Raw genomic sequence first — 68,875 nt, 5'->3', positions numbered from 1 at the left:
GGACACCCGGACACGACACGAACACGATGGATCACTGAGTATCGCTAGTTGCTGCGAGACCGGTCACAATTCCTTCGTGGATCTCTCATGGTCTAAAATTCTGGATGCCTAAACTTTCCGTTCGAGTCAAGAAAAAAAAATTATAGACCAATTTCTGTTACAGTATATCTTTTTTTTTCTCCGGTTAAGAGAAATACCCAGCAAAGAGGTGCAGAAACGGTTTAGACACGTGCCTAAAACACACAGTTGAGAAGGACATATTTCCACCGACCCTGCTGCTAACGAGTGCAGGCAACGGAAATGCGTGTGTGCGTCGGGATTCCAGAAAAGACGTGCCGTCGCTCGCAGCGCCGATTCCACATGATCCGATCGAGGGCGCGCCTGCCGGGTAGACGAACGAGATAGGAGCACGCAGCTTGGCCACGGCCAGAGCCAGACGGCCACCGCGGCAGACCGCCAGAAAGTGACGGCCTGACGGGCCGCGACTGGAATCACACGCATAGCTTTTGCTCAAAGCCCTCAAAGCGACGCGAGGGCAGGCAGCGGGAGACCAGTATCGCGCGCCTGGCCCACGAAATAGAAGCTGAGGGAAAGGAGAGGAGCACAGCGCCGGTGCGGAGGGCCAAGCCAGCCACAGAGCCACTCGCACCGTGTCGTTCCCCAAAAAAAAAAAAAAAAACCCACACGAACGGGGGCGAACGGCGACGCAATCTTTGCTTCTCTCTGTCTGCCCCCTCCGTAAACCTGGTTGAGATGCAAACTAAACCCACACCAATCTAAAACATATATATATATATATATGAAAGTCAAATCCAAACCAAATTAGATCATGACTTCAATCATCCACACCAAACCAAACCACTTATACGCTAGACCTATTAAAATATATTTCTAACCCACTATTTCACCGGCGCCTCGTGCTATTGTTTATATTTAGCCATAAACAAAAGCAAAAAATAAATAGATAGAATAAAAAATCATTGTAAACTCTATAATTTACAGCCAAACCAGTTCAGCCCACTTTAATAGAGCTCAAACCAAACTGGCCCAACAGCCTTTTCAGCATGTTTCAATCAAAACCAATACAGGCCAAAAGTAAAACCAAACAAAAAAAACTCGGTTTTAACCCAAACCATTGTCAGGTTTAGCCTGGGTCGCGCGTGCGTTCTGGGCTCTGCTCGGTGACGCCGTACTCCGGCTCCGGGTCCGGTCCTCCTCCTATATCGATATTACATAGTCCACTGGATTCATCAGTCGAGATCAAGAGGTGACTGGAACTGCTCTACCCCTCCATATTTTTTAGCGAAATAGTTTCAGCTCTACATACTTAAGTTTGAGGAAAAAGAATAAAGTTATAAGAACAACTAAAGAGATACTCTATAAACTTTAGTTTTTTTTAAAACTGCTATACAATGGAGTTTGTAGATCAGAGTTGGTGTAGACGAATCGAAGGGCAAAAGGAGGTGGATAATGCTACTCGCTTTTGGAAATTCCGTCCGGATGTGACGGTGAAATTCGCTCTCCCAACCGGGAATTTCTGGCGTCTTCGCTTATGCGTTCCGCCGGAAGAAAACAGTGGACAAGTCGTGCCAGTTTGATACCAGTACCATGGACAAATGTAAGAACTATGTCCGTGGCCAAAAAAGAGAAAGATAGATAGCTTGCTGACGCTATCGAGTCATCCCGTGTCATTGACAGTGTTATGACTTATTTATAGCACTTATATATATTATCTGCTAGCATCCAGGCTGTTTGATCCACCGATTTTTCCAAAAAATTTAAAAAAAAAGACAAAACGGGCGGACGGCACAGGCGCACGGCCCGGCCTGCCTTGGAGTTGGAGACCGCGTGGCGTGCGTGTGCGGTGTGCCCTAACGCCGTGGCCGTCAAAACGGACGGCGCCTGGGCTGCCCGGTCCTATCCGGTGGAGGGCTCTTCCACGCCGCGTCCCAGAGAGGCCATTAAAATCGGCCGCCCCCGGCAACCATCCCTTCCCCTTTCCCAACCTCCCATCCCATCCCCCCATCCCAACCCCCTCATGTCGTCGCCTTCCTCCCCGCGCTCTTGCCCCCGCATCTGCTCGCTCCCCCACCAGCACCACGCGCTCGCATTAACGGCGAAGGCTCATCTCTGATTATGGAGGTAACAGTCGTCTAGCACACCGCACCGCCGGGCGTCCCTCTCTGTTGTCGTTCCCAGTTTAGAGGAGAGTTTTTGTTTCGGTTCCTTCGTTCCACCCAGCGCCGCGGCATTCTGTGGGTCGTGTGGATTTGATTTGGCCGGGGGAAGGAGGCTGGTCAAAGATTTGTGGTGGAATTGATGGTGGGGTTCATGGAATGGGTGCATGACTGGTTGCTGTGGGACGCCTTCTTGGAGTGCGGAGGGATCATGAGGCCACCGATTAGATAGCGGCTGGGGAGCGAGGGACCACCGGAGGCGGAGGCCGCCGTTAGCACCCACACCACCCCGCGGCGCGTGTCCGCAGCCATGGGGGAAGACCTCGTCACCACCCTGTCCATGGAGAACGGCGGCGGCGGCGGCGGCCACCACGGCCCCTGCACGCTCCTCTCCATGGACCCGTCGGGCCACCTCTCCGCGCCGGACGACCGCGCCGTCGGCGTCATGGTGCAGGCCCTCATCGGAGGGGCCGTCGGCGTCGGCGCCCGCGCCCACGCCGTGTCGCCCTCCGGCGCGCCTCCGCCCGACATCAACCAGCCCTGGCAGACGGACCTCTGCGACATGCTGGACGTCGGCCTCGGCCCGCAGGTCTACAGCGCCGAGGCAGTACTCAGCTGCGCTCCCAAGGCCGGGAACCGGAAGGCCGCCAAGCGCGGGGACACCATCTGGGGCGCCTGGTTCTTCTTCACCTTCTATTTCAAGCCCCTGCTGTCCGACAAGTGCAAGGACAAGGTCGTCCGGGACAACAGCGGCGTCTCCGGGTTCGACAAGTCGGACCTCCGCCTTGACATGTTCCTGGTGCAGCACGACATGGAGAACATGTACATGTGGGTGTTCAAGGAGCGCCCGGAGAATGCTCTGGGGAAGATGCAGCTCAGGAGCTACATGAACGGGCACTCCAGGCCTGGGGAGCCGCAGTTTCCATTCAGTGTCGACAGGGGATTTGTGCGGTCGCACAGGATGCAGCGTAAGCACTACCGGGGGCTGTCAAACCCGCAATGTATTCATGGGATCGAGGTGGTCAGGTCACCAAATCTTGCGGGGCTCACTGAGGCAGACCTTAGGAGGTGGGCAGAGCTTACAGGGAGGGAGCTCAATTTCATCATCCCGCAGGAAGCCAGTGATTTTGGGACATGGAGGACCATTACAAACTCAGAGCTTGAGCTTGAGAAGCCACACCCTGTCATGAAGAGCAATGGTACCCAGAACCCAAAGAAAGCAGGCTTGAATTTGTCATCACCGTCCAATCATTCAGGCGAAGATGGTATGGATCTCTCCCCAGTTAGCAGCAAGCGTAGGAAGGAATTATCCCCACAAGCCATGGATGAGGAAGTATTCTTCCCACTGAATTCTTGCCCTCAGAAGACACAACAAGATGTGGAGATGCATTCACCAGCGCAACCTGCATGGCTCCATGAGTTTGCTGGGGTGATGAAAAATGCTTGTGGGCCAGTGACTGCTGCCAAGTCTATCTATGAGGATGACCAGGGCTACTTAATAATGGTCAGCTTGCCGTTTGTTGATCAGCAGAGGGTGAAGGTTTCGTGGAGGAACACTCTGACTCATGGCATTGTGAAGATCGTTTGTGTTAGTACTGCTAGGATGCAACATATAAGGAGACATGGTAGGATGTTCATGCTTGCCGATCCTTCCCCCGAGCACTGCCCTCCTGGGGATTTCATTCGTGAAATACCTCTAGCTACTCGTATCCCTGAAGATGCTAAGCTGGAGGCATGTTTTGATGAGGCTGCCTCCGTGCTTGAGATCATGGTCCCAAAACGAGGAAATGAACCTGAAGAGCATGAAGTTAGGGTCTCTCTGCGACCCCCTCACTTTGGAGCTAATGATCTACTTTTGACCTAAGCTGAGTAAGGTCTCTGCACCATGTTCCGTCTTGTTTGTAACCCCAGATTAATGCCAAATGTAGCTGAGAATCAAGGTTTCAGTATGCTTGTTCTCTGCCAAATGTTTTCAGTACCTGTGCCATACTAAGTCTCTTCAGCAACAAAGACTTTGGCTGAAGACTAGTTTGTTCTAGCTTTTGTGTTATGGGTGTCTTTTTAACCCTCATGTTTAGATTTTGTACTAAGTTCAATTAAAGAAAATAATATTCTGAGTTGTCACTTGTTTGATTGTTGGATTGTGATTATCTGTTTGTACCAGTTTCTTGTCTCTACCATCCAAAATTTACACTGTATTGCTTGATTCGCTTCAGTTATGATGACTTATGAAGGGAAAAACAACAGGGGATTGAATATTTCATCAAACACCTCAGACACAGGTGTTCCTTTTTTTTGTAAGCAGAGAAACAAGTAACGGAGAAGAGAGATAGTGGTGCTCTGTTCCTTTTTTGTAAGCAGAGAAATAAGTCGTAGCAGAGAAGAGAGATTGCGATGCTGAGTGAGCAAGAACATACTTCTTATTTATACAGGTTGCAGAGATGAATGCATCTAGCCAACTGATAGTGAGCCTGCAACTCAAAGCTTGTGCATACTTGAATCAGCTGTAACGTTTCCAATGTGAGCTGCAAACGGGTATTGTTCTTGAAGCATTTCTCAGGTGCAACTACATAACCCAGATAAATGTGAAATGAGCTGATGATTGTAGCCTTGTTCTACAGTTGTGGTGGCATCCTCTGAGTTTATTACTTAGTTCTTGTATCTTGGATTCTGATTATAGTACCAATTTATGTCATCCGAATTTTATACTGCTATTTGCCGTAAAGACTGATCCAAAGTAGGCCATTTAAGTTTTTTTAGATATTTTTTTATTATATGTGTATAATAAAAACTTAACCTATACTATGTAGGTGCCCTATAGGCGTTCAAAACGAACTGAGACGAGGCTCTGCTGCTCTTCGCTCCAGATGAGTTCTGCTGGATTCACGCTGGTGTGAATTTTTCACCAAACATCGACAGGGTCACAGGCCATCCCTTTGAAAACAAAGATAAAACAGTAACACATCACAGGCCATCATTTGAAAACAATCATATCGTCTTTCAATCAAGAAGCACTCAATTTTAAACCAATGACAGTACATACAGCGAGGTAAACTCAGATCGTTCTTGGGATCCAGAAACCAAATCGCAAACACTGCAGCATTGCGTTTCTCCTATGCAAATATTCGTAAAATATGACTGAACTCGTAGCTCCTCAGCACTTGATTCTCTTCGTACAGTTTGTGCAGATGAATCTCATTAGTATGGCAAGAAAACAAATGTTCAACACGAAAGGCAACGATATGAACAACTCATAGGCTGATCAACACATGATTTAAGAAAACAAATTAGAAGCGAAAACTTATTCTGATAAGTTTTATCACAGTACTGCAACACCACGTCTAACCATGTCACGAAGAACCTTCAGAGTTCAGATGTACTTCACCAAACCAAACCTCGGACACTAAAACAACTTAATCGACCTCCTCGATCTTAGGACCAGCACCGCTCCCACCAGACGGGGCGTCCTCATCCATGCCAGCAGCATCGCCCATGCCCGCGCCAGCGCCCTGGTACATCTTCGCGATGATGGGGTTGCAGATCCCCTCAAGCTCCTTCATCTTGTCTTCAAACTCGTCCACCTCAGCCAGCTGGTTGCTGTCCAGCCAGCTGATGGCACTATCGACGGCGTCCTCAATCTTCTTCTTGTCCTCTGCCGGGAGCTTGGAGGCGATCTTGTCATCCTTGATGGTGTTCCTCATGTTGTAGGCGTAGTTCTCGAGCGTGTTCTTGGCGTCCACCTTCTTCTTGACCTCCTCGTCCTCAGCCTTGTACTTCTCAGCCTCCTGCACCATCTTCTCAATCTCCTCCTTGCTAAGCCTGCCCTTGTCGTTGGTGATCGTGATCTTGTTCTTCTGGCCGGTGGTCTTGTCCTCGGCAGAGACGTTGAGGATGCCGTTGGCGTCGATGTCGAAGGTGACCGTGATCTGAGGCACGCCGCGGGGAGCAGGAGGGATGCCCGAGAGCTCGAACTTGCCGAGGAGGTTGTTGTCCTTGGTCCTCGCGCGCTCACCCTCGTACACCTGGATCAGGACGCCCGGCTGGTTGTCGGAGTACGTGGAGAAGACCTGCTCCTTCTTGGTCGGGATGGTGGTGTTCCTCGGGATGAGCACCGTCATGACACCACCTGCAGTCTCCAGACCGAGTGACAGTGGCGTGACGTCGAGCAGGAGCAGGTCTTGCACCTTCTCGTTGCCCTCGCCGCTGAGGATGGCGGCCTGGACAGCCGCGCCGTAGGCCACGGCCTCGTCGGGGTTGATGCTCTTGCACAGCTCTTTGCCGTTGAAGAAGTCCTGCAGCAGCTGCTGCACCTTGGGGATGCGGGTGGAGCCACCGACGAGCACGACGTCGTGCACGCTGCTCTTGTCCATCTTGGCGTCGCGCAGACACTTCTCCACAGGTTCCATGCACTTGCGGAACAGGTCCATGTTGAGCTCCTCGAAGCGAGCCCTGGTGATCGTGGAGTAGAAGTCGATGCCCTCGAACAGGGAGTCGATCTCGATGGTCGTCTGGGCGGTCGATGACAGCGTGCGCTTGGCGCGCTCGCACGCCGTGCGCAGCCGGCGCAGTGCACGGGGGTTGCCGCTGAGGTCCTTCTTGTGCTTGCGCTTGAACTCTTGGACGAAGTGGTTCACCATGCGATTGTCGAAGTCCTCGCCTCCAAGGTGAGTGTCACCCGCAGTGGCCTTCACCTCGAAGATGCCCTCCTCGATGGTGAGCAGCGACACATCAAACGTGCCACCGCCAAGGTCGAAGATGAGCACGTTCTTCTCGCCAGCACTGGTGGCCTTCTTGTCAAGACCGTAGGCAATAGCAGCGGCAGTGGGCTCGTTGATGATACGCATCACATTGAGGCCCGCAATGACACCGGCGTCCTTGGTGGCCTGCCTCTGCGAGTCGTTGAAGTAGGCCGGCACGGTCACCACTGCGTTCTTGATCGTAGAGCCGAGGTAGGCTTCAGCAATCTCCCTCATCTTGATGAGCACCATGGAGGAGATCTCTTCAGCAGCGAACTGCTTCTCCTCACCCTTGTAGTTGACTACAATCATGGGCTTGTCACCAGGGCCTGGGATGACCTTGAATGGCCACAGCTTCATGTCACTCTGAACTGAAGGGTCAGAGAACCTCCTGCCGATCAACCGCTTGGCATCTGCATTACAGTGGAATCAGCAAGATTGTGTAAGTACAAGTGGCCAGCATTAGGGATAAGGCATCGAGCAAGATCTCTTCTAATTAGTTCAACTTATTGTGGACAACTGGACATGGTTGTAACAGAAAACAGGGGACAGCTACAACATTGTAAAAACAAGCATCGCAATATGCCATTACCATTTTACCGCGTTTCTCAGATACGAAGGTACTAACAAAAGGCAAGCAGAGCAACAAAAAAAATTTATAGCAAGGGAACTCTTTATTCTTCATTTTGTCACAACAAACGAGCAGGACAAAATACTGTCTGTTACTTATTTCTTCAGGCAACAATAATTTACAACAAGGACACATCATCTTAATTTCGCCACAACAAACGAGCATGGATAAACATCAAAATTACGTCAATTATACAATATTTATTTCTTCAGTCATCAACAATTTAACAGCATGCAAACAAGAACAGATTAAGATTATCTAATTTTGACAAATAATAAGCTCTGCAAACGAAATAGTATTCACCAATAGTATCGCTATACTATCACCTGAAACCCTATCGCGAATTTAACAGCAAACTTCTGAATCTAAGTGCCCTATAATAGCAACAGGTGCTTAAATAAGCACAACTAAGCACCAAATTACACGTTTGTCAAATTTTTGTGCAAGTCCTATCTTCGTACTACCATGTTCCTATTTTTGTTGCTACAAAGCGCCGTAATCAATCAGCAAAGAGAGATAACGATTTTCAGAGTTTAATCTGTACATCCAGTTAAACCATCTCTAAGCATTCAGAGAAACGTGACACCAACAAAAAGGCAGAGGGAGGAGTGAGCGCGTACCGAAGACGGTGTTGGTGGGATTCATGGCGACCTGGTTCTTGGCGGCGTCGCCGATGAGCCGCTCGGTGTCGGTGAAGGCGACATAGGACGGCGTGGTGCGGTTGCCCTGGTCGTTGGCGATGATCTCCACCCGGTCGTGCTGCCACACGCCGACGCACGAGTAGGTGGTGCCGAGATCGATCCCGATCGCCGGACCCTCGCTCTTCGCCATTGCCACCAGAGAATCGCTCTCTCGAATGAAAGAAGGGATCCAAAGCTAGTCGCGGAACTCGAGATCTGAAGAAAAACGGAGAGAATTTGGATCGCTTGCTTTGCCTTTGCAACGATAGCTGGGGAAAGGAGGAGGCAGGGCGTGGGGTTTTATCGGGGGGTGACGTGGTTTCGAGAACGTTCGAGCGCGGCGGAGACCCGGCCGTTGGATTCAGATCGGAGGGGCGTTCGAGAAGGGTCTGGAGGGGCGGTTCGGAAGACGGGCTAGGGGCGTGACAAGTGGGCACACGTCGGTGAACAACCCATGGCTGGGACGCTGGCCACTGGGGCCCGGAGAGACTCCGGTCTTCGGTCGCGTGATGGAATCACCTACTAGTCTGGTGTCTTCCACTGTGTTCTAGTCGATGGCTTGATGGCGGTTCGGCGGTCGGGCGGTATGACGCAGGTTTATCACGGAAACTCTGCTAGGCTGCCCCCACACAGCACAGTAGCACACCTGCTGTCATCTCACCATATCACACGATAATCTATGTTATTATATTTCTTCTGTCTCTGAAAGAGTATTTATACTTAGGTTTTATTTAGGGCTTGTTTAGAGCATGTTTGCTGGTCTAAAAAGTTATATTTGAAAATACTATTCGTTTATTTATTATGAAAGAAAAACATTATTAGCTAGTAGAAAAGGTACGGCTTATAAAACAAGCGAATAGACTCATAGTTTGTTTTGGGTTGTCACATTGAGGCGTCGCACGAGAGATTCGGATACTAATAAACTGTGTGACGAATTTATCAAACTTAATTAATCCATAATCAATACATGGGATTACTCTAACCTCTCCTGAACCAGCTGCAATGTTCCTTCAGGGATGGAAGTAGTAAGCATCAAGTACTCTGTCCATTTATCTCTATCGTTTTAGCCTTTGTCACAATAACTAAGGACAGAGCAAAAACATTCACTTTACATTTAATCATTTTAGGCTGAGCGCACATGAAGAATCACATACAAAGAACAATCAATGAGCAATAAAAAGATAATAAATACAGACAATTGGTAGCCAATAAGAAGTAAATGGACAATAAATATAGGTAAGTCCTAAACTAATATGAAGGAGATTTTTAAATAAATTTTTTTTATTTAGACGAAGAAGATAAATAAATAAAAAGAGTATATTGCAGTTATGTGGACAATATTAATATACAAGTAGTAGTTATGCATCAATTTAAGCTTCACTCTTTATAGCATTCTTGGCTATAAAAAGAGACTACGTAGATTGCAGAAATGTGCACAGTTTTATTGCAGTCATTGTACAAACCATTTGGCAAGGCTCTGGTGTTTTAAAATAAAGCACTCTTGGCTAGCGAAGTGACGAGATGTTTTTTTTCCCTTGGCACGTATTTCATCATTAAGTAAAGAATAAAAGTTTTGTTACACCGCCGTTGGACACCCCTAAACAGGCTCGCATGTGGTTGTAATTACATATAAGTAGATATCAGTCGCGACTAGAAAGGGAAACCAACTCAAACTACACGGGACTGAGTCTAAGGCCCCCAAGTGCCGGTAACCCGCCGCAATCTACATGGTGACCTCCTCGATAAGAATCTTGAGCAGCTGCGGGACTGACCTTACGTCCCATTGAAAGTTCTTGCATTTCATTCCTTCCATAATGTCCACCCAACAAGGAAGAACAAGGAATCAAAACCACGACGAATTGGTTTGGGTTAGCGTCTTCTAGAGTTTGTCCACCACACCATGATGTTACTCTCCCTCATCCCAAAATAATTGTCTTTTACACTTTCCGAGAAATAGCTTTATCTAAATATATTAAAAAATATTAATTGTTATGGTACATAATTAGTATCATTGAAAAGATATTTAAATCTAGTGTTTAAGGAATTTATTTGGACATACAAATAATGCACACATTTTCTACAAACAGAGTCAAATTTGTGGTACGGAAACCAATAAATAATAGTTAATTTGGGATAGAAAGAGTACATATGAAAAATATATTTTGTATTTTTTTTAAAAAAAAATATGGTAAATGTTAATATTTTCCTTTTTTTGATAATAATGCTGATACTTTTCTCTATAACCTAGTACAATCTAAAATAGCTTGACTCAAGATAACTTAAAACCAAACAAAAGGAAAACATCGTTGCTTATGCTAAAATGTTATGAGAGAAAAATATTTTTCGTTCAATGAAAAGTATTGCTAAAGTAGTGCCACAAAATAAGACATTGCTATTTATTGCAATATGTCTTTTTTTTAGTTGGTAGGAAAACTATGAGATGATTCAGCATGTTGTATATGCAAGGGAAGCCACCTTCCCTAAGGCCTAATTTAGAAACTTCAATCCATCGGGGTTCCAAACTTTTCCCTAGGTGGGTAATCCGTAATTACCATCTTAGTTCTTAGTGAGGGATTTTCCAGCCCTGGATTTTGCTTCCATTGCTTCCATAAGAGAAGGGCAAACGGATGTTCGAGGCAGCCGCCTTCCCAACAGAGGTAGGTTTTGTTTGGTTTGAAAAATGGAACAAGTTGATCTATCATTACATCATTCTTCATCATTCTAACGAGGAAAGAAGCCACCAAATTTGAAGGATGAATTGTGATGCACCACTGATGTACACGATCAAGCATGCACAAGTAGATGTTCCAAAGCATGCTAACCACAACGAACTCATGCTTTATAAAGATTGTTCATCGCAGGATTCAAATTGCTCAAACGTGAAAGGTGACAACACAACGGGTGCTACAAATTTGTCCAGCACCCATTTTAGTTGCTATATGGATATCTACCTAAAGCTAAAACATTATCTCTAGATTTGGCCTTTCAGGAACAGTCGTATTCACAATCCAGACAAGCTGGGTGACCTCAACGAACGATTTTGAAGCATATCCAACCAGATCGTATTTGCTGCATCGAGATCATGAGCAGAGATAGAAAGTTCAGCTTAAGTTTCAGTTCCTGACACACCAGTTTCTTCCGTCACAGTTGTATTTGGACCTTCAATTCTATTAGCCGCTTGTGTTTCTTCAGGTTGGTCGAGGCCATTTACAATGTAGTTTGCTGTCACAAACAAAAGCAGCATAAACTGATTTTCCTTCAAATCTAGATATTCTGAAGTCACAAAGCACGATAGGGACTAGGAGGCAGAGGGGATAGGATGAGAAATGCTATGTGCAGAGAATGTGCATATAAAGTCATGTTGAGGGCACAGGCAAAAATAACAGAACACCATGCAAGCATTTGAGCCACAGAAAAAATCAATCTTAACATGTTGTGATCCAAACTGTGACTAGATCTTTATTATTTATGGTCTAAACCCAACTTTAGAAATTATTTTACTTCGTTTTCTGAGCAGTTAGTGTTCGATATATGTATATCTAGGGGGTTAATTGTATATTGCTTACTTGTAACTCAAGTCATTATTGACTATATAATCAAAGCCACCCAACCCAAGGGGTATGAGGTGTTTGCCTTAATTCTGCATGGTATCAAGCTACTAGGGTTTATACCCTCCCGATCCCTACCCTTCCGCTGCCCTAACCCCCTGGCCACCTCCACCGCCGCCGTGCCCTAGGGCGCCGCTGCTCCACCAGCCGCCGCCTCCCTCAGGCCGCCGTTTTTTTTCCCCCAGCCGCCGTCTCTCTCAGGCCGCCGCTCCACCTCCCACCATGTCTACCTCTTCTGCAACCTCTGCTGCAACCTCCGGCACCCAGGGTGCCGACCTCTCCTCCTCTCTCGGATCTGGTGAAGGCGCCCCCATCATCGCGCCCCCCTACGCCGCCGTCAACGTGAAGCACCATGTTCCCATCACGTTGGAGTTGGCTCACCCCAACTACAACAAGTGGGCTGCCTTCTTCACCTCCCTCTGCGGCAAGTTCTACCTCGGCGGCCACGTTGACGGCTCTCTGGCACCTGCTCCCACCGATGCATCGTGGGTTGCTGCAGACTGCGCTGTTCGTGGATGGATCTACGGATCTGTCGCTGACGACGTCCTCGACCTCGCCATGGCTCCCGAGCAGACGACTCGTGACCTATGGGTCGCGATCGCGGATCTGTTCCAGGCCAACAAGGCGCCACGTGCTGTCTTCCTTGCAGAAGAGTTCCATTCAATGACACAGGGCGACCTCTCCATCGACCAGTTCTGTCAACGCATGAAGCAGACCGCTGATTCCCTCCGTGACGTCGGCCACACCATCCTCGACTCCCAGCTCGTGCTGAACCTTCTGCGTGGTCTCAACCCACGCTACTCCAGCACTGCCGACGACATTGTAAACAAGGACGTGCTGCCGTCCTTTGCTGCTGCTCGCAACATGCTCGTCCTCAAGGAGCTTCGCCTCGCCAACGAGTCCAAGGTGCAGACTGGTACTGCTCTGCTTGCAGGCCCTCCGTCGTCGTCTACCTGCACCAATGCATCCTGCCGCTCCTCCAACTCTGGTTCTCCCGCTGCCCCTCCTCAGCAGCGTGCGGGGAACTCAGGTTCTGGAGGGGGCACCCTTACGCAAGGTCTGCATATTGGCACTGGTCCTGTTCGCTCTCTCACGGCGTACTCTGATGCGGACTGGGCTGGCTGTCCTGACTCCCGGCGCTCCACGTCAGGCTACTGTGTCTTCCTCGGTGACACGCTGGTGTCTTGGTCTTCCAAACGGCAGACCACTGTCTCCCGCTCTAGTGCCGAAGCGGAGTACCGAGCGGTTGCTCATGCAGTCGCCGAGTGCTGTTGGCTGCGCCAACTTCTTCAGGAGCTCCATCTGCCTCTACAGTCGGCTACAGTTGTCTTCTGTGACAACGTTAGCGCTGTATATATGACAGCTAACCCTGTTCATCATCGCCGGACCAAACATATTGAGATTGACATTCACTTCGTCCGAGAGAAGGTGGCTCTTGGCGAAATACGGGTCCTCCATGTACCGTCGTCTCATCAGTTCGCTGACATCATGACTAAGGGTCTTCCTGTACAGTTGTTCAGTGATTTTAGGTCCAGTCTGTGCGTCCGTGAATCTCCCGCTTCGACTGCGGGGGAGTGTTAGATATATGTATATCTAGGGGGTTAATTGTATATTGCTTACTTTTAACTCAAGTCATTATTGACTATATAATCAAAGCCACCCAACCCAAGGGGTATGAGGTGTTTGCCTTAATTCTGCAGTTAGTCTATTGTCTGTGCATGCATGATGTTTTAGTTTGTTGTACTGTATTATACAGGGTGTTCCCAGTTGTATACCTGTTGTAGTGCCTCTGATGGCCATGTTCTCTATAAAACGAATTTCATCTTCATGGCTGCTCACAAACTTCGTCTGGTTTTGTACAATATTACTTTCATCAGTATATATCCATGAACTACAATGTCTATGAGATGCACAGTGAACACACTTACAAGTTCCTTTGACAGAATATTCAGAAACCTATCAATTTTTGCTTGATGTTTCAGGAAAAATGGGCGCAGGTGTCTTTTGTATACATGCTTTGATCCCTGAAAGCAAAGGACACGAATTCAATCAAAACATTTATCAAAGGTACAGCAAGAACATAATAGTTAAATTTTTTGTCCAAAAGGCAGCATGTGTCTTGTCACAAGAAAACATGGATATGATGTTTAAAAGAAGCCAAGAGTATGTACTTCATAAGCAACAGAAAGGAAACTATAATTAAAGCTGATGGAAAGTTCTTGACAAACTCCCACTACACGAGAACTGGACTGGTTTATGGGTCAGAGCAACAGAGCTCATGGAAGTAGAAAATGGGAAATTCAAAGAACAAGTGTCACTAATATCATGCATTTGAACCAGTGGCGGAGCCTAGTGGCAGCCAAACTGGGCTCCCCCCCCCCCCCCCCTTGCTGTGTGAATTTTTTCAATACATGCATGTACTTTACCAAAGCATCTGCATGTTACCATGCATGTAATAAGGATCAAAGTGCACCTTTCTCTCTTCACATTAGTTTCATATATTCCTAGTCTTAGCAATTCTAAAGCTCTTTTTAGTACACTTTGACTATTTGTTCACGTAAATTGCCCCCCCCCCCCCCCCCCGGGTTCTAGTTCACCCTCCGCCACTGATTTGAACTAAAGCCATATCACAGAGTGGTAAAATGGTAAAGTTGAACAGTATATGAAATTTAGACGAAGGGATGGAAGGGACAAGGGAAACTTACACTGTTTGAAGGGAACTGGAGCCACACAAGGATAGCAAACTTCACATGATAATAGAGTGGAACACTGGAGAGCAGCAGCAGACACATGTTCAAATAGTTTCTAAGGTAGGATCAAAAATACTTCACTGATGCCAAACGAATAGCACAAAAAGAAGGCACGTTGTTTATGGCAAATGTAAAATGAAAATAATCAAGTGCATACACAATGTTATGAAATAAGAATGCCATGAAGGCAAACAGAATGATACTTTGTCAAATGTAAAACACAAAACAAAATAAAAAATGTAGCAAGTTACTGAAATATTTTAAGCAAAAATGTAGCAAGTTACTGAAATATTTTCTTAAAAGAAACAGACTCTCAATGCATCATTTCCTAAAAAATAATTCTAGCCAGAAGAGATAATATCGAGAGTACATGGAGTCTAATAATGCAAGGCTGCAGAACAAAATGTTACAACCAGTGCTCAATGATTATTGGCAATGCTATTCATGGTCATAACAAAAAAACAAGAAATAGTTCTTCAATTAACATGTCACACTTCAATAACGTAAGATATTCATACCTTGATAGAAGTTTATCTGCAAACACTTCAGCGATGCTAAAAGATCCATATGCTGCAAAAACATTTTGGAAAGGAGCTATGGTTCAGATATCAATGCAATATAAGCAACAAGCAATGGGAAACAAAATGCAGATATTTTTATATTTGACACTTGGCTACACTAAAATTTCTCATTATTAAGGACCTGGTTGAATGCAAAATATTTTGGAATTTTCAGAATGGTTTTGCTAAAAGAATTTGGTTTTAATAACCATAAGGTGTTTGGATATAATAAATAAATAAATTTAGTAAACGTAGCCTTTTTAGTTTTTTAGAATTTAAGAAACTTGAACCTGGGCCTCTTTTTTCTAAACTGTGATATTGCATAGCCCTGGTTTCTAAAATTGTAGTTTATGAACACCATGGTTTTCCCCTTTTCTAGGAACTATGACACCCAAACAGGATCCAGATCTATAACTCGTTAAATCAAGAGAAGGCAAGTTTGTGCCCATGCAATATTAGCTAAAGACTATTTATGACTGGGAAAAAAACAGTGGGTACTAAAACCATGGTACTAAATCCAGAATATTACTTGAATATCAAATACGACCAGCTCAATAACGCCATAAATGACAGCAACATATGCGCAGCTTTGCTGCATAATGCTAAAAGTAGCAAAAGTTTGTACAGAATTTTCATCAATATACTAAAATATGTTGATTAGCTAATATTGAAAAATACTAAAAAATTCATCTCGTTACAGACCTGCCCAATACAAAAGCAACCGCTCTTTCTCTTTCTCATCCTTCTTCTCTATAGCTCTGAAAGTGGAGTACATGGGTAGACCGATCCCCACAGCACAACTGCAGCAGCATGAGGTGAGAATAAAAAACCGTGAATTAGCTCTGAAATGATGGTAGCACAATTTTGAAAAGGAAAGCCGAAATAATGTATATTTTAGAAATTATTACATTAAATAAGACAACCAAGCAATTTAACATGAAAATGCCATGCCTAATAGCAGACAAAAATGTTCTAGTTACAGAAGATGCCCAGATCACATAGATTGAAGTTGCAGCAATTGACTATTGCTAGCATAACCTGTTTGAAGAAAAATATAAACCTGATAAACTACAAGGAATGGACATCTGTATGGCCATTGGACAGTTTATTATTGGCACAGAATAAGCTATCAACCTTTTCTGGTATCATACCTTGTACCAATACCAAAGGGCTGGACAAAAAGCTCGTTAAGCTGGCTTGATGGCTCGTTTCAAAAGTGCTCGGATTGAACTCGTTTTTCTTTTTTAAAATGAAAATAACTTGATTTTGAATAACTTTCAACCTCGACTCGGCTCGTTAAGCTCGGTTTGAAGTTGGGTCTCAAACAATTCAGGAGACTATGATAAATAAGATTATGCCAATTTCGAAGAAAGCTCGAAAAAAGAAGTGCAGTTGACTTGTTATCCACCCGAGTACCGACTTCTAGGGAGCACAACACAGAGATAAACATATCACAATATCCAAGTACCTGGCTGTACGGATGACTACGTTAGAGCTTAGCGGTGCCAATAAGAGCCGCAAACCAACCTGCGAATACAGTTTTAACACAAGTCACAAATAACATTTATGTCGCAACGAATATTTTTGGAAATTGTGAATTCTATGAAGAATATATCCTGAAATCTTTAGAAAAGCTAAGTATCAACACAATCCACGGCTCAGGAATTTGAATATTCGAGTGTCCATATTCAGATGCACTGAGAGCACTTGAATTCCATGGATCAACCATTAAATTTTGGACCATAGGATAAAAGGAACCAGCAAAATGAAGAATGTTTCGTAAATAAGCAAATACCATGGTGCTAGTGGAGCAATATACTCTTGGCATGTGACTGGTGTTACAAATTTGCTACACAAAGGGTATTTTAAATTCAGTTCATGTACACTCTTGAAAGGCATCAAATCCAAAACAAAACTGAACAGATTGAAACACAAAAGTCATTATCCATTCAGTCAGCTTTGGAGTATGTAACCAGGTGGGTTCATATCAGATATCACAAATAAGCTCACATGATGATTGACAAATGGATTAATACTTGAAACTCATATTTTTCCCCCTAATGGGCCAGCCATTTTCACTAATATAATAATGATTTTCTAACCATATTGACAAAATACACCGCAAGGTCAATGGTGGTTACAAGACTGTCCCAGTTCTCACAATAATCAATTCAGCCCTTCAGTGATGGGGAAGAAGTTAAATTTCAGGGCACGATGGCTAGGATTCCCTCATTCCCTGGGAAAGGCAACCATACTTGGCTCAACCCCCACGGCAGCTTCATAACCACCGAATAGAAACACCTTGTTTTGTTGCACGATCTGCCACAGCCCTTCGGTACACAACATTCAGCCGCGCCCAACCCCAATCTGCACATTCGTCCCCCTACCCAAACCCAGCTGACAGAAACCACACCACCTAATGGGCCAGACATTTTCACTAATATAATACTGATTTTCTAACCATATAGACAAAATACACTGCGCGATCAATGGCGGTTACAGGACAGTCCCAGTCCTCACAATAATCAATTCAGATCTTTAGTGACGGGGAAGAAGGTAAATTTCGGGGCACAATCACAATGGCTAGGATTCCCTCATTCCCTGGGAAAGGCAACCATACTTGGCTCAACCCGCACGGCAGCTTCATAACCACCCAACAGAAACTCCCTGTTTTGTTCCACGATCTGCCACAGCCCTTAAGTACAGAACATTCAGCCACGCCCAACCCCAATCTGCACATTCGTCCCCCTACCCAAACCCAGCTGACAGAAACCATAGATGGTTAATAAATTAGCATAGGTACACGACAACGACACCCCGGTCACTCCGGTGAACGAGCGGGAGCCAGATCGCTCGAGAGGCACGGTCGATCCAGGTTTCCGCGGGAAAGCGGAACGGGAAGGGCGCGTACCTCGCCGGAGATGGCGGGGGCGAGGAGAGCCATGGGTCGCCGCGGAGGAGGTGGAGGCGGGCAAACAAGTCGGTGCACGAAACCCGGCGCCGCAGCGGCTCCCTGGAGGGCGGAGGGCGAGGATTCCGCCGCGGTTTGGGCTCCGTGCGGCAGAAGGGAGGGGGGAGGCGGCAGTTAACGCGACGGCTGGAACCTGAAAGCTAGGGAGGATGGGCTATTTACGACTCGGTCCCTTTGCTGTCCATGATTTACACGTGTGTTATTGGTTCGTAGATCGTAGTTACAATTCCTTCGGCTTCAGAACATCGCCCAGGTTTAAAAAAAATATCTCAGCCGATATTTAGAATATAATAATGAAAAAAAATGTCATGATTATTTCTCATAGACCCTATTTGCTTGAGTTCGGTAATATTTTTCTCTCAAAAAAATCCACGAATAGTACAGACTTCCAAATAAGGGAGATTCTTAGATCTCAGTAGATTTTAAGAATCTAGACAAAAAAAAAACAATGTGTTTTATTGAATTTTATGTCTGCATGTTAAAACTCACTAGAATCTAGCCCATTTAGATGAGATTCTAAAGTTCTGAGATTTTTGCTATCGAGATTCCAAAAATCTCACTAGAACCGAACATTACCTAAGGCATTTTGACTTACAGATTTTCAGAATTACATGATCGAGTAGAACATGCATAGTAGGAGATACAGTACATGGGATTTATAATGATCACCCAATTCAAACGGGATTTCGGCCACCAAAAAATGTATAAATGGATTGGACAGGTGGGTACCGTTTTGTTTTGATGCAATTTTATCCTGCAGTTGGGACTTCGGTGCTGACATGATATAAAAAATAAACTGCTGCCAGGCAAAAATTTTCACAAGCTCCTAGTGAAAAGATTAAACTCCACATGAAGTGCAAATCTCTACGTCATTTCAAAATTGCATCAATTGTGCCCAAAGTTGCATCTTCGTTTAAGATTTTCACAAATCTCTACGTGCAGCGGATTTCTTAAAGAAAATTTTGTTTTGATTGTGCCCAAAGTTGTGTTGTCGTCAGTCGGCACCACGACCATCGCCGCTCTGCCATGTAGCACCATACGGTAGCTTGGCTAATCATCCCGTGATGCGAAAGAAGCCGCAAGGCATTTGTGCCCTAGAGGAAGCACGAATTCACGCTAAAGCCCACCGGAACAAATTGCAAGTAACCAAACATATTATAATGCCTGAGCTAATTGAATAGCGCTTAAAAATACCTCTAGTGCATCAATAGCTTAACAAGGCAGGCTATTTTTTTTATCCGGTTATTTAGCTAATTGTTAGCCAACCATAGCTAATAGTTATCACTTCTAGATCCAAAAAACATATGTAGTTAATAAAATAGCTAGTGCTAGTTGTTAGCTAGACCTCTAAATAATAACTACTCCATCTCACTAGTTGGACCAAATCAGATAATAACAGTTTATAGTTTATCTCGTAGCATTTTTTTTGTTGATTGTGCATCCAAACACCTCCAACTAATAAGTAGCTAATATTATATATAAGCTATTAGCCAACTAATTATTAACAGACAATGAATTCAAACATGACCTTAGATTAATTTTTGGACCCAACTAGTAACATTTCAACGTACACCTAAGGGCACCTCGGTAACTTATGAGCTAGGTATAAGCATTTTATTCTATATTTTAATAGAAGAAAGAGGAAAACATCTCTTGATTAAGAGCCAGACTCATACGCATATTTTAACATCATACGAGATTGTCATATAGGCATAATCATATTATAAACCATTGCTAAAAGTTAGTATCATTAAAGAGATTGTCTTTGAGCTAATAATAATGTTCATATTGCAAGGACCATACCGCATACTTCTAGCCACCTCTCGTCCGTTAAATCCTAGATCCGCCAGTAGGTATATATCGCAGAGACCACACCGCATACGCTCCAGCATCGTATATGAATGCGATAGACTAGACATCCAGAAGTACTCCATATATTGCACCCTTCCCTAATACACGATGCTTGCCATCCATGTACACATGGGGTCTGTTTGGTAACTCCCAACCAGGCTCCAGCAAGCCACCTTTTGTTTGGTTCCTCCGTATATTGCACCCTTCACTGATGCACGATGCTTGCCATCCATGTACACATGGGGTCTGTTTGGTAACTCCCAACCAGGCTCCAGCAAGCCACCTTTAAGTTGTTTGGTTCCCACCTTTGGAGTCTGAAGCCATGCTATATGGAGCCACCGACCACCCTCTAGCCAGGCTTCAGAAAAACGAAAGGGGTGGTCGTTTTTCTGGAGCCAGGCTTGGCTAAGCATCGGTTGACGTTCTCCTCACCTCCCATCTCACACGCGGTCCTCATCCGAAGTCACCGACGGCGAGTCTGCGTATGCTCCAACTCCGGCGGCCTTCCTCCTGCGTCAGTCCAATCGTGGCTGAGCTTCCTCTCGCTTCCTCACTTCGACGGCCAGGAGGCCACGTGCCGTGGAGGTCCCATGTCGTGCAGACTAGTGGAAGAAGGTGAGGGCGTTCTTGGCGACGAGCTCGGGGGAGGTGTGGGGGTGCCTGGTGAGGGAGAGGAGAACGGCATCGACGTGGCCGTGGGACACCACGCCGGCAGGGAAGGCAGCGAAGAGCGCCTCCCATGACGCCCGCAGCTGGTGCGCCAGGTAGTGGGAGATGTGTTGAGGACCCGCATGTGTGGCGGCGTGGACAGCGCTGAAACGGGCATGCGACCGAGCATGCCGTCGTCGCGCCGCGCGACCACGCGGCCATCGGCGTTCACGGCGGGGATGTGCCCGTAGCCATGGTTGGATCTGTCAAGGATGCGAGATCCATGAGGACGGCATGAGGGAGCTCCACCGCCATGGATGCAACCTGGGAGCTCCACCGCGCCACCATGGAGGTCCACCGCGCGAGCATCACCGGCCACCATGGCAGCCCACGTTCTCTAGACTCCCAACAACCACGGCCATGGCAACAATGGAGGTGCCTGTTGTGCATAGAAGGTGTTCGAGGAATTGCTTCTATGCGGGTAAACTTACCTAAGTTTAGATGTGGTGATTCTATCTCAGAAACACAACCAACCAAACAGAAACTCCCCAAAGCCTGTTTAATGTTTGCACACAACCAAACACACATTGGTTGGCTAGTTAGGATCAGGCCTAAGCTGCCCAGGCTAAGTTTTGTGGCCAGGCTCCAAGAGACCAACGAACCAAACAGACCCATGTCCCATGGTGGCCACTGGCCACTACATGAGAGCCAGCGTTCAGAAAGTGCAAGTGCAAGGGGTACGAGGTCATCGTCCTAGTAATCACCGCTCGGGACCGGACTACTCCACCCGGTGTCAAAATGCATGGACTTCTTTGTTATATCAAATCTTGTGACACATAGACGTAGTATTAAATATAGTTAAAAATAAAAATTAATTATACAATTTAACTATAAATCATAAGATAAATCTTTTAAGTCTAGTTAGCTTATAATTAAATAATAATATCAAATAAAAACAAAAATAAAAATACTATTTTAAAATAAAAAAAATCGAAACTAAACAAGCCCAAAGCCAACAAAGCCCACTCGCGATGCAGACCTCACGTCATCGGGCCCGGCGGTGGCGGATACGCCTGCCCGCGCTGCAGGAAACGACTGCTCTTGTGCGAACAAAAAAAAGCCGCTGCTGCTGTTGACTGTTGTGCTGCACCAGTGCACGTACCGTGCTCCCACATGTGGGCTGTGGCAAGAAAGGTGGCACGGCACACCAGCCCCAGGCCCCCGCGGCCGGCCGGGCCTGACCGTCCGACGGCCCTGATTGCGGAGGTCGTGCAGCCGTGCTATTATGATGGCACGTGCTTATCCACAGACCACAGGCCACATCGCGCGCACGAGAGCTTTGCTCAGGCCACATTGCTCAGGAGTGCATTGCCAGGAAATTCCTACCCAGATCCACTTTATTCGATGCGATTTTTTAGTTTCCTGTGCTTTTTTATATAAATGGTTTATACAAACTTTTTGCATTTCAAAGGGGCCTACAGTAAGCACGCTCGCATGGCAATCCTTAGAGCAGGTACAATAATGGGCTTATAGCCAAACTAATGCTGATGTGGAGGAGAGAAGAGAGGAGAGAGATGATAGCTTGGCTCTTAGTTAAGCACCAAGCTGGGCACGGATGCATAGGTAGTAGTGGGCCCAAAAAGCAAATGTTGTGAGAAGAAAGAAGAAAGAGAATGTGTTTTAGAGACAAGTAGAAGACAACTTATTGTATAACTTGGCTCTAATTATTTAGCTTATAGCCAAACACTTGGCTCTATTATTGACCTTGCTCTTACTTCCGAAGTAGTATTGCCATCTGCATGTATAAAACCTAGCTAGTAGATAGACAGCTACTACGTGTCGTCCTATACATTGGATGTATCGGATAGTTATTGCTTGTTTTCTAAAGCTGCTTTAAAAAAGTAAGTTAAGGATAGGTATCTTCAAGGTAGCTGCTTTGAAAACAGACGTGACGCCGTCCTCTTGGGCCGGTCATGGTTACCACTTACCAAGGCCAAGGCCGTGTCTAGTTCCTTAGAAATTTTGCAAACTTTTTCACATTGTTATCACATTAAATTTTGCAATATATATATAAATCATTAAATATAGTTAGATAACTAACTAACTATATAATTTATTTGTAATTTATGAAACGAATAGTTAGTTTATAATTAGATAATATTTATCAAATATAAACAAAAATACTATGATGCCATTTTTTTTAAAAAAAATGTAACTGAACAAGGCCCAAGACCCAAGATAAAAGCCAGCGTCATCGGGACAATTGTCATGTTTGATTATTGTATAAATCTTCGACGTGCATTTACGAATAACTTAGTAACTTATTTTGAAATGCAACACCAAAAACTATTTTAAAAGGACAATAGCCTTGACACCAAACATGGGATAGCAAATCTGAATAGTGTGATTGTAAAAGGACAATAGCGGATAGCCTTGGCACCAAACATGGAATAGCAGTGACTGAATAATCATTTGGGGGAGAGATTTTTTCGCATTGGACAAAGTAGTGTTCGCGTACACCTTGAAATCTGGATGGAATTACAGCCAGAATGGTGACACGACTCCAGTGAGAATCATTTTGGCCTACCGAACATTCGTGTACGTATTACTGCGGTGAAGAACATGTGCTCTGTTAGTCCGTTTATCCTCTGATGATGGAATCATGGAAGGTGTCGATGGAAGCTGGTTTGTCGTTGTTCACTGCTTTCAAAATGCAAAGGCAACCGATGCATCGAGAGTTCGAGACACGGACACGCCCGCACCGTTCGCCGCAGTTGGAGCCAAACAAAACCCACGACGCCCACTGAACCAACAACTCCCACGCCCTATAAAACTACCCACCCAAAACCCCAGGGTCCTCACTTCACTCGTAACGGCCACAGCACAAATCACAACCAGCTCCCTGACAAGAACCCAACCATGGCTTCTCCCAAGATGCTCCCCCTCCTCCTGCTGGCCACCTCGCTCCTCCTGAGCTGCGGCCTCCTGGTGTCCGCCGACTACGCTCCCATGACCCTGACCGTGGTGAACAACTGCCCCTACCCGGTGTGGCCGGGCATCCAGGCCAACTCCGGCCACGACGTCCTGGAGGGCGGCGGCTTCTTCCTCCCGGCGCTCTCCCACAAGTCGTTCCCGGCGCCGGCGCACCCCTGGTCGGGCCGCATCTGGGCGCGCACGGGCTGCACCGGCGCCGGCGCGCAGCTCCACTGCGCCACGGGCGACTGCGGCGGGCGGCTGCAGTGCGGCGGGCTCGGCGGCGCGGCGCCCGCGACGCTGGCGCAGGTGAACCTCCACCACGGCAACGACCAGACCTCGTACGGGGTGAGCGTGGTGGACGGCTTCAACGTGGGCCTGTCCGTGACCCCGCACGAGGGCCGGGGCAACTGCCCCGTCCTGGCCTGCCGCAGGAACCTCACCGAGACCTGCCCCGGCGAGCTGCAGCTGCGGTCCCCGGCGGGGAGCGTCCTCGCGTGCAAGAGCGGCTGCGAGGCGTTCCGCACCGACGAGCTGTGCTGCCGCAACATGTACAACAGCCCGCGCACCTGCCGCGCGTCCAAGTACTCGGAGTTCTTCAAGCGCGAGTGCCCGCAGGCCTTCACCTACGCGCACGACAGCCCCTCGCTCACCCACGAGTGCGCCGCGCCGCGCGAGCTCAAGGTCATCTTCTGCCACTAGAGCTCGGAGCTTGCCAGCTCGGTGGGCGCGCGCCGTCGCCGTCGACAAGTGTCGCTAGGAGTCGTAGTAGGGATTTGCGGTGTGCGTGGTGTCTAGTGTGTGTGCGCTTCTGTGCTGGAATAGCTGTGCTGTGTTCTTCTGTAGGCTGTAGGTAACCGGGCTACTGGCCGTTGGATGTATGCGTTGCGTTCTGGCTGCAAAACTGATGTGGTGCTGTTGCTGCTTACTACAGTTTGCAGTCTAAAATAAACTTGTTCGATGTGCAATGATCGTTCGCGCATGTTCAAATGTCGAATCACTCTCTGTAAATCATGCAGTAGAACAAAGAACTCCGACCGAGGCCTTGTTTAGTTCCGAAAAATTTTGGGAAATAAACACTGTAGCACTTTCGTTTGTATTTGACAAATATTGTCCAATCATAGACTAACTAGACTCAAAAGATTCGTCTCGTCAATTTCGACCAAACTGTGCAATTAGTTTTTATTTTCGTCTATATTTAATACTCCATGCATGCGTCTAAAGATTCGATGTGACGGAGAATGTGAAAAATTTTGCAAATTTTTATGGAAAGTAAACAAGGCCCGAGTACTCATGAACTCTTGACTCATTTCGCTATTCGGCCCTCCGTGGCTCGATGCATCTTGGTGACTGGTGCCGCTTGCCGCCTTGTCCCTTTCCCATTCCATTTTTTGGCAGCTTTGCCTTTTTGATCATGGGATCCAGGTATCGGTGCCCGCTGCGTCGCTGCTCCGAGTCTACTGCTACGTCACAAGGCTACAAGAATTGAGTTCTGGCCTTGTTTAGTTCCCAAAATTTTTGCAAAATTTTTCAGATTTCCTATCACATCGAATCTTTAGACGTATGCATAGAGTATTAAATATAGATGAAAATAAAAACTAATTACACAGTTTGGTCGAAATTGACGAGACGAATCTTTTGAGCATAGTTAGTCTATGATTGGACAATATTTGTCACATACAAACGAAAGAGATACTGTAGCAATTTTGTAAAAAAATTGGGAAGTAAACAAGGCCTAAGGCCCTGTTTAGATGCAACCAAACAGCCAAAATTTTTAGAGAAATGTGTATTTTTTGAAAGAATGGATCTAAACAGGAGCTTGTAAAATTTGGCTGTAAATATTTAGAATTTGGAACCTTAGAGCACCAAAACTGTGTAAACTTGCTTAGAGACCCGTGTCTTGTGTGTTACAGACCAAAAAGTTTGAATAGCATCTAAACACCTATTAGAATGTAAAGTTTACAGCCAAAAGTTTTGGATGTAAAGATTTGGGATCTAGGTCTTGTTTAGTTCGCAAAAATTTTTAAGATTTCCCGTCACATCGAATCTTTGGTCGCATACATAGAGCGTTAAATATAGATAAAAATAAAAACTAATTGCACATTTACCTTTAATTTATGAGATGAATCTTTTGAGTCTAGTTACTTCGTGACTGGACAATGTTTGTCAAATAAAAACGAAAATGCTACAGTAGCCAAAAAGTAAAAAAAATATATCAAACTAAACAAGGCCTAAACAGGCCCTAACTGGGTTAATGGGATCAAGAGACAGTGCAGTGAGATTGGCAATTTGGCATCTTTGTCATGGCCTTCTAGGAAGGTCTGTTCACTAAGACAACGTTGGTTAGTTATTCTGATATGCAAATAATCCCAACAGATATGCATGCATTATTTTGATAGTGTTATGCATTATTCCCAACGGACATGTGAGATTGATGAAGCCGGTGCATGAGCTTGGTTCATCCTCCCCGTGTCGGACGGTAGAGCAAGCTTTAGGAGGCAGAGCATCGGAAGCGGTGAAAGGCCGGGAGCGCGTGACTGCACGCAGAACTTGCTGTAGGTACTAGCGCCGCTATAGGGTGAAATTGAAACAGCGAACGTGGGTGGTCCCTAGGAATTGGATAAGAACGTACAGTACATGATCATCCAGTAGAACAAAGAACAAAGCAATAGAAGCCGGTGCATCAGCTGTGTGCCTGTCGGGAAGGAGCACCTTCAAATGAATTATGGAGGTGTTCGACTAAGCGCAAGTATTATAATATAGTCAGCTGCTGGCTGTAAGATTTCTTTATAGTCTTCTTACAGTCCACTCATATAATGGTTAGCTCATCATGGTCCACTTGTCTGTCTCACAGGCTTTCTTGGTTTTTGTGTCTGAGCCGGTTGTAAGGTTACAGTCCGCTTTTACTCTATCTCCTCTTCCCTCTCCTCCACCTCAGCATTTAGCTGGCTTACAGTCTGCTATAATACTTGCTCAGCTTAAACGGCGAATAGGACGATGCTTTAATACAAAATCATTGAGGTTATTAGGACAGTTCTAGCTAACAAGTAACAACCAAAGCTAGAAAATAGAAATGGAGTTCTCTCCCTGTCCTGGTTTTCTGCACTCTCGACTTGCATTTTGAAATACAAACAGCCGCGGGTGAGCATTTCATGTGATGAGTGTGATGACTGATGACCGAGAGTTCTCTTTTAGTATAGGCTGTAGTTCGACTTCCGACCTTCGTACTGAAATTTGTAAGTATACCATAACAATGTGAAAACTTTCAAATCGAGTTTAAAGTTCAAAACAATCGAGGGAAAATATTTTTATACTCCTTTTAGATTAGGAGCATTTGTACTTTAGTTATTTGGATTGTCTATAGTGTAATTTTTATGTATACCGTGTCTCAAAAGGAATGAAACGGATTCCAACCACCAAAGCTCGGCCCATTGTTGTTGGGCTATTTGCTTGTGTCTCAAATGGGCTCATTTTGGGTGGGCTAAACAAATTGAAGGAATGAGGGTGACTGATTTTCGACATTCCACTAACTGATGAGAAGCCCATGTAAGTTCTTCGTATGTGCACAGTGACTCACCCCCCACCCACCCCCACGGTGTTGATTAGCTAAAAGCAAAATGAAATTTTGATTTCTCCCATCAACATCCTCCATCTTTTTTAAAAACAAAACAAACTAACTCTCATTTGAGTATCCGCTATAAAGCTATGTCAACTCGAACTGATTCTTCTCACTTTTTCATTACTCGTAAAATGCTACTCAATATCTACTCAGGGTCCTTTTCTAAAATTTGCAATACAATCAAACAACCAAACATAATCAAATTAAACATAATTTGAATGCATGGGACAATTGTCACACCTCAAAATCCAAATTTTGGGATGTGACTTGAAAACACTAAAAAATGTATTTTATTATTTTCTAAGAATTTCCAGTATTTCTTTAATCTGTTGCCAAATTTGGAGAGCCAAAAAAAGTTAATTTATAAACTTTTACAATTTACAATTAAATAGAGCATTTCCGTTGCACTCGTGTCGCTGGAATTATACATATAATTTTTTTTTTGCTTCCTTGGATTAATTTGTTTGATTTGTTTTTGCCCGTGAAAATCATCCTCAACTCTTTCTGAAAATTTATGTATGAACAAAAGTCCTTTTCTTGTTTCTTGTTCAACTCGGCAGTTTGCTTTTCCTTTTTCCTTGTCCCACAGTTGCTTGAGCCCAACGCCCACAGTCGAGTCCGGTTGTAGACCCTGAGTTGAACGGATCAGTGGAACTTATGCATAGTAGCACGCCAACACGATCACCTGTCCGTCCTTTTTCTCGGAACAACAAAAGAAGCATCTGGCGTGCCCTTTTACGCGACGCCGTTGCCTTGCTGATCACAAAACACCTTCGTGCCCGAGCTTTCTCAAGAACCATCGTCGGGTACCAAGCTAAAAGCCGTCCATGCATCGATCTGCAAACAAAGCGGAAGGGGCTCTGCCGTCGCTGGTCGTCTGCCGTGCCCGGCGCCGTACAGGCGTGCCCTACTCTACCTCGCCGGAGTTGAGTTGCTGGAGGTCGACGTAAACCGTCAACCGTCATCAACGCCAACCAAGCTGTCAGCATCGATCTTCAGGCCGAGCCGCCTATTATGGTGGTGAGGGTCTCTCTCCTCTGCACTGCGCCGTAGTTCTTCCTGCAAGTAAATGCAGCTGCGAACCAACAAGTACAGTATGTTCCTCAAAGCTCGTGCGGCATAGATGATGCAGTGCACCTTGCCACGGTTGCTGGCTAATTAACTGCGTCGCTGGTGTCATGATTAGATCATGGTTATGCAATAATTCAGATTTCCCTTCATATCACAAAAGTTCTTTGCCAACACCCAACAGAAGCATCGCCTGCTTGCAAACGCTGACATGTCTGAACTTGCATGCAATTAGTAAACCTTGCAACAAACCTGCTCACTTAATTTAAGTTCTTTTATTTGCACCCCGACTAATATCATACCCTTGTCTCCCGTCTCCGTGGCTACTACGGTCGATCGTGTGGAGTATGGACTCCCGTTGTTGTCGCGAAGTCAGCCCACCAACGTCTCAGTCTTATGACCACCGATGTGGTCAGGTCAGAGGCTGCTGAATGACCAAAAGATCAGCTGAAAGTATCAGGCTGTTTCTTTCTTTCTTTCTTTTTTTCCCTGACGCCCGGCTAGATTCGGCTTGCCTGAAAGACAAAGATCCAAACAGCAAAGGTCACCGAAAAAAGAGAGGATCTGTGCTTCCGCGGGCTGCAGCGGCTCATGTAGTCTGCGAATGCGAGGTCCACCGGCGTCGCCGGAGACCGCACTATTGGTGGCCCGAAGCGTGACGACTTTTGCTCTTGTGCTCGTACTACGATACGATCCGGCGGCACCCGGCATGTTCCGATCGTTATCTATCCTATTCCTATCAGCTATCGCGCTTTTGGACCGGACCGGCTCCGGTGCTGGTGGCGATGGGGCCGCAAGGGAAAACGATGGCCGTCCAATCGTCGTCGCCTCGCCGGGGAAAAGCGGCACTGCCGAAATTGTAGTTTCTGGTGACGTGCAGTGCATCACGTTTTTCGGTCTGCGAAAGTAGCGTCCTTTCTTGTGCTTGGTGTCATTCGCTCTGCACCGGGGCTTGATCCGCTGGTGACTATACTGAGGCCTTGTTTAATTTCAAAAAAATTCAAGATTTTCCATCACATGATGTGATTCACATCAAATTTTGCGGCATATACATAAAGCATAAAATATAAACACACAGGTGAGCTAATAAAGCAATTTAAAAAGTAGTCATTATTTTTAGCCAAACTTTAGACATGAGATTGAAACACGGACCGAAGGAACATCTTGAAGATTTGAACACCAGCTCGCCGAAGTAGGTAGTAGGTTGTAGGTAATAAGAGAACAGGCAGGACATGGTGCCATAGGTGGGCTCCTCTTGGGCGAGCAAGTTGCCGATTCCGACCCAGGGCCAGGGGTCTGTTCCCCTTACGCAAAGGGGAAGGGACGGCACGAAATGCCACGGCGTCGGCGGCTCATCATACCGTTTCGCGCTGCCCGGCGTGGGCAAAGCAACGGATGGCTGGGTGGGATGCCTGCAGCGCGCGGCGAGGGTGCGGAGCGCGCACCGACCCATGCGACCCTTGTCGGCCCATTTGCCCGAAACGTTCGTCCCGTTCCAGTACCCCGCCCGCTGCCGCGTTGCCGTCGACGTCTGCCTCCTGGCGTTCACGAGGAGCGCACCCGCTCGGCGCCCGTCCGCGCAATCTGTCCTGCCTGGCCGTGGCCGTGGCCGAGCCCTGTCATGTGTAAACAGCCTCCGATCCATCGCCCGGGGCCCAGGGATGGCCGAAGCATGCAAGTTCATTGGCTGGAAGGTCGACGGCATGTCGGCCAGTCCGCGGTGGCGGCTCCAGGACGGTGATTCCGAGCTTGCGATCGGTCAACCTTTTTTCAAGAAGCGTTACAAATTTACAATTCCCCCTCTGCTAGACTGAGGCCTTGTTTAGTTCGCAAAAAATTTCAAAATTTTCCGTCACATCGAATTTTTTGTCGTATGTATGAAGTATTAAATACAGACGAAAATAAAAACTAACTGCACAGTTTACCTGTAATTTGTGAGATGAATCTTTTGAGCCTAGTTACTCCGTGATTGGACAATGTTTGTCAAATAAAAACGAAATGCTACTAGCCGAAAACAAAATTTTTGCGAACTAAACAAGGCCTGAAACTGACTGTTCCACCTGTCAACATGGCCTAGTTGCCGTAGACGAATAGTGCTTGTGTTTTCCCTGCCTTGTCTAGTTCACTCCGAAAATTTTAAATTCTTTAAAGATTGCCCCTCTATAAAATCTTTGCACACATACATGAAACATTAAATATAAATAAAAAATAATTAATTATACAATTTATATGTAATTTACGAAATGAATCTCTTTTTAAGACTAGTTAGTTTATGATTGGACAAAAAATATCAATACAAACAAAAATACTACAATAGACAAATTTAAAATTTTCACCAACTAAACGAGGCCCAAGGCAATTGTTGATTGTTTGGTGCAAAGTTTGATTTAGTTCGGTAATACCATTTGCGTGTCAGTGCTTATGTGGGCTAGCATATTTATGTCGTTGTGGGTCTTTTTGAGATAGAGACACCAATTCTTTCCTGATGACCATTTCGTCGTGCTTGCAGAGAACGAACACGGTAGCGGAACAGCAATCGTGCACTTCTCGGATTGGGTTCTTGAGCGCCAAATGTACTCGCGATTATTAATTGTAAAATTACAAATAGGTTTTGCTACCTCTGTCAAGAAGAATGTAATTATAGAAACTAAAATATTTTAAGTTTAGCTAAGTTTATAAAAAAATAGTATCAATATTTACAACGTCAAATAAATATATTATGAAAATATGTTTCATTACGAATCTAGTGATATCTATTTTCTCCACCACGAAATAATACAATTATGAGTTGCGTACCAAGTGGAGTGGTTCATGTTTGACTATGTTTCTAGCAAATGATATTTATATTTATGGCTCCAAATTAATATATTATAAAAAACATATCTTATAATCAATTTAATAATATTTTTTGGTATCATGTAATACTTTTTTATTTATAATTGGTCAAACTTAAGGTACTAAAACATGGTACTGCTTTTTAGGAAGGATTATTATCTTTTTATATATAAATTGGGTTAATTTTGACATACTTTAACATTGTTCTATAACTAGGTAGTGTGTCCGTGCGTTGCTACGGGATAACCAAGCATTTTTATAATAAAAATACATAGATCGCACGATAAAATAATAATACTATGAAATTAGATACCAAAATTAAAGTGACACTTAATCCAAAATGCAATGTTCATGAAATTAGTGACTAAGGGCGCGACATCGCAGACTCAGAAACTCTCATATAATACCTTTTCATGATATGTTTCTTATTTCTTTCACTCCTCTTTTCATTCTGTGCGGCAACGGCAAAAAATAGTGTCACGATTTTGTAAGTATGAATGTGTCACGTATCCAAAAACAACTTCAATCACTATGTTAATGCTACTATTAATGCACTACACGTCCATTTTGTTTGTTGTAAGAGCACTCCCAATGCAGACTTCACTATGGTTTCTATAGCTATTTATTACTTCTCTATTTATTAGATTTTGCTGATGTGACACAATATTTATTGATGAAAGAGAGGGAAAACGGAAGAAACCGAGTCTATCTTAGACTCGACGTCTACTCTTCCATCGATGCGGAAGAAATCGATTGCATCAGCGTTGGGAAAGTCCAGGTAGTTTCTATCGAGCCCTCTCAGATCCCGTGTGCCTTCTTCGCTCGCATGGCCGCTGGCATGGAGCTCGCGCGACTACGTACGGTCTCCCTCTGACCACAGAGGATCTGGTGCCAAAAGAGAGAATGATTGGGTAGATTTTTATTTAGACTCTAAACAAAAACATTGCATTGGAAAGATTGGTTTCTTGACACAATATCCTAGATTATAGAAACTATGATAGTTTGTTGCATTGTGAGTGCCCTAAATGGACAATCATGCATTCCCGTATGGTCATCATTGCTTTAATAAACTCCTCTTAATTGATCTCGCGGTTAGGGACGTGGCCAGTTCATGGTCTACGGGAGGAAGAGGCTGAGGTGGACCAATGGGAGGAGGAGGAGGTGAGGTAGCGCTGAGATGGACCAATGGGAGAATTCTGAGTGACATATATGGAGCATCTTGTGTTTATACAGGTAAATTCCCTCTCTCTTGCTTGTTATAAATGGATAGCCATGCCTTACCATATGGTCATCATTGCCTTGACAAACTCTTCTTAGTTAATCTAGGTGATTTCAAACCATACACTTAGCAGTTGGGCATGGCATCTATGGCATGCCCATCCAAACAGGCAGTGCGAGCGCTCGTGATCTTGAACTACAGATCGGAGAAGAATAACATTGTTCCAACAAGCTACATAGAAGAATTTAAATAGACAACACAACACCAAAATGGTGAAGATGACCAGCAAAGACAAGAGAGCTAAACTTTTACATGCACAGATAGCACTAAAATTATTCTCCGTTCAGAAGAGGCTAGGCATATGCAGCGTATTGCAAAAACATGGGTGTACTGTAGGGTTTGAAAATTACCGAGCCTCACACAGCACAGCAAGTCGCTAGTACTCTTCTATAGCAAATTGCAATTGGCAACTCATTGCATGACTCTGCAGACTACGGACCAAATCTCAATTGGCAAATGGCAACTCATTGTCTGACTCTGCAAACTACAGACCTACAACTCTGGCCTCTGGTGAGGGTCGTGGACGTTTGGCAACACAAGCAGGTCCCCTTCGTTGATTGGTGCCGCAGATCAGGTGTTGTGGTGGGCGTGCAACATCTTTGAAAGGGATTGAAGTAAGCTGGGATAATGCATATAAGAACATATAATTAGATTAGATCCGAAGACAAATAGCCAATTAGTTTCAGAGTTTGGGTGCTCCGTTTCGCACAGTAGGAAGGGAAGAGAAGGGATTGGCACACCTAGTGGTACGTTCTGGGTGATCACCACAGCGGCCTTCGCACCTCAATGAACACAGCCTTGGTAGGCGTCGCCTGCCCCAAGTCGGCAACAACCGGCACAGCATCCGTGGCGTGCAACGGCGGGCATGCTGGAGCCGTGGGTGAGGAGAGGTCTCGCACAAGAATAGGATTGGGAATCCGAGGAGTCGCGATCACATGGAGAGAGATGGAGAGCGAGGACGCGAGGAGCTACGCACGGAGCCACCGAGAAGGCAAGACGTGGGTTCGCCAGCTCTGCGCAACCGATGGTGCTGGCGGCGAGCACTGTGTGGTTAGAGATGCGGGGTAGGGGAAGTATGGATCGTGGGGAAAGGAAGGATAGAGGGAGAGGGCGACCCGCGAGGTGCGTGATTAACGACGATGTTTCCAAATTTTGTTTCGGAAGGATGGAAGGAGCGCGAAATCACGTTGGAGCGACGCGTGTGGATCGCAAAGGCAGAACCAAGGGACCATCTCACAATGTCGCACCAAAAAATTATCCACTCTTTAGTCTTTTTAGTTGTAGGAGATTGTAACGGATGGAGTAGCGAATAGCAGGAATGTTTGGACGTGTGAGACTTTGGCATTGTTTGAGGAGCTTCTTGCGACATTTGCTTGTAAGCTGACAAAAGCTTTAAAAACTACACTTTATTAGGCTAGTCTTAATAGGGGGCTTCACAACGTTATTTTCAAGACTACCATGTCATATAAAATAAAATTAAAATTGAATAAAACACCCACTTTCAATAGAGTTTTATTCCATGGTTTTATAGGCATTTAATTTCAAAATTCATAGAGAGTTGGTAATCGTGCCAAAAGAGTTTTATTTAAATGAAACATGTTTTCTTCTCTCTCTTTAAATACACTGTCATATCATAAAAAAATGCCTATGTGATAATCTATTTAATGTAAATGAAACTTTCACTGAGACTGACTTGTTATACTAAAAGCATAGAAGTTCCTTCAGAGCGGCTTCCAGAGTAAGATTATTTAAAAGGTGAAGTTATCGTACCCTCGAACAGGGCCAAAAACCCAATTTTGTATAAGAAATGGCTCCCTTTAGTACTATTTTAATGAAGAAAGAGTTTGAGATCTCTATTTAATATTAAAGAACAGAATAATTTTTAACCCACTTTTTCAGTGCTAAAGTGTACTTAACCAAGACAAACAAAATTGATTAACGGAGGCAGACAAATCATCTGTATCTTCAAAAGGTCATGGTTAATCCAGATCTACGGAGGCAGTTGGTCCGTCCATCTTAGTTAATAGATTAACGAAGGCAGACATGTTAAAGCAACGCCTCGATTGATACCAATTAACGAAGACGATTGGCCTAATGCGCCCGCCCCGATTAATAGTTTCCAAAAAAAAGCCCATCAACAAGTTCGATGAGCCCATCGACGCACCTCTGCCACCGCTACTCACTGGATCCGAGCCATAGCAGCTGGATCAGAGGTTCGCTGTCGTCGCATTGTTGCTGGAAGAGACGTCTGCCGCTACTATGTCGTTGTCATAAGAGACGCCCACCGCTGGATCTGCTAGCGCTAAGGAGAAGCGCCGCTGGGGCCGGAACCCCCGCTGGCCGCCTCCTTGAATCCGAACCACCGGAGGTGCAGGGGTCGCCCTGAGGAAGCAAGGTGGAGGTGGATGGAGCCGACAGAGGTGGAAGTGGAGGGGTCCAATTGGAGGTGTAGGTGGAGGGCGCCGCTAGTGGTGGAAGTGGAGATGGAGGGTGTTGGGTGGAGGTGGAAGGCAGCCTGGAGGTGAAGATGGAGGGGGCGGTGCTCAGGAAGAAGGAGCCGCTCCGACATGATACGCTAGAGAGTGAGGAGCATGAGAATGATAGAGATAGGGAGATATGTCTCTAATTAGGTGGATAGGGATGGGCAAAGAGAGAGCGCATTGACGTCACGTGGCCCCATGCATAATACTTAGTGAAGAAGCACAAATACATTGATGTTGGAGACGACTCCACGTGACCATCGATCTTGTCATCTATACATCTACGCCAACGATTCACAGGTGTGCAGAAGTAGAACAGATGGCGTGGTTCCCATGGTGCAGTCGATGTGGCGTGATCCGTGTGGCCTGGTGTGTGGCAACGAGAGGTGTGTGGGTGGTTTCACGAAAACGAGGGGTGCAATTAGCAGTTTTTTCAAACCACGCATGAGAAACAGAGGGTGTGGGCGTTGGGCTCTAGGCGTGCGACAAAATAAGCGGTGACGGGTGGGACTGGGCCCAAGAGTTGGCTGGTTCGTTTTTTTAGGCGAACACATTATAAATGCTTGATTCTGTAAACAATTTACTAAGGCTTAAACCTTAAGCGTTTGCCTCGGTTATTATTTACTGATTAACCGAGATGGTTGTTGATATGCGACCGTCTGTTAATGTATTACAATCTTAGTTAACCGATATTAATAAAGACAGACGTGTTCGTTAAGATTAACCGAGATGGTCACTAGGCTGGCTGTTTGACAAAATGTTGTGCATAAGTTTTTGTGTAGTTGTGTTTACTTTAAAAAACTTATATTTTCATTTTTTTTTACTGTCTATAAACTACCCGCATACAGTCCGATACCGTATTTGATTTGAATTCATGATCTCATAGTATATAAACTAAATCCATGAATAGAAATTTAAATTACTCATATCCGGTAAGAATAAAAAAATCCTAATTTCAAACCGCTCCGTGCAAGATATCTCCATAAATAGGCTATGCACTAGGTAGTAGAGCAGAGAACGCAGGCAGAACAGGCACTCCCTACCAGTCAACCACCGCTTCGTTCTCCGTTCTTCCCCACACCGCTCGCCTCCTTCGGATTCTTTCCCCGAGCTCCACCGCACCTCACGTCTATAAATAAGGGGAGGTGCCCGCGGTGCCCATCAATTCGCGTCACCGCGTCCCGAGAGCGCGAATCATTCCGCGCGACGCAAAACCCTAGCCCATCCACCGATCCCTGTCATGGCGGCCACCACCAGCCAGGCGAGCCTCCTCCTGCAGAAGCAGCTCAGAGGTGCGGTCCGCCGGAGTTCCCGTTCATCCGTTTCCGCTCGATTTTTCCCCCCTCCTTGCGGATTGTTTGGCTGATTGACTTGGGGTTGGTTTGCGGTATGATGATTGGCGCAGATCTCGCGAAGCACCCGGTGGATGGGTTCTCGGCTGGGCTGGTCGACGACAGCAACGTCTTCGAGTGGCAGGTCACCATCATCGGACCGCCGGACACACTATAGTGAGTCAGATCCTCTCCATTCCAAGCGTGCTTCCATGCCTTGTCTGGATGAATTGCTTGTTTGGTGTGTCGGTGCCATGCCCTATGGACTATGAATCTGTGATGGTGTTTGTGTATTAGTGTGGACCGGAAGCAGCGATTGAAAATCTTACTATACGGGATAGATTTCTGGTGGAGGCTGGTGCGGGGCGGATTTTTCTTTGCTTGTTGATTGTTGTAGCGGGTAGCGTACTCCTTTTAGTACATCAACTTGGGGACATGTCCGGTGCCCAGTTCCATCGAGTTTGTTTGGTTCTAGGTGCGTGGCCTGCTCTGTTCTCTGCTAATAGCTCTGTTTTTTTTTTTAAAAAAAACGTTCATAGCTGTATCAGTAGTTCACTACTTAGAATCGGGGTCTTCGATTGCTGATCAGGGCCTAAGGAATCGTTAATTGGAGTTCAGGGATAAACTGTGTATTCTGAATTGGGGTTTGTATTGAAAGATGGGTTAAAATAGGCACCATAGGAATGCTGCTGGTTGTTTAGAATAGGTTCTGCATCATGTCAGGAAATGGGACTATGTATGTTTGGAGTTCGTAGCAGATAGTTGCGACAATTTCTTGTTTCTGTAATTTAATATTGAATGAATTGGTGCTACTTGACCCAAGTAGAGTCACCTTAATTTTGTCAACCTGTTTGGTGCAGGAGCAGAATTTTAATAGCAGACAGACTTTTTGCCCAGGTTTGAAATTTGATTGTAGGTAGAAATAAAATACATGAATTCTTTTACTACTAATTACTGAAATACATTATGAACTAGAATGGTCACTGGATGCTGTAAATATACCTAATTTTTCTTGGAGTTCTGCGTACGCAAAAAAAAACATTCGAATCACTGATAATCTGATACTAATAAATTTGAAAGAAAGCTAGTGTTGGTAAATGAGTTCACTGTATATGCACATTTGTAAATGCCTGCTGTGTTTGATAACTGTTATATCGTTCATAAAGATGGGTCGGTCTGTATTGAGAGAGCATGCAGCATACTAGGAAGTACTCCCTCCATCCCAAATTATAAGATGTTAGACTTGAAGTGTTTTTTGTGAAGTATTTTCTCTTTGATAATTCCTGATCAAGCGATAGGATGAGTAACTTATAGCATTGATAGAGTTATAATAATGATGCATTCTTAATTTTTTTACTGATTGGCTTCTCGCAAGCTGCAGAATCTCTTACAGCATAATTCTCCATTTGAACTAAGCGGCTAGCAAACAGTGGAGCTATTAGTTATTTGTTTTTGTACTGCTGAAGTGTTTATGTTCACTTTGTTACAAAGAAAACAAAGTACTGCAAGAAAAGTTGAAGTGGAACCTATAGAATATCCCAAGGAGTTTTGTTGTGTGATCAGTGTATTTTCATGTTTAATGCATTCCTTGATTGATATTTTATTGGCTTCAAAGAGATGTTTACAGTGCTGGTCTTGTCAATTTCCTGGTTACTCTAGTTGATCACATATCAATCTGAAATTAAAGTGTCTGAGTTCTGAATGGAAAAAATCAGCTAACAGCCTAACAGTGTCTGAACTACTGACAGATCTTAAACATAATAGTGGTGTTTGCTGCCCTTGTATTTGTCTTGAAGCATTGCATTAATGCAGTCATGTAAATAGTATTGTATATTTATCTTCTGAGCAACACACTAATATTGAAAATTACTTTGCAGTGATGGAGGGTATTTCAATGCTATCATGAGCTTCCCCCAAAATTACCCAAATAGCCCGCCATCAGTCAGATTCACCTCTGAAATGTGGCATCCAAATGGTCAGCTTTTTATTAGTGAAAATTCTATTTATTTACTTGATCTGCAGTCATGTTTTTTGATGTCATGCCTAATATTTTGTGGAAATGCCAGTTTATCCGGATGGGCGCGTGTGTATCTCTATTCTTCATCCACCGGGTGAAGATCCAAACGGTTACGAGCTTGCAAGTGAGCGTTGGACGCCTGTGCACACAGTATGGCTTCGTATACTATGTTTATAAACATACCTTTTCACCCCAATTTTTATCTTCTGTTCTCCATTACGAAGCCCTTGTTACATTACTCAAATTTACTGTGGTTCATCATCAAAACGACATTCAGAAGTTCACTGGTAGCTCTGTAATCATGATTTGCCTAGCTTCCACTAGATAGATAGAGAATGCTCTGTTTTGGTCTCAAGGTAGAATAATAAACAGAAGAATTATTTCATGAGTGAATACTTTTGTAAGCTATCACTAGTTAAACTGATGGTTGTTATGCATTTGCAGGTTGAAAGCATAGTTCTGAGCATTATATCCATGCTCTCTAGTCCAAATGACGAGTCTCCAGCAAACATTGAGGCAGCTGTAAGTTCACCTAATAATTTACTTTATGGTTTGCGCAAAAAAAGAACAATTTACTTTATACTGATTTGGTTTATTGGACCTCTACTTGTGGGCTGCTTTAATATCAAATACTTCATGTTTGTGTCCTGTTGTATTTGCCACCAATTCATAGTTGTAACATGACAAGTTTATTTGTGTTATACGACAGGATAGCATGCTAGTCTTAAAGAAGAAATCAGTGCTGAGAGATGTCTCTAACAAGTGTCTTAGTGTCACCAACTCACCATTGCTTTGCCCAAAGCATTGAGTTCTGAGAGTTCTCAAATAACTTGTGTTCCTCCTGAAATTTCGTGAATTCATTTGCTTAATTCTGTTGGACATCTCATGCATCGATGCATCATCACTTTCATCCAGATATCCTTCTAGTGTTGTGAGGACTTTCTGTCACTACAATGTTGCAAAGTGCCTCTATGTTTCTGAAAAGCAGTTATTTCTCGTGCAGAAGGAATGGAGGGAGAAGAGGGAGGACTTCAAGAAAAAGGTGCGGCGCATTGTGCGGAAATCACAGGAAATGTTCTGAAGAAAATGGGGGTACTGGGAAGTTAACCATGCCATGTCAGGCTGCAAAAATTTTGCTGCCAATCTCAAAATGCTCATCTGACACCAGTGTCTTGTGTATTTTCCATTTAGCGCCTGTCCATTGGTGATAGTTGCCTCCAGAAATGCATTAGGACGTGGTCTGTTATGAAGGTTCTGTTTGTATCGTGTGGCTTGGGCTCTACTAATGTTGACAAACCTGAAGTGCTACCGGTTATCGTAACTTCGGTGGTGAACCTGGTATAAGCAGGCGCCATTCCTGTCAGCTAATAGTTGAGAAAACATATCAGTGAAATTGTGCATTGTTAGTGTAATGAGGCAGCTCCATATTGTTGCTTCTGGTAACTCTACAGATTCTTGAATGCATTGCAGAGTAACCGACGAACTTCTTGAACACAGTATAATGAACTACGAGCGCAGTATGAATGGCAAGGCTCGTGTAAGATTACATATAAATCGATTGAGCTGTGTTGAATGCAACAATTTGATGCTGCCTTTTCTGTTTCCATCCAATCACAAGAACAAAACAGAATCACACTGTTGTGCCGAGTATGAACATTTGATGAACGAGCCATAGACCACTGTCAACGAACGTAGCGTTTCTATGATTGAATCCATAATAATCCATAAAAGATAACACCATTAAGCACCACTTACAAGCAGATAGCATGTTACAATTGTCAAAAAGGAATATAATAAACTAGGAACTTACATCATGCAAGCCTGCATTTACATATAACTGCAAGCCCATAAAACGTCAGCACTGCAACAGTTCCACACTTCGTTACAATTCTCAGGGAAGGTATCAGGCCTAATTGGGACCACTGTTTTTCACAAGCAGAGTGCAAGACTGGACACCTTGTGGCAGTCGATGCCAAAATGTCACTTTCTGCGAGGGAAAAATCAGAAACAGCATGAAAAATTAAACAAATATATTCGATCATAGTGGGATTTGAACCCACGACCTTTAGATTCGGAATCTAACGCGATATCCGCTTCGCTATATGACCATGCTTGTGTTCCACCCATTTACGAAATCTGAAATACCAAAGGTATCAGAATTCACATGCTACCCAATAAACATGGCTAAGGATTAGTGTCATTCAAAAGGTGAAACGAAACGTTTTGATATGCATATACTGCAAATATGGTGGCCATTAGTTATCTCACAGGAAATAAAGAACAAATGGCAGATATGTCCCAGTTGGCCAACAGGTTGAAATTCTGGTATGTGACTATATTAGTAGAGTACATAAACAATACTACCTCGCCTCTATTTTTAGTTTCATAATGAGTCAAACTTCTCTAACTTCGAATATGTTAATAAAGAAAATACACAAATATCTACAACTTCAAATATGTTTTGATAGTGCATTTATTTGGTATTATATATGTTTATATTTTTTCTATAAACTTTAAAGTTTAAGAACTTTGACTTAGTAGAAAACCAAAATGAACTATAATTTGAAGAGAGAAAAAAAAGAGGAAGTGCATAATAAAATCATCCTAACTATGCAGCATATATAAGCGGAGACGGATTGTTCCAAGAAAGCACTCTTAACAATGAGTGTCTCCTGCATTCAGGGTGGAAATATGCTTGATTAAATGATGATTATTATAAACGAGTGGACGCGACAATAATAAGATGTACTGGAGATAAGGCATCAAGCCAATCGTGTATGTAAACAAAAGTATGAACAAGATAACACCCAGAATCTTACTGCAACATCCAGTGAATGCTAGAAGCAGCCATACCAGTATGAGAACCATACCAGTATGAGAGCCATACCAGTATGAGTTGCAGCTTTCTTCCTCGGATGAGGGTGAGCATGCCACACAACAAAGGCAAGCACAAACAGGCAACTCAGCATCCCGAATCAGCTTTCCTATCTGGTGAAAACAAAGTGAGGTGCAGCCAGGACAAAGGGCCACAAATCCAAATCCCAAATCTTTTTTGTTTTTTTTTTATTTGAAAAATGGGCCACAAATCCCAATAGCGAAGAGACAACTATTCAAGCAACCACGGCCACTACAGGATCTAAACGATGCCTCCTAATCTGACACTAGCGTATCTGCAGTCTGCGTCTATAAGCCCGATCTGCGAAAGGGAATCCTGTGATGGTTCAACAAGCCAGGGAAGTTCGGATCACGGCGAAACAGAACAGATCATTGCAGCTGAGATCCATTGATTGATGTAGACGTCGGTGTAAGCCGCAGGGACGATAGGACGAGATTTGGGAGAAAAAGAGAGAGACGGTAGTCTAAGGATCGTACCAGGTGACCTGCAAAGCTGGCGACGAGAAGAACGCCTAAGGCGTGTTGCTTGGGTACATGGGCTCACCCTTCACCGGTTGAGCACCAGGCCGCCGGTGCGCTTGAACATCTCGTCGGTCCCGGTTGCCTGTCGCCGTTTGGGGTGAAGGAGCCGCCTTCTGCGCCGGGGAGTGTATTACTGCGAAGCGAGTCAAGCGAAGTTGGTGCCTGCTGCCTGGTGGGTCGTGGACTCGTGGGTAGACCCGTTGACCCCGGCGGCGCTCGATATTAGGATGTGTCTCGGACTGCTACACGAACTCTCCTCGGTAAACTCCGTCGTGGAGTAGCTTAAAAAAAACTAGAGTTCGTGGATTATCTTTTCAAGTGCTCTCACAACTCCACCTTTTTTTCTCGAACTGAGGGCATGGAGCTGAAACCGTTTTGGCTAAAAAACGTGGAGCGGAGCTGAAAAAGCAGTTCCAAACACCCTCTTAAAGTCTGTTGGTCTTTTGCTCCACTTCTACAAAGCTGTTTTTAAGCTTCTATCAAACAGATAATAAAACAATTTCTTCAAATTATTTTTCAACTTCTCTTGTAGCAAAAGTACCAGTATGAAGCTAAAAATACTAGTTTTTTTTATCTTTCTCTCTGCTATATTTTTATGAGAAGTTGTTTTACCAAATGTTTATCAGTCGTTCACTTGGCTGATAATCTATGGTTGAAAGTACTGCTCGCTGATTTACAGATTCGGCAGAAAAGCTAAAACGATGTTTATGAAAATAGGTTCAGGAGAGCTAAAGCCAATAAAAATTGATTCACTAGTGAAACTGAGTTGTACCAAATTGGCTCGACTAGCTTGTTGGCTATGCCACAAACCAATGCTCACAGCGGAAACACTTGTTTTGGTTTTGTTAATTGGATGACAACATATGTGGACTAATGGTTTCATTCACGAGCTAAAAGTCTAGGCTTAGTCAACAAGCTAGTTGAGCCATGGAAAGAAGATGACAAGGACCACGTATGTAGAAGTGCTCAACTTGTGAAGAGTAGCCCTCGATTCATTCTCATCATCTTGGTCAATTTTTAGAGCATAATTCCAATATGTGTTGCTTAGTTAACAAATATGCCCTAAATGCACAAGAGATGAGGAACCCATCATCACCTCGAGCTCTATCGTCTAAGCAAACTAAGCATAAATTATTTTGATAACATAAGTAAACCAACAATGTGACAAAGGTATTTAGATCAATTTCAAGAAATGAAAGCTCGAATAGGCAAACATAGAAATTCTAGTCATATAGTAACATAGCAATGTGTATACTTAACCTTTAGGCACATTATGCAAACTGTAAAAGGTTAGGAATGCTTAGGTCCATGCCTTGAGTCGATTCGGTCGGTGGCTCGTCGCTGACTTATATGTTTGAACCTTTTTAGTGATGGTCACTTTGGAAACTTATTCACCTATTGAATGCATGATGTGATATGAGTACAATGTAATGAAATAGATTACATGACATACTTTTTTTGCAATGATGTATAACATACAACCATATAGGATACGAAAATATGAAATACGTGTATGAAGTTTAACACCAGAGGGTTTGGGAGAACATCGGATGGTCTGTGGGAACAATACACTAGAACATTTCTTAAAAAACTAAGTGCATGATCTCGTAGACGATCTGAGATTCTCTCAGAGGGTCCACGGGTGCAAAACCCGAAAGGGGTACTCTCGAGCTAAATATTTATTATTTTTACTATCCGGTCAAATGTTCTCGCGGACGGTCTATGGGAAAATCAACCATGAAGGCTAAGTGTTTGGACTTAGTGGGTGATCTCGCAGATGGTTTATGGGATCATAGAGCACGTGTTTTGAGATCTCAAATTGAAATGTCGCCCTAGGGTTTATGCATGTGGTAAACTGTGTGTCTGTGGGGGTGTTCATAGGGTTCTATAGATTACATCTAGCTAGTTGAATCTAACTATATTACATCTAGTAAACAACAAGTGCAGATGGGATGTTTTCTAGGTGACAAACCTTATCCATATGTCTGTGTGCAACAAGTGCTCAAATCAACTCACCCAGGGGTGAGATGTTGCTAGGCTTGTGAATGAGAGGGACTATGAAGCTTGATCCACCCCTCCTTCCTCCTTGGCCTTCTCTTCTCAAAATCTCCTCGTAGCTCCATGCGGAGAGAATGTTCCTCCTTCTCAACCCTGAGCAGCTTGTGGTCTTCACTTGATCTCCATGGTCTTCTTGCTGGCCAACCTCCTTCAATCCTCCTTCTTCCTTCCTTGATCCTGAGTGTGTTCTAGAGTGAGAGGGATAGATGGGCAAGAGAGAGATGGAGTGAAGTGGAGAGTGTGGAGTGTGTGCTGCTGCTAGTGAAGCAACTAACGAAGTGGAGACAAGTGTGGTGAGAAGTTGGGCCATGAATGACCCAATGAGGATAGCACACTGTTGTGCATGAAATGACTTGGTGAACGCTCTGGGGTGCGCCGAACGGTCCGTGGGGACACTATGAGTTGTGAAAACTACTAAGTTTGTGGACATGTTCTCGTTAATGGTCCGGAGGTGCACCAGACGTTCCGCAGAAATAAGACAACACCCGAAAATATAGTTTAGTGCAAATGTACTTTTCCAAAATGAGATTAGTGCATATGATGCTTATGATGATTATGAAATGGACCATGTCATGATCATTTTGTTTCTTAAAGATGTCAATGACCTAGTGCAACATACATTTTCCCCATATTTTTTCGAGGACAACTAGCGAGAGTAATTCTAACATGTGAAATTGCCAACTAAGAAGTGAAACACTGACATTGTATTCTCCATCACCTAGCAACCTCACATAGTGTGACATCTATCCTCTTCACAACTAAAATCAGAACCAACTGTGACCAAGGTTGTTAGGATCTCAATCTAGACCTTAGAATGTCCAAACGTGATGGCTGCTTCTCTCATATTCAGTTTGCTTTGTGGCTCCTTAGGTGGAATTATATCATAGATATGTGGGATGAAGCTTTACATGTATTGTTGTTTTGTCAACAGTTCACCGTAACAGCTTCAACTCGTTGAGTGGCTCGTATTATATGTTTTCAAAGCTCTACCGAAACACCAAAATCTAGTTATGTTGTCAAGATTCAAGATCTCAATTAAGTTTTCAGAACCAATATTATATAGTTATATAGTAACTAAGGTCAGTCTCAATGTATGTTTCATGAGAGTGTCATGCACATTAAATAGAATGCTACATAAGCAAAATTGCTGACTTGGCAGAGTCATTAAATAAAAGAGTTTCATCAGATGAGAGAAGAGTTTCATCACCATAAAACTCATGTGGCTCGGTTACCTAATTTAGTATTGGTAACTCTGCCATGAAATTACGCATTGAGGCCTCGTTTAGTTACAAAAGTTTTTGGATTTCGGTACTGTAATACTTTCTTTTGTTTGTGACAAATATTGTCCAATCATGTACGAATCAGTATTAAAAGATTCGTCTCGCGATTTATAGTTTTTGTTTTTGTCTATATTTAGTGCTTCATGTATGTGTCGTAAGATTCGATGTGACAAGAAATCTTGAAAAACTTTTTAGTTATGGGATTAACTAAACAAGGCCTGAGACTGGCCTAATAGGACACAATCCAATTCTAACAATTGGATCCGGTCAAGCTGCTCGGGATGCGATCATTTTCTACTCGATTGTTGGCATGTGTAAATCGCAAGGCCTGATAGATACCGGCCCATCGCCCTTCGCAAAAAGCGAATCGACGCCGGCAAATTGCCCAGCAGCCCAGGACCTGTTTATACTGAAAAAAAGGGACTAAAAAAAGAGCAGCTCAGACCCCACCGCCTCAGGGAGTCAGGGTCCTGCACGCTAATAATAAACCTCCAAAAAAAAATTCCAACCCAAAGCGCCAAAGACACGATTTCGCACGGCTTGGCGGCTTCCCGCTCACATTTTCGGCTCCCACACCCCCCGCTTACCGCCTAACCAACCCGGATCCGCGGCATCACGCGTCCCCACGCCAAACCGCCCCCGCGCGCTGAAATCCCAGCCGTACGGCGCATCCAACGACTCAGAGACCGCCATCTCAGCGATCCGCGCCGCCACCGCTTCCACCAATCACGTCCCGCCTCACCGTTCTATATAACCCCCCCGCATCCTCCGTCCAGAGCACACAGCCAAAAAGCCACGAGCACTTGCCGCCTCCCACCAGCAAATTCGCAATCCGCCGCTTCCCACCTCGCGTTCGCCGCTCCATTTGATCGATTACTGATGGCGCCCAAGGCCGAGAAGAAGCCCGCGGAGAAGAAGCCGGCGGAGGAGAAGGCCGAGAAGAAGCCCAGGGCGGAGAAACGCGTCCCCGGCAAGGAGGGCGGCGAGAAGAAGGGGAAGAAGAAGGCCAAGAAGAGCGTCGAGACGTACAAGATCTACATCTTCAAGGTGCTCAAGCAGGTGCACCCGGACATTGGTATCTCCTCCAAGGCCATGTCCATCATGAACTCCTTCATCAACGACATCTTCGAGAAGCTCGCCGCCGAGGCCGCCAAGCTCGCCCGCTACAACAAGAAGCCCACCATCACCTCCCGGGAGATCCAGACGTCGGTGCGCCTCGTCCTTCCCGGCGAGCTCGCCAAGCACGCCGTCTCCGAGGGCACCAAGGCTGTTACCAAGTTTACTTCCTCTTAGGCTGCCGCTGCATGGTGCTACGGTCTTGTTTCGTTTCCTCGTGTGTTTAGGCCAGTGCTGGGTCGCTCGTGAAACAGTGTAGAATTTGTTGTATCTGCTGAATGACGACTCGGTTACCTTTGTCGAAGTTTCTAATATATTGCAATTGCTAATACAATTTGCTTCAAATCTTGATGAAGTTGACAATTTTGGAATGATTGTGACATGCGGTGCTGTTTAAATTTGTGACAACCGCCAATTTTTTTTTTTTGCCCTTTGAATCTGAATTGTGTTTCATGGGGATAAATGCCATGGACGTTGTGATGCTCAGAGGTTTACAAATTGCTGACCGGTAGTGTGTTTATCACAGAATCGTTCGATAAGGAACAGTAAATAAATCAGCTGCCATTATGCGGGGTCAATTTTCATTATTCACGTGGACAAATTAATTTGTGCTCAAGGACTTCTAGCTGAATCTATCATCACAAATTGCAAGAGAAGAATGTAAACCTTTGTGAGTTTTCGGAGTTTGGATGATTTGTGTCACCATGCACCTGACAGGAGGGTCACCTTTGTTTGTTCTCGGGCAGGAGCTTGCAGCTTTCCTTTGCTGTTGGGATTGAGGGAAGGATTTTTATTGCCTGCTACCACAATGCATTGTGCATTGACGAAGGCTGAAATCTGATCATTCATTCTTCCATCACCCAACACTAAGCAGCCTGGTCTGGTGTGTTCCTCATGTATGGTTCAAAAGACGATGACAAGCAAATAAATTCACCAATAGCCTCTTGTATGCTGATATGTCATTATCACACGACTGAGTTTTCATGCTCATCTTCCATGGAATAAAAACAAACTTCAAGCATTGAATAAATTTCATCACTCTGGTGATGCCTATAGTCTCCATTAGAGAAGACATGGACTTTGTCGTGCACCTCAATCCAACTGCAGCCGGTGATCCTCTTCAGCCCCTTCTCCTTAATCTCCCTCCTGATCATAGACACACTTTGCCAGCTTCCTGATGCAGAGTAAACATTTGACAGAAGAATGTAGGAAGATGTGTCTTTTGGATCCAATGCATGAATGCGCTTTGCAACGCTCTCAGCCAGCTCCCTGTTCCAGTGAATCTGACAGCCCCCTACCAAAGCCTTCCAGAACCCAATTCCTGGCTCAAAGGGGAGCTCCTCAAGAAACCTCTTGGCATTGTCGAACCGCTTGGCACGAGATAGTAGATCAACCACACAAGCATAATGCTCAGGTTTCAGTATGCCGGGTTGCTCCATCTCTGTGGTCTTGAACAATGCATAACCTTCATCAACCAGACCAGCATGGTTGCAACCAAACAGCAAGCCGAGAAGAGTGACATTATCAGGCTTGAGGCCCGTTGCTCTCATCATCCTGTAAGCATCCAAAGCCTCCTCCCCCTTCCCATTCTGTGCATACCCGCAGATCAGTGCGTTCCAGGAGACCACGTTTTTCCGATTCATCTTTTTGAAAGCCAAAACACTGTCCTCCAAGCTACCGCACCTGGCATAGAAGCTCACAAGAGAATTACCTATATAAACGTCAAGCTTGCCCAAGAACTTGATGGCTGATGCATGAACGCTTCTGCCAACGCCAAGTGCCCCTGCATTGGCAACTGAAGTGAGGACACAGGGGAAGGTGCTCTCATTCGGTGTGACACCTTCTCGGCACATTTCCAGGAACAGATTGACAGCCTCTTCACTTAGACCGGCTTGACTGCACCCACCGATCATCGCGTTCCAGGAGACCACGTTCCTCTCTGGCATGCGCCGGAACAATCGGTCTGCTTCATCAAACATCCCATTCTTCAGCAAACCGGCAATGAGGGCGGTGTAGGAGACCACATTCGGCTCACGGGTGTCATCGAGCACGCCGTGGGCCTCCCTCATGGCGCCCATCTTCGCATAGTGGTCGAGGAGGGCGCTGCCGACGAAGACATTGGAGCAGAGGCCGAGCTTGGCAGCACAGGCGTGGAGCTGCACGCCTGCACGTGGGGCTCGAAGAGCGGTGGCCGAGCGCAACACGGTGCCGAAGGTGAACTCGTTGGGCGCGACGCCGTCAGCGAGCACTTGGGAAAACAGTGCCAAGGCGTCGCGGTGTCGGCCGCGGCGGGTGAGCGCGCCGATGGCGGCTGTGGCAGAGACGACGTCCCGGTGCGGCATTCCGTCGAGCAAGCTGCGCGCGAGTGACAGGGCAGCGCGTCGTGGATGGCGCGAGTGACGGGTGCGCCGCGGCGGAGGGCGGCGGTTCCTAGTGCGCGTGCGCCGATGTGGAGGCCGACGCAGCGGGCTCGTGCTTGGAGGCCGGGATGGGGAGCCTCAGGGAGTGCGGCGGCTGCCGCGTGTGCGGTGCGCCCTCATGTGGGAACCGGCAGACTCAGCGCGGAGTCGCTGTGCGGCTGCGCGTCGTGCGCCACCTGCACAAGGGGTTCGGGGCTGCACGCCGCGGATGTTCAGGCAGCGGTCTTCACAGTTCTGGTAAAATATATGCAATAATAATGAATATTATGGTCTATTTGGAACAAAATCTTTTGCATCAGTCAAATTTGTTGGCGCTACTGCTGGTTTCAATCTGTTCTCTGTTGGGTTTCTGTGTTTCTTATGACTCATTGGTTTATATCATAAATCTTTTCAACTGATCAGTGGCTTATTGCTTATTTCATGGTCCCATACTCAAGGTAAGCATTGCAGTACATCCCACTTGGGATTGGACAGAGTAGGATTTAAATCTGACGCCTGTAAATTGTGTATTTTAGCTCACATCCACAGTTCGATCTAAATCTGACGCCGGTAAACTGCGATCCGGAGCACAGAAGGAAAAACAACCCAACAAACTACAGTTGAGGTTTATTAATAGTGAAAGACACAGCATCAGAAATTAAACTGCGATAACGATCCACGTACACAGGACTGGTGGATTGACGCATACACGAATCAGAATTTTAGGCCGTGTTTAGATCAAAAACTTTTAAAATTTAGCTATTATAGCACTTTCATTTGTATTTGATAATTATTGTCCAATTATGGACTAATTCGTCTCACGATTTACATGCAAAATGTACAACTAGTTATTTTTTTAATCTATATTTAATATTACATGCGTGCGTTCCAAGATTCGATTAACAAAAAATCTTGTAAACTTTTAGAATTTTGAGACCTGTGACCAGCCTTGTAATCTTCAATTGGTGATATGGCAATAAATTTTTAAGTATTCTATCGGCAGTTATCTCCAGAGAAAAAAAAAACTCCTGCCAAGCAAAATAACTGAAACTATCTATGGATGTTAGATAGATACAGTAGCTCATAAGCTGTCTGATTCCGAGGTCTTGGTGATTTTAGGTCCTGCCCACTGTTGGCTAGAACGAGACTTGGTCCATGGATCAAGAGGGACTCGTTGAGGCGGCGGCGGTGTTGCAGGTTTGGGCTCTCGGAGCTCATTCTCCCTATCCACGAACCTGCAAATGATATAATGGATAAATACAACCTACAAGGAATCTGCAGTGTCATCTGAAGGGTTACTGCAGTCTGATACATATTTAGCTATTTGGATGTAACAATGTCAAGCAAAGCCAATTACTCCCTCCATTTTTTGAAGTATATGACGTTTAGGATATGCCAAAATAAACTAATTAGCTTGTCCTAAAATTCATATATTTAAAAACAGAGGGTGTACTTGGCTAGAAATATATAGGCATCTCCTTTCACTAAAAGGAAGTACCAAGGAAAAATGAACTTGCAATAAGCACCAAACTAACACTCTGTGAGAGGCTGTATGGGTAAAGTTGGTCGCCAAGAAATAGATTAAGAATGTTACTCGATGTATGCCATTGTTGAAGCATCACTAGTACGTATCTTGGTTCTTAACATTCTTGTGTATCCGCCAGCTCGATTTCTGGAATATAAGAATATACAATTAGTTCTAATCCTCTCTGCTTCCAAAATCCAAATACATGTCATTCTATTCTAGTTTTCACATTTGTGTTATCATACAACTTTTAGACGAATAGTAAAAGTTTTTAATGCCAAAATCCTCATATTATTGCTAGAACTAAGGTTCTGGAATATACACTAAATATATCATACTATAGTTTTTCTCCTTATTCCTTATTGCCTATTACAGACATCAAAATGACAACATTACACCGATTCTGAAATAGGGCTAGTAACAAATCGAATGCAGATACAGTAAATTGTATGAATCCATGTGTAGGAAAAACAGATTACCTGTAGCGGTAAGCCAGCTCAGTGAATAGCTTATGAACAACATCATCACCCCGAACAAAGGAAGCAGCTCGTCTTGCTGCATGCTCAGTACCCTACATATCGTGTCAATATATGACATAAGTTTCTGCATTGTTTGCTTCGAGACATCAAGTCACCAAAAATCAAAACAAGACCCAGGCCAGATAAAAATAAGTTTGAGTTGCAAATAAGCTTCTAAGGAAGGGTATAGGGCACTAAAATTTAAATCATATGCCTATTGCATACCCCTCTGGGACATTTATTTTTTCTGGTTCTGACAAAAGAATAACATATCTAGGACTACTGGGTCCCACAAAAAAGTTTAATCCTTGACTAAGGGCTCCTTTGACACAGATTCTTGCCGCTGATTCCTTTGAGAAACCAGTAAATCACAGTGAATTGATTCGCCATATTGCACACGTGAGGCAAGTCAGTCAAAACCTCATTTCACGCGCGACTAATCCACCTGTTTCACCGACCGCATTACACCCTATCGCTACGGTTGGCTCTCCTTGGCGCTGAGCTCCCAATTGATGGGAAGCTCGTCCTCAGATGTCAGCTCCCTGTCGGGGTCAAGCTCGCCCTTCATGCTGAGATCCCACTACCATCTCCCCTCCATGCCAAGCTCCTCCTTGATGGCAAGCTTGCCCTCCATGCTGAGCTCTCATTCACAGCAAGCTTTCCCTCCACGCTGATCTCTCCCATGGCGAGCTTGCCCTCCGTGTTGACCTCCCATGCATGGCAAGCTTGCCCTCTGCACTGAGTTCCCTTCCACGCCGAGCTTGCCCTTCACAATGAGGAACCCCACCGAGGTCTCCCACGCAGCCAGTGAATCAATTCAATTTGTTGCCACCCTTCCCTTCGCACAGATGGAGAAGGAATGTGGTCAATATATCCTATCTTTTAAAAACTAGAACCCAACCAGCTATTCAAATGATTGCACAGCTGAATTAATTAATCAAAGAAACACTTTCAGGGCACTGGCGGAGCCTCCTGGAGGCGAACCTGGGCAGTCCCCCCCCCCCCTTTCCCACACCCCCAATCCTGTCTCTGAAAATTCTTTGGCACCTACTTATTCCATGAGATAGGAGTGTAAATTTGAAGAGAAAGAAGGCTAGTACTTGATAGATTGCTATATTTTCTTTGCTGAACACAATTACTAATTTCTAATAAGAGAAGGTATTAAGAAAAATAGACTTAAGCAGGACAAATTTTCTATGTATTGATTTGTACTGAACAATTTGGTTCCCCCGTTGTTTAATCCCTACGCTCCGCCGCTATTTCAGGGTGACTTTGAGTAACTTCCAAAGTCAATGAGAATTTGGAGCCATGCCAAATGGGTCCTAGGATGTTCGGGTTATTGGATCTTATATTATAAATTAGCATTGACAAACAAGAGATGCCAGTTCCATGCCAGGAACAAAGAAGCTGGTCTGCACACTCGATTAAAACAAAGGTGTTGGTCTGATTGCTTAAAACATTGGTTTGCTTAAAAAGAGCTGGAAAAGAAACTACTTATAACTGTCCATTGAGATTTCAGTGAATCAGAGTGTCAAACAAATAGACAGGAAGCATTATTTCTAAAGTGACAATCAGACAATCAGTGGCCAATAGTGTCCAACACCAATTCAGGCAACAACCAGAATCAGATAATCAGTGGCCAATGGGTGTCCAACCCCAATTCAGGCAGCAACCAGCAATGCATACAGGACATCTGGAGAAGCATCTCAAAATCTGAATAGTAGAGGTGAATCCTACCGGCTGCTCAGCGGCCAAATATAGGAACACTGATTTCTTTCTTACAAATACTTCTATCCTATAAGCATCCTTCGCAAAAAAATGATTGCTAGATTGTTTACAGCCACTGCTCTGCATAGATTCATGGATACCACGAAATGCCGCGATATTTCACGCTGGAATTTAATTAGCAACAGGGGACTTGTGTTCCAATTACCTCCTTCCCTAGCTGCACCATCTGATCCGCCTTCCGCCGGACCTCCTTCGCCTGAAACGAACCACGGCAAAGGAAACGCATTCAACGATTTCCACCCCCTCCTCGAACACAAATCCTGCCCGCCCCATCACACGCCCCTGCTCGAAGAAACGCCGGCATGCGAGAGAAAGTACCTTGGCGACGGTGGTCTCGATGCGCTCGTGCTTCACCAGCTGCGACACCATCGTCCTGCCGAGGGGACAAATCCAGAGGTCAGCCGCAAGGCGACGTAGAGGCTAGAGACATAGGATAGAGGCGTTGGTGTGGGTTAAAAGCAATACCTGAGCATGGAGAGGCGGTGGGAGTAATCGCGGCCAAGCTTGCGGAATTTACCCATGGCGACGGACGGCGGGGAGGAGCAGCAGGCGAGCAGCCGCCGGCGGGGACGGTTGTGAGGGGTTTGCGGGCCGGCTCGGTGCGGACGGATCGCGGAAGTCTCGCTAGGTTTGGGCTCGATTGCCACCCTGATGACTAGTGTTTGGATGAGGCTTCATGGGCCTTCACTCACTTCACCCATCAGTCCTAGTGCGTTTGGGCCTTTGGGCCGCTGTCAGCTAGACGCGGTTTGTGTACACCACTTGGCCCAAAAAGGATTCGTCCCTACAACGGTGTGCGGCTGACGCATGTTCTCTGCAACTGCTGTACCGGACCGCATCGAAGAAAACCGATGGCATTCCCATCCTTTCACGGCGGCGTGCGCTGGACCGACGCGGTACGTGAAGAAAGGGGCGTGCAGCAGCAGAGAAAGCAAACGGATTAGTGGCAAGAGTACACTCTTCCGTGACCATGACCCTGGCGATTCGATCGCGCGAGCTCTATGACGGTGCACGACGTACTCCAGGGCTGATCTGAGGCCTCGTCGGTTTCTGCAGCTCTTAAACTCTAGCGAAGATCGGACGACACGTTGCATGCACTGCTCAGTTTGCAGACGCGCGCCACAAGCTTCCAGCGCTAGGGCTCACCAACGCACCGCACTAGACAACAATTACTCTGGTGTTTTCCTGCACTTGGCCGGAGACGGATGTGGACTTCTTTTCCCCCCAAAGCTCTAAATCACATGCGAGGATACCGGTATTTTTCTGCTCCTACCGACCAACAAGCATCGTTGGCTCCGCCAAATCTGCCATTTCCAAATTAAAGAAGAAACATGCGTCGGCGTCCAGTACGATGAGCCTCTGGACAGCAATGCAGGATACCGGACCGGCTGCGTGAACGCGACCCATCGATTGCTCGACTGACAGAAAGCTCGACTAGCCACGGCGGTTAATCAGTGCGCTACGCTTACCGGGACGCGGTAAAGACGAGGAATTGCTGTGAAAAGGCGAAAACAAGCTCTCTCTCACACACACAGCACACGCGGGAGAGCAGCGCGACGAGCCGCGCGCGGATCTCGACGCCCAAACGGCCCAGCGCGGCGTCCGCACCGTCCCGTTCGTCTCCGTCTCCGTGGGTCAAACGCAGTCGCGATCCCCCGCGCGCCCCGGTAGCTGCGGCCTGCCCTGTGCCCTCCCCGGTGTCGCCGCCCGCCCGTCGTGCGCTCTCGCTTTCCGCACCTGGCGCGGCGATGCCGTCTCATCCCGTAGCCGGTGGAGCCTCCCGCTTGTCCTCACCGCCTGTCCCCCGCGCCAGTAAATACGTACTCCGCCGGTGGTTAAACAACTTTCCGGTGTGATTTCTTCAACTGCCCAGAGAGTGGCTGACGAGTGGGCCACAGGGCATCGGGGTCCAATCCTAAATGGCTTTGATTATTGGCCTAAGCGTGGTCTGTGGTGGCCCCTCCCCTCTCACGTGGCTCGGATTAGTATACTTGTCCCATGCATGACCCATGCCATGCATGCATATACACGCAGAGCGCAGGCAGAGCAGCGGGTTGGAACTCGGAGGCCCCGGACAGGGATTGCAGCCTTCCCCTGCACGCAAATGCTTCCAAATGTTACCAACATCAGCGCGGCATACCCGTGCTCGATCCACTCATCACATGATGCACATCACAAGAGTATTTTGTATGCGCAGCGCAGACACGCATCAGACATCAAAGCATGCAGAACGTAGTGCCAGTAAACAAATCGTTGGAAACTTGGAACGGTCTGGACTCTAGAGGGAGTCTTAGGCCCTGTTTAGTTACTCGTCTAAAAATTTTTCATCTATCGCATCAAATCTTTAGACACATGTATGGAACATTAAATGTAGATAAAAAAATTAATTAATTATATAGTTTGGTTGAAAATCGCGAGACGAATCTTTTAAGCCTAGTTACTCTATGATTAGCCTTAAATGCTACAGTAACCCACATGTGCTAATGATAGATTAATTATACTTAATAGATTTGTCTTCCAGTTTCATGACGAGGTATGTAATTTATTTTTTTATTAATTTCTAAAAAACCATTCCCGATATCCTTCCGATATATCTGATGTGACATCCTAAAAAATTTTATCCTCAATCTAAACACGCCCTTAAGCATGAGGTACACTATGCACTTTTTACAGCGCGATGGAGGGGCCTTGGGCTTGGACCAGCAGGGACTGCCATTTTTCCTGGCCTTGGACTCGCCGGCGCGTCTGGTCAACGTCGATTCGCCATGCCCCAGGCGTGTGGGCCTCGTGAGTCAAAGGCGCAAGCTAAAACAAATTGCTCTGTAGTACTCGCTGGCAGCGCTTAACCAGCTGCCATTCTTTGCAACCCGGCAAGCCTCGTTAGCTAGTCAACACCGACAGTAATTAAGCTCCTGTTAATAAGTACTAGCAGCAGCACTTCCCATCATAGCAGCAATTAACCCACCAGGACGGCCTGCCTGCCTGCCATACAAAAATGCACTGCTCCAGCAGTTAAGTTGACCTCAAGAGCCAAAGAGGAACCAAGGAGAAAACAACAAGATCAGGCAGAGTTTTCTACCAATCTTTCTCTCAGTTGCCTTGCCTTTCACGATCACAGGCTCCACAGTTTTCACTTCGGTTAGTGTACACCAAAGCCACACACAGTGACACATCGCTACGGTCGCAGTGCAAGCTGGTCCTGTCACGATTTCAATGCCTGCATTGCAGTGTGCGCTGCGCCTCTGAGCCCTTTCCTTTGCACCTTCCCTTGTGTCGCACTCGCGCCATTTAAACCGCTACGAGCTCGCTAGCAAAGCTAGCACTCCAGCGACGAGACGACGCCAGCGACGAAGAGCGCGGCGGCCGGTTTATTTGGTAAAGCATGGCGGTGGTGGTGGCGGGCAGCAGGGCGAGAGCGGAGCGGGCGAGGCTGCAGTGGCGGGAGCAGGAGCCCAGGAGCCCCGAGATGGCCGCGCCGCCACCAAGACCACCCAGGTCGCGCCCGGCGAGGGCGGCGGTCGTCTACTACCTGGCGAGGAACGGCCACCTCGAGCACCCGCACTTCATGGAGGTCGTGCTCTCCTGCCCCGACGGCCTCTACCTCCGAGGTAGGATACCAATGCTTCTTGTCGCATTTTGCCTTCCGCTGTAATGGCGCTGAGGGTTTCTGCTCTGTGTTGCCGTTGCGTCTGTGCGCGCAGATGTGATCGACCGGCTCGACGCGCTGAGAGGCAAAGGGATGGCGCGCATGTACTCATGGGCGTCCAAGAGGTTGGGGGCGTCTTCTCTTCTCTCGTTTTGGTCAATGCTGCAAAGTGCAAACTAGTGTGGTGGTGGTGCACCCACCACGCCGTGACAATTGACATGCGTTCCTCGCGATTTCGCTGCAATGCAGGAGCTACCGGAACGGCTTCGTGTGGCACGACCTGGCGGACGACGATTACATCCACCCCGTGGTCGGAAGGGAGTACGTGCTCAAGGGCACCGAGCGCCTGCACCCGGTGCCGCCGGCGGCGCTGCTCGACGCGGCGGCCGCGTCCTCGTCGTCGTCCGGCTCGCAGGACACGCCCACCTCGTCGTCCTCTGCCAGGTGGGAGGCGCACGGCAGGCCGGCGCACCGAATGAAGAGCGCCACCAGCGCGTGCGGCACGGCTGACCTTGGCGAGTACGTGGTGTACAAGGGCGAGGAGGGCGCCGCGGACGCCGCGACGCAGACCGAGGACGGCGGGCGCGCTCACGGCCACGGCCACAGCCAGAGGCGCGTCGTCCTGGCCCCCGCCGCGCAGGAGGAGCTGAGCGGGGCGGAGACGTCGCCGCCGACGGCGTCGACGAGCCCCGAGACGCTGGAGGCGCTGATCAAGGCGGACGGGCGCGTCGTGGCGGCCGTCAGCGGTAGCGGCCGGGCCAGGGCGTCCTCCGTGCTGATGCAGCTCATCTCGTGCGGGTCCGTGTCCGTGCGGGACGCGCGCGCCTCCCCGGTGATGCCGCGCGCGCACCACCACCGCGCCCGCCGCCCGCCCCGCCCGCCGCCGTCCGCGGCCGTGGAGCTACCGTCGTACCGCGCCAAGATCGTGGAGGACAAGGAGTACTTCAGCGGGAGCATCATCGAGACCGCAAAGCGCTCGCCGGCCGACGACGTGACGTCGTCCCAAGACCTGGCCGTTCTCCGGCGGTCGGCTTCGTACAACGCGGAGAGGTAAGGAACAACGAGACCCCCATCATCCCTCTCGCATTCATTGACGCGACGGCGCAAGCGGCAGGCGCCGGAAAGTGATCCGTCTCTTACGCGAGACGCCTCCTCTCGCTCATAGTCGTATGCCATGCCAGCAGGAAGGATGAGTCATGAGCTGCCACTGTTACATTGAACCAGCCCAGCCTGTCCTAGTCGGGGAGTTAAAGGCTCTGGCTCGCCCATGGCCGCAGCTGAAGCCACCACGCCATTGCCGTACGTACGCGCAAGATACGCCCGAGTAGTGGTCACCTCCATAAATAGAAGTAGGTCTCGCGGAGCTGTCGCGCACCAGGCACCACGGCACTGATCGCGGGGACGGGGTAGAGAATTTCGTCAGGAAGGAACGGCCGGGGCTTCAATTCTTGGCCGGGACCTGCTCGGACAGCTCCTCTGTTCCGTGCGATCTGCCGAGCTGGACAGGCTCGGGAGCAAGCACCAAATCTCGGAGCCGGTTTCGGCGCGCGTACGCTCTACGTTTCAGAAGGATTAGTCTGAAGCTACTACTCATAAACTGGTTAGTACTGCACACGGTTCGTTCTTTGAAAGAGAGTAACCTGATGACTGATGTGAGCTTGTAACAGCAGGCTTTGTCAGGCATTTCAAACCTTTGCTTTGAAGCAGTGGTCCAGATGAGCCCTAATCGGGGTCTGAACAACCTGCAATTACGAGTGCCTAGTAGAAATAAGAAATTGTACAAACCCCTACACTACTGCCATGTGACGGCGTACGAGAAGAGTGATGATGAGATTGTGATATGATGATTATATGATCTGAGCCGTGCTGAATATACTGAATACATGGCTGCAGGGTGATAAAGCTGGAGCTGGCAAAGGAGGCCGGGGACCTGCATGACCGCTGCATCCCGCGGAAGACCAAGGGCAAGAAAGAGGGCTACCTGGTCATCTCCTGCAGCGCGCAGGCGCAGGGGAATAATAAGGGATGACGTGGGCGTCTTCGTTGCTAGCGTATGGCCGTCGTCCGGCGATCGATGAGCTTAGCTGGTCCCGCCGGGGGAAAACGGCGACCTGGCGTGGCGCCGGCCTATGTGCCTTCTTCTTTCTTGCGTCGGGAACAGTAGATAAGTGTCCAGTAGTCTGTGGTCCAGTTTGATGTCGTCTGCTTGTTAGATGCTGATTGCTGAATGCCTGTGATTTTCCGTGTGAGCTACCACTCTAATGTTAAGAGCAAGTATTATAATACAGCCAGCAGCTGACTGTAAGATTTCTTTACAGCCTTCTTGCAGCCCACTCATATAATGGTTAGCTCATCACTATTAATACATGGCCCACTTGTCTATCTCACAGACTTTCTTGGTTTTGTCTGAGCCGGCTGTAAGCTTACAGCCCGCTTTTACTCTCTCTTCTTCTCTCTCCTCCACCTCAGCATTTAGCTGGCTTACAGCCTACTATAATACTTGCTCTAATACTCATACGTGTTCTGTCTGCCTCGTTGTCTGAACTTTTTACTGCAGGTTACTTATTCTTCGCGTGTTCAGGTACTGTACCGTTTACGCGTGATGAGCCCAGGCCGTGCTGCTGCGTGAATACTGAATCGTGATGGATGTAGTACATGGTAGCACGGTGCCGATGCGTTTATGCTATTATTACTTGCCGTCCTCAGATTCCTCCCGGAGACCCCAGTATTGGATATGTAGAATCTGGGCAAAGCAGTACTAGTACTCGATTGTGTCACTTCGTTTCTCTGGGGAGAGGTTCTTCAGTGAGGCGGTAAATTTTTGGTGCTATGGCAAAAAGAATAACCTGATGATCAGTCTGATCAGACAGTTCTGTCCTCGCTACTACTTCACCTTACAATTTGTCTGCCTCCAAACTAGCACACGGTCCCCACGATGGGATCAGCTCCCTCATCCTGAAGCCTGATCACATCGATCTCTTTCCTGAGTCCTGACTGATGTTGGGGCTGTAGCAGTGTGTACAACGTGATCTTAGTAAGTACAGTACAGTATCAGTATTAGCTTGCAAAGGTGGCAATCTTGGGGGAAGATGTGGCATATTGAGTGACAAGTCGAGACCACCACCAGTGCTTGAGCCTTGAGGAAGCGCGGCGTCCATATGCTGTGACCTGTGGCACTTAAACAAAGAGCTTATGGTTATGGCCTTATGGGTCTGAATACCGGTAGTTGGTTCCAAGTAGCAACGTGTTCCTGCGAAACCGTTTGGGCTTAAAACTTTCGGCCCAGATATTCCAGGAGCAATAGTTGGGCCGGAACAGATTCCCTGAAACCTGAAACCTGGAACGCCCTAGTTTAGGCCTTGTTCAGTTCGCGATTTTTTTTGGTTTTTCCTACTGTATCATTTTCGTTTATATGTGATAAATATTATTCAATCACAGAGTAACTAAATTTAAAAAATTCGTCTAAAAAATTACAGATAAACTGTGCAATTAGTTTTTATTTTTGTCTATATTTAATGCTCCATGCATAGATACAAAGATTCGATGTGATGGAGAATCTTAAAATTTTTTGAAACTAAACAAGGCCTTAAGGTGGTTGGACTTTTCGGCAGTCTGGAAGTCTGGATGAACTTTATGTTGGAAATAAAAGCAATTTAGCGATGCATAAATTAATTCTGACAATAAGACAAAGGCTAACAACATGTATCACAGATATATGAATTGAAACTAGCACTACGATTTGAATCAAGTTCACGGGATCTAGTGCTAGCAACATAAATGATATGAAACCGAACAACAGAGAGAGGATAGACATCCTTACAGTGGGGTTGTCGGCGCGAAGGAGGAAGAAGAAGATCGTCGATGGAGATTGGCGAACACCGGGCGTAGTGGGAAGAAGACGTCCAGCGAGCAGTCGCGACGGTGCTTCCCAAAAACCTGATACGCCCCTACCCCGTGCAGGGACGCGAGGAGACGTAGGCTTTGGAGACTGCTCTCTCGACACAGATGACACGTCGGCGACGGGATGGGGAAGACGGCGGCAGCGCATAGTGTGCCGAGGATAATTGCTTACCAAATAAGCCAGCGCAATCTCCTCCATGCATGCAGCGCTTCCAAAAACCTGATACGCTCCCTACCCCGTGCAGGGACGTGAGGAGACGTAGGCTTCGGAGCCTGCTCTCCCGACACCGATGACACATCGGCGGCGGGATGGGGAAGACGGCGGCATCGCATAGTGTGGCGAGGATAATTGCTTACCAAATAAGCCAGCGCAATCTCCTCCATGCATGCAAAAACCCACCGAGGCGAGGCGAGCGCATGCGCACGTGTGGTTCTTCATTTTCCTCTCTCCAATTGCTTCAACACGATAAAGATAGCTCAACTTTTTAAGTTGCCCTCACTCCACTTGAAGTAACAAGGTGAGACTAAAGTTCCCCCACCTTTCTATATATACATGCATGTATGAGTGAGCCTTTGGGATTTTTTGGAATTGTTTGGCCTAAAGCCCAAAACATCTAACACTTTTATCACATCACAGTTTTATAAAGACCCGGTAACCTGGTCACAAATTCCACGAGGAACCAGCTTCGCTGCGTGTTTTGCATGGGAAATGTTTCCCAGGGTGTCGCAGCTGGAGGAGAAATGCTAGGAAAAATTAACAAGAAATCTCACTGAACCACCAGTTGACGCAACAAGCTGCAGATAATGTATCAAATTTTTACTTACAACAAATGAATTGCAATGGAATGACAGCTTTACTTCAAAGAGCAAACGCTAAGCTTATTTTGATATTTATCTTTTCCTTCTTTACAATCGTTGTTACTAATTTTCAATATGTATACAGAGGACAGAGAGACCATTACTATTTTAATAATTTTCAATCTTTTCCTTATTTGAGATTGTTGCAGAGAGGACCATTTCACTTAATTTGCTGTATGTCTTCTCAAATTATAATTTGGGGTTAACTGCTTCCTATACAATTCATGCAAGGTTCGGGGTGAATGACTACTTCTATAATGTATCTACCTAATTTATGAACGAATCTTATGTAGCTTTACATTTTTATGAGGTACACTTTTTTATAACTTACGTTCGTAAAAAAGAATGAAGCTTTTGGTTGAATAATTTTATATGTCTGAGTTTATTTTCTTTTGGTAACAAAGCTATAAGCCAAATCTGTCAGTCATTTAGTAGTGTTTTTCTCTCACAATAAATTAATGAACAGTACTTTCTGCCATGACTTATCAACCAAACGAACAAGGCGAGTCTGAAGCTAAAAAGAGGTAAATCTTCAAACAACGCCATAAGATTATTCTCCTATTATTTCTCAAAAACAAAACTGATGACATTCAGCAAATCATCTGGGTTGAAGTACTTTTGTGATGCTCCATCTATAAAATCACATCCATCACCTCTTCTCCCGTAAAGAGTGGTGCAAGCAAATCATTATTGATATAACTTACTTCCTCAAAAATCATTGATATAATTTACTTGAAGGGTGTCATTAACTTGTGATTCCATCAACGATTATTACTGATTCCCCTTTGGTAGTACCAACAATTATTTATAATAATGGTTGAAATGAGATTTGAGAGCTCCATCCCCATCCACCAATTGAGCATCGACGCAACAAGGAGGTAGATAATACGTACTATATATATTCACAATTTTACCTACAAACAAATGAATTTAGCCGACCAATAGCTTTACAAAGGAAAAGGAAAAAAACTAAATCCAGGAACAACCTGTGAAACTAAACTAAGCTAGTCATCGAAGAATTCCGTTTCATGTTCAAGTTCCAAAATTTAGGTCACCAATCATTTACAACTCCGAATCACCACGCAAGCACCCGTTTGCGCACGCTACGCTATACAAGCAGATTAAGCAGCTGAGGCTCCGAGCCGCGATCATAATCCGACTGTTGTGGACCTTGGCCATCGCCGCTACCGCCGCCGCTGCCGTCGTCCAGCGGCGGCAAGTTGAGGTCCGGCATGTCCCGGTCCGGCTGCGCCTGCGCGGGGTCGTCGTCGTGCGCGGCTGGCGGCGCCTCGCCCCTGTGGCGGCGCATGTGCCCGCCGAGCGCCTGGCCCATGGAGAACTCGAGGCCGCAGACGGCGCACTCGTGCACCCGCGCCCTGTCCCTCTCGGCCGCGGCCGCGGCCGCCGCTGGGTCGCTGAGCATCCTCGCCTGCAGCCGCGTGTGGCTGGTGCGGTGCCCGCCGAGCGCCTGGAACGACGGGAAGCGCTTGCTGCACGTCTTGCACTCGAACACGCCCTCGGCCGCCATGGCCCTGCGGGCCGCGGCCGAGGACGGCGCCGGCGGCGTGCCGCCGGTGCCCAACGACGACGACGACGCGGGCGCCGACAGCGTGAGCAGCGCCTCGGCGTGCGCCCGGAGGCCCTCCATCTCCTTGCTCTCCTCCGCTTCGTGTCTCGTAAGCGTCATGACCATCGAGGGAGATCAACCGACGTTTGCCGATTCTCCAGCTTTATATTATTGTAATAAGCAGCCAACTAAAAATTCCACACTTACGCGCACGTACGTGTTCATATATAAACCGGCCCGAGCGCGCTTGCTTGTGTGTGTGTGTGTGATGATGACTGGACAGGGGTATCTGTGTGAGATGATAGAGGCGTTCACGTCAGGGCTTGCGAACTGGAAGGCCAGCAGGCCAAGCGGCCGCTTGGATGTGATGAGACTTGGACACGAAGAAACGTGACGCGGTCGCACTCGTACTCGTACGTATCACACTTGGTCGTCGCCACCCGTGGCGCGCGCCTCGGATCGGAACACATGGTTAATTAGGGCTTGTTTAGTTCCCAAAAAATTTTACAAAATTTTTCAGATTCCCTGTCACATCAAATCTTTAGACGCATGCATGAAGTATTAAATATAGATAAAAATAAAAACTTATTGCACAGTTTAATCGGAATTGACGAGATGAATCTTTTAAGTCTAGTTAATACATGATTGGATAATATTTATCAAATACAAACGAAAGTGGTACTATTCCTATTTTGCAAAATTTTTTGAAACTAAACAAGGCCTAGGAGTTGCGTGCTTTGCCACGCGCCCACAAGCTTTTCGTTGCACAATAGTAGGGCCTTATTTAGTTCCGAAAAAATTTGAATTTCGCTACTGTAACACTTTTGTTTTTATTTGACAAATATTATTCAATTATAAACTAACTAGGATCAAAAGATTCGTCTCGCGATTTATAGACAAACTGTGTAATTAATTTTTATTTTCGTCTATATTTAATGCTTTATGCATGTGTCGCAAGATTCGATGTGACGGAGAATCTTGAAATTTTTTTGAATTTCGGATTGAACTAAACAAGACCTAGCTCGTTCAGACTTTGGCTCCATCTTCCTGGGCATGGCGGCGTCGCAGGCCAGGAACTCGATCCTACGCGACCGGCTGACTCTGGACCCGCCCGCAGTCTCCTTTATCTGCGCACTTTAGGCACTGTTTATTTTCTCACCCAAAAATTTTTCATCCATCCCATCGAATCTTTGGACACATGCATAGAACATTAAATGTACATAAAAAATAAACTAATTACACAGTTTGGTTGGAAATCGTGAGACGAATCTTTTAAGCCTAGTTACTCCATGATTAGCCTTAAGTGCCACAGTAACCCACATGTGCTAATGACAGATTAATTATACTTAATAGATTTGTCTTGCAGTTTGCTGACGAGCTATGTAATTTGTTTTTTTATTAGTTTCTAAAAACCCCTCCTGACATCCTTCCGACACATCCGATGTGACATAAAAAAATTTCATCTTCAATCTAAACATGGCCTATAGAGCAGGGTGATCTAGGCCTTGTTTAGTTTCGAAAAATTTTCGGATTTCGCTACTATAACACTTTCGTTTTTATTTAACAAATATTGTCTAATCATGAACTAACTAAGATCAAAAGATTCGTCTCGCGATTTACAGACAAACTGTATAATTAGTTTTTGTTTTCGTCTATATTTAATGCTTCATACATGTGCCGAAAGATTCGATGTGACGAAGAATCTTGAAAACTTTTTGGATTTCGGGTGAACTAAACAAGGCCCTATACGTGCACGGCCGGGAACGTATTACATGTGACGTCACCTTACCCGCCTGGCAGTTTCGTGAAGAAGAGGCATATATCAGTCGGCATTCGCGTATGGTTAGTTAAGAGTACTTGTTCACCATCGACCAACTTGTGTCACTGTGTCTACGTACATACGCGTACGTCGCTTGCACACATGCATATCCAGTCTTGACTATTCATTCCGTGAGTGTACGTGCATATCTTGACGAATCGAAAGTGCGGCGACCATTTCTTCACGGCAGGAGACGGTACGGTGCTATGAGCATGGAGCTCTCGGCCAGGACGAACCGCGAGGCGACCTAATCCATGTCCATCCAATCCATCGGCGTTTACCAGTCCAGTCCGGTCCAGAACACCGCTTGGTTTGGTTAGTTCCGTGCGCGGCGGGCGCGCGCGCGGACCACGTCGGCCGCGGGCCACCCGCGAGTCGATCCACACGGGCAGTCGGGCACGCCGCGGCGGCGGAGGTAACGTTACGTAAGCTGTGATGCACGGATGCGCGAAGCAGGCGATCGAGGCGACGAGGCCAAGCAACAGGCGCCGACGAGCCGTCACTTGCATTGGCCTGTGCGTGCGGCAGCCGACAGGCAGATTTTGTAAAAAACCGACGCGGAATTCTAGCTCCGTGGCTGACGTTTCGCTGGGCTATATCGTGTGCGCTTTTCTTGGGCCGGAAGCAGAGTACGAGTCCGCGAAGCGAGTTCCTTGGAGTGCTCTCTCTGGCTCCTCCAGTCCTCCGAGAGGTTTCTTGGCCCTTGTTTAGTTCATCCAAGTAACCAAAAACTTTTAAATTTTTTTTATTATATTAAATCTTGCGACACATACATAAAATATTAAATGCGACGAAAATAAAAATTAATTATATAGTTTGTTTGTAAATAATAAGATGAATCTTTTAAGTCTACTTAATCTATGATTGAACAATATTTGTCAAATAATAATAAAAAATGCTACAATATTCAAAATCAAAAAAAAAAATCAGAACTAAATAAGATGTTGTCAGAAACTCAGAATTACTGTACACACAAGTCACAGGATCCCGATTCTAGAAGATAGCAGATCAGCTAGACACTGGCACGAGTCAACTTGGGCTCTTTCATGTATACAGTAGATTTGATGTGGATGTGCATGTCGTCATGCATGCGGCTTGCCGATGCGATGCGAGGATGATCCGGACGGGCCTGACGAGAGGCTGGTGGTACCGGACTAGTGGTAGCGACATACAGTACTTGGGTCTTGTTTAGTTGCTGTCTAAAAAAATTCGGAATAGTATAGCACTTTCGTTTGTATTTGATAAATATTGTCCTATCATAAATCAGCTAGTTTTAAAAGATTCGTATCGTAAATTATAAGTGTGCAATTAGTTTTAATTTTCATCTATATTATGAATGTGTCTAAAGATTCGATGTGACAAAAAATTTTAAAAAGTTTTTTGGTTTTTAGGAAAGTAAACAAGTTCTTGGAAAGTACTACAGAGCTGCTCATAGAGTAGTTGGCTGTTTTGTTGCTCATAGAGTAGTTGGCTGTTTTGTTGCGATTGGAGGGAGGGGTTACTGGAGCAAGTAGCCAAGTGTTACCGTCACATCGAGAAGCAGCAGGTGGTTACAACTCGGGAATAATTGTGGAGCAAAAGCAAGAGCCTAACTACGACATGTAAGCGGATTTGACTTCTAACTTTTCAAGGATTTTTTTATATATATTGTCTGTTATACGTGTTCCGAAAGGCACAGAGCTAGAGTAGAAGGTAGAGGACCGGGGTGGGGTATCGCCGGAAGTAGAATTTTCACCGGGCTTCCCATGCCTTTTTTTTTTTTTTTGCGAATTAACGGTTTTCATGTCATGCGTTGATTTTGACAGCACCCAAACGTGTGAGTGTGATCGTCGGTGGGTTCAACGCTCTACACGGGCGAAATGAAAAGCTGGGGTAGGAATTCAATAGCACGGGTAGGAAGATGAACGCGGATCTCGTCATTTTCTATTATCCACCATGGCTTGATGCCGTCTTTGAACGCCTCCTTTCCATGAGAGGATCACACATGTTGAATATCTAGTTTGCAACCATTCAGACTTTTTCCTTTTTATTAAGGCCTTGCTTAGATCTAAAAACTTTTTGGATTTTAACACTATAGTATTTTCGTTTGTTATTATTGTCTAATCATAGACTAACTAGACATAAAAGATTCGTCTCGCAAATTACAGACAACCTGTGTAATTAGTTATTTTTATCTATATGTAATGCTCCATGCATGTACCGTAAAATTCGATGTGATGGAGAATTTTGAATTTTTTTTTTTGGATTTCGGGTGACCTAAACAAGGTCTAATTCGATCGTTCAGCTGGACGTTGGATCAGGCCGAAAGAAGACGCGTTAATGATGGGGCCGTCTATCTGGAGGCCCACGACGTGTCGGGCCTCTTCGAGACATGGATCTAATCCTGCATTGAGTTCCCACTAGTACGACTTGACCTGAATGCTTTGGCGACGTCGCCACTCGCCAGGATCCATCCACTACAAGCCTAAGCTTGGATGCAAAAACATGACCCATGACTCGAGAGTAGCAGCCACGCACACAAAAAGTAGTAGCCATATTTCCATTTGTCATCTTGGTGAAGGGAGCAGAAATGTGCAGGACTCGAGGAGGAAAGACGGTTGTATCCATCCGTTTCTTGTGAGGCCGGTGCACGGGAACGAGTACTCCGGAAGGAGCACAAAACATGTGGATAATCACTACTGTTTGACCGGAGCCATCCAGGTTCGTTCCAGTTCCACACGTGGGTGGTCCAGCTACCACACCAGCGCGACAGCGCCACGTTTTCAGGGGTCTATGCGGCTAGATTTGTGGTGATAAACGCGATTGGGATTTCTGCGACGCATGTTTTGATGGCACGACCACGATTAAGTTGTCATCCGCATCGTTGCAAAGATTAAGGCATGTGTTATAGCAAAAACTTTATACTAAAGCATACCATATTATATGTTTACTGTGTAGATCTACTTATGTCGAGTCAAAAAAAATTAGATTTTCTATTTTATGTTTTTTTTTTGATTTATTATGACTTTTCTAAGATTCAACCAAGATAACAAAAAAAAAGACAAAATCGTTGTCACTGTAGCAAATCCACCATTCATTGTAGCAAAACCGCCTTCGAAACTGCTCTAAGCAGATAAAATGTACGGTTTAAAAAGTTAAGAGGATGGTTTTGTAAAAGAGATGGCAACCGTGACTCCTATCTTGGCTTGTCACGTCTTCATGTTGATATATATATATACAATACAACTTGAGTTACAAGGCATTCGGTTGAGATAGATTCTATCGTAACAAACCAGGCTAACTAGATTATATCTACTCTAACCGAATGCAGCTACCTTGGTACACACGGTCAAGTCATATGCCGTGTTACAATCCAAGTTTGTTACATATCTTGTTTCCTAACACCCCCACTCAATCTATACTTGTCTTTTCTACAAGATTAAGATTGTTCTTGAACTCTTCAAACTTCACATGAGGCAGCGCTTTGGTAAAACCATCGGCTACTTGATCTTTGGTTGGTAGAAACCTCACAACTAGTTGTTTCCTTGTAACCCTCTCTCGCACAAAGTGAAAATCAATTTCAATGTGCTTAGCTCTAGCGTGAAATACCGAATTTGCAGCAAGATATGTTGCCCCCAAATTATCACACCAGAGCCGAGGCGTAACTTTAAGTTTTACTCCCAATTCACCAAGTAGTTGCTCAACCCAAATCATTTCAGCTGTTGCATTTGCCATGGACTTATATTCTGCCTCAGTACTTGATCTAGAAACTGTGGGTTGTTTTCTGGCACTCCATGAGATTATATTTGAGCCAAGAAAGACAACGAATCCACCGGTTGACCTCCTGTCATCTCGACAACCAGCCCAATCAGCATCTGAAAACGCACTCACAATAGTAGGAGACCTTTTTCGAATCAATAGGCCAATATTCATTGAACACTTCAGATATCTTATGATGCGCTTTACTGCTGACCAATGAACAGTTGTGGGAGAATGTAAGTATTGGCAAACCTTGTTTACTGCAAAAGCTAAATCAGGTCATGTGAGAGTGATGTATTGCAATGCTCCAACAACACTTCTATACCTTGTACTATCTCCAACTCCTAATATATCACCATCACGTTGTGACAACTTCTCAGTAGATGACAAGGGAGTAGAAACAGGTTTACAATTCAGCATACCGACTCGGGCCAAAATATCATTTGCATATTTTCTCTGAGTTAGAAGAAGATCACCATTCTGCTTTCTCTCTACTTCAATACCCAGAAAATAATGTAAGTCTCCTAGATCCTTCAAGGCAAAGTCTTGCTTAAGAGCTTGCAGCAATACCCTAACTGCTTCATGAGATGAACTGGTAACAATAATATCATCAACATAGATCAACATATATATCTCCACGCTGCCTTTTCTATAGATGAAGAGGGAGGTGTCTGACTTAGACATCACAAACCCAAGATCAAGGAGTTTTGAACTCAATCTAGAGTACCATGCCCTCGGAGCTTGTTTAAGGCCATAGATTGCTTTCTTAAGTTTGCATACAAAGGAGGGACACTTCTTATTCTCAAACCCCGGGGGCTGCTTCATGTAAACCTCCTCTTCCAGAACACCATGAAGAAACGCGTTCTGCACATCCAGCTGTCGCAAGCACCACCCCCTGGTTACTGCCAATGAGAGTACTAGTCTGACAGTTGCAATTTTGACCACAGGACTGAATGTGTCCTCATAGTCTATACCATACCTCTGCGAAAATCCCTTTGCCACTAACCTCGCCTTATATCGATCTATCTGTCC

General features: G+C 45.8%; 10 protein-coding genes, 2 long non-coding RNA genes and 1 other non-coding gene across 15 annotated transcripts; 5 read left to right on the top strand and 8 right to left on the bottom strand.

Annotated features, from left to right (window-relative positions):
• Positions 1,975-4,310, top strand: LOC8057777. Its single transcript, XM_002458693.2, has one exon. The coding sequence runs from the start codon at positions 2,488-2,490 to the stop codon at positions 4,039-4,041; it is 1,554 nt and encodes a 517-aa protein (XP_002458738.2). The 5' UTR covers positions 1,975-2,487; the 3' UTR covers positions 4,042-4,310.
• LOC8057776 (heat shock 70 kDa protein) lies at positions 5,352-8,507 on the bottom strand. The gene is made up of 2 exons (XM_002456566.2): positions 8,165-8,507; positions 5,352-7,326 (listed from the first exon to the last, which is right to left on the bottom strand). Exons 1-2 carry the CDS (start codon positions 8,373-8,375, stop codon positions 5,591-5,593), a joined length of 1,947 nt encoding a protein of 648 aa, XP_002456611.1. The 5' UTR covers positions 8,376-8,507; the 3' UTR covers positions 5,352-5,590.
• LOC8057775 (HVA22-like protein k) lies at positions 11,028-18,281 on the bottom strand. The gene is made up of 8 exons (XM_002456565.2): positions 18,054-18,281; positions 16,611-16,669; positions 15,845-15,942; positions 15,101-15,152; positions 14,538-14,601; positions 13,761-13,856; positions 13,608-13,680; positions 11,028-11,446 (listed from the first exon to the last, which is right to left on the bottom strand). Exons 1-8 carry the CDS (start codon positions 18,084-18,086, stop codon positions 11,331-11,333), a joined length of 591 nt encoding a protein of 196 aa, XP_002456610.1. The 5' UTR covers positions 18,087-18,281; the 3' UTR covers positions 11,028-11,330.
• LOC8085449 (osmotin-like protein) lies at positions 23,454-24,575 on the top strand. Its single transcript, XM_002458692.2, has one exon. It carries the CDS (start codon positions 23,532-23,534, stop codon positions 24,285-24,287), a length of 756 nt encoding a protein of 251 aa, XP_002458737.1. The 5' UTR covers positions 23,454-23,531; the 3' UTR covers positions 24,288-24,575.
• Positions 32,500-33,468, bottom strand: LOC110434101. Its single transcript, XR_002451574.1, has 2 exons — positions 33,127-33,468; positions 32,500-33,005 (listed from the first exon to the last, which is right to left on the bottom strand). It is a non-coding gene; the product is annotated as an uncharacterized LOC110434101 (long non-coding RNA).
• LOC8085448 (ubiquitin-conjugating enzyme E2 7) lies at positions 35,872-39,662 on the top strand. Its single transcript, XM_002458691.2, has 6 exons — positions 35,872-36,158; positions 36,272-36,374; positions 38,075-38,172; positions 38,264-38,364; positions 38,659-38,736; positions 39,218-39,662. Exons 1-6 carry the CDS (start codon positions 36,107-36,109, stop codon positions 39,293-39,295), a joined length of 510 nt encoding a protein of 169 aa, XP_002458736.1. The 5' UTR covers positions 35,872-36,106; the 3' UTR covers positions 39,296-39,662.
• On the bottom strand, positions 39,893-41,851 carry LOC110433805. Of its 2 annotated transcripts, none has more exons than XR_002451136.1 (2): positions 41,587-41,851; positions 39,893-41,202 (listed from the first exon to the last, which is right to left on the bottom strand). It is a non-coding gene; the product is annotated as an uncharacterized LOC110433805 (long non-coding RNA). The 2 variants fall into 2 exon arrangements; XR_002451137.1 differs by having other exon boundaries at positions 39,893-40,350; positions 41,587-41,843.
• On the bottom strand, positions 40,250-40,322 carry TRNAR-CCG. The gene has a single exon. It is a non-coding gene; the product is annotated as a tRNA-Arg (tRNA).
• Positions 45,753-46,440, top strand: LOC8057774 (histone H2B.4). The gene has a single exon (XM_002458690.2). It carries the CDS (start codon positions 45,849-45,851, stop codon positions 46,260-46,262), a length of 414 nt encoding a protein of 137 aa, XP_002458735.1. The 5' UTR covers positions 45,753-45,848; the 3' UTR covers positions 46,263-46,440.
• On the bottom strand, positions 46,313-49,257 carry LOC8057773 (pentatricopeptide repeat-containing protein At5g42450, mitochondrial). Its single transcript, XM_002456563.2, has one exon. It carries the CDS (start codon positions 48,425-48,427, stop codon positions 47,051-47,053), a length of 1,377 nt encoding a protein of 458 aa, XP_002456608.1. The 5' UTR covers positions 48,428-49,257; the 3' UTR covers positions 46,313-47,050.
• On the bottom strand, positions 49,425-52,941 carry LOC8085447 (50S ribosomal protein L17). Of its 2 annotated transcripts, XM_002456562.2 has the most exons (6): positions 52,781-52,940; positions 52,634-52,688; positions 52,461-52,511; positions 50,489-50,580; positions 50,079-50,156; positions 49,425-49,719 (listed from the first exon to the last, which is right to left on the bottom strand). In XM_002456562.2, exons 1-6 carry the CDS (start codon positions 52,834-52,836, stop codon positions 49,566-49,568), a joined length of 486 nt encoding a protein of 161 aa, XP_002456607.1. In that variant the 5' UTR covers positions 52,837-52,940; the 3' UTR covers positions 49,425-49,565. The 2 variants fall into 2 exon arrangements, with proteins under 2 accessions (XP_002456607.1, XP_021312777.1); XM_021457102.1 differs by lacking the exon at positions 50,079-50,156 and having other exon boundaries at positions 49,431-49,719; positions 52,781-52,941.
• On the top strand, positions 55,504-58,328 carry LOC8057772 (protein UPSTREAM OF FLC). Its single transcript, XM_002458689.2, has 4 exons — positions 55,504-55,923; positions 56,017-56,086; positions 56,211-57,011; positions 57,855-58,328. The coding sequence occupies exons 1-4, from the start codon at positions 55,698-55,700 to the stop codon at positions 57,988-57,990; spliced, it is 1,233 nt and encodes a 410-aa protein (XP_002458734.1). The 5' UTR covers positions 55,504-55,697; the 3' UTR covers positions 57,991-58,328.
• LOC8085446 (zinc finger protein AZF2) lies at positions 61,599-62,524 on the bottom strand. Its single transcript, XM_002456561.2, has one exon. The coding sequence runs from the start codon at positions 62,410-62,412 to the stop codon at positions 61,828-61,830; it is 585 nt and encodes a 194-aa protein (XP_002456606.1). The 5' UTR covers positions 62,413-62,524; the 3' UTR covers positions 61,599-61,827.

This window comes from Sorghum bicolor, chromosome 3 (assembly GCF_000003195.3).
Source record: "Sorghum bicolor cultivar BTx623 chromosome 3, Sorghum_bicolor_NCBIv3, whole genome shotgun sequence".
NCBI lineage: Eukaryota > Viridiplantae > Streptophyta > Magnoliopsida > Poales > Poaceae > Sorghum > Sorghum bicolor.
Note: the sequence above shows the minus strand (reverse complement) of the source record. Positions and strands in the feature narration are given on the sequence as shown.

Bases quoted from the DNA above. Each gene is read 5' to 3' on its own strand.
- LOC8057776 (XM_002456566.2), bottom strand. From the start codon at position 8,375: ATGGCGAAGAGCGAGGGTCCGGCGATCGGGATCGATCTCGGCACCACC. The intron at 7,327-8,164 runs GTACGCGCTCAC...ACTGTAATGCAG, and splicing joins TCCCACCAACACCGTCTTCG to ATGCCAAGCGGTTGATCGGC.
- LOC8057775 (XM_002456565.2), bottom strand. From the start codon at position 18,086: ATGGCTCTCCTCGCCCCCGCCATCTCCGGCGAG. The intron at 15,153-15,844 runs GTCTGTAACGAG...ATGTTTTTGCAG, and splicing joins GTTGCTTTTGTATTGGGCAG to CATATGGATCTTTTAGCATC. The intron at 13,681-13,760 runs GTAAGTGTGTTC...GTACAAAACCAG, and splicing joins ATATTCTGTCAAAGGAACTT to ACGAAGTTTGTGAGCAGCCA.
- LOC8085449 (XM_002458692.2), top strand. From the start codon at position 23,532: ATGGCTTCTCCCAAGATGCTCCCCCTCCTCCTGCTGGCCACCTCGCTC.
- LOC8057777 (XM_002458693.2), top strand. From the start codon at position 2,488: ATGGGGGAAGACCTCGTCACCACCCTGTCCATGGAGAACGGCGGCGGC.
- LOC8057774 (XM_002458690.2), top strand. From the start codon at position 45,849: ATGGCGCCCAAGGCCGAGAAGAAGCCCGCGGAGAAGAAGCCGGCGGAG.
- LOC8085447 (XM_002456562.2), bottom strand. From the start codon at position 52,836: ATGGGTAAATTCCGCAAGCTTGGCCGCGATTACTCCCACCGCCTCTCC. The intron at 52,512-52,633 runs GTACTTTCTCTC...GGTTCGTTTCAG, and splicing joins TCGAGACCACCGTCGCCAAG to GCGAAGGAGGTCCGGCGGAA. The intron at 49,720-50,078 runs GTAACATTCTTA...TATCATTTGCAG, and splicing joins TCAACAATGGCATACATCGA to GTTCGTGGATAGGGAGAATG.
- LOC8057772 (XM_002458689.2), top strand. From the start codon at position 55,698: ATGGCGGTGGTGGTGGCGGGCAGCAGGGCGAGAGCGGAGCGGGCGAGG. The intron at 55,924-56,016 runs GTAGGATACCAA...CTGTGCGCGCAG, and splicing joins CGACGGCCTCTACCTCCGAG to ATGTGATCGACCGGCTCGAC. The intron at 57,012-57,854 runs GTAAGGAACAAC...ACATGGCTGCAG, and splicing joins GCTTCGTACAACGCGGAGAG to GGTGATAAAGCTGGAGCTGG.
- LOC8057773 (XM_002456563.2), bottom strand. From the start codon at position 48,427: ATGCCGCACCGGGACGTCGTCTCTGCCACAGCCGCCATCGGCGCGCTC.
- LOC8085448 (XM_002458691.2), top strand. From the start codon at position 36,107: ATGGCGGCCACCACCAGCCAGGCGAGCCTCCTCCTGCAGAAGCAGCTC. The intron at 36,375-38,074 runs GTGAGTCAGATC...ATTACTTTGCAG, and splicing joins GGACCGCCGGACACACTATA to TGATGGAGGGTATTTCAATG. The intron at 38,173-38,263 runs GTCAGCTTTTTA...TGGAAATGCCAG, and splicing joins TGAAATGTGGCATCCAAATG to TTTATCCGGATGGGCGCGTG.
- LOC8085446 (XM_002456561.2), bottom strand. From the start codon at position 62,412: ATGGTCATGACGCTTACGAGACACGAAGCGGAGGAGAGCAAGGAGATG.